This window comes from Lepidochelys kempii, chromosome 22, assembly GCF_965140285.1.
Source record: "Lepidochelys kempii isolate rLepKem1 chromosome 22, rLepKem1.hap1, whole genome shotgun sequence".
Taxonomy (NCBI): Eukaryota; Metazoa; Chordata; order Testudines; family Cheloniidae; genus Lepidochelys; species Lepidochelys kempii.
The window spans coordinates 3,823,672-3,894,568 of record NC_136401.1 but is presented as its reverse complement, the minus strand read 5'-3'; the positions used below and the strand labels follow the sequence as shown (position 1 = coordinate 3,894,568).

Sequence of the window (70,897 nt, the reverse complement as noted above, 5' to 3'; positions counted from 1 at the left end):
ATCTTTTTGCCCTGGGGCTCCCATTGCTGGGGCCCTGGTTGCAGCCACCTCCATCTGCAAGTTAAACATGTAAATATTGTCCATAAAAACCATGCAGCTGTGTGCTGTGTCAAAGACAACTCCCGTGTCACTCTCCTGTCTGTTACAATCCTTCCCCAGGGGGGCCCACAGATATGTTTGGCCCCAGGCCCACAAAAAGTTAATTCTGCCCTGCTGCCCGGAGCGGAGAGCCAAGTCCAGCCAGCCCCATGGCACCAGAGGTGCAGGAGCCGCCACCGTGGGGTGAGTGAAGGACAGGACCCAAACTTCCAGAGGAGGCAGGATCCACCCAAAACCCCCCAAATGCCTCCACCCCCAGACAATTTACTGAGTTGTGACAGGCCATAAACATTTACTAATGGGCCCTGGGGAATGTTCCCTTTAATTTTTTACATCCATGTACAGAATGAATTTTGTTATGTGCACCAATATGGAGATGATGTGTGGTGGGGGTGTGGCCAAGAGTTCAGACTGTGGGAGGGGGCTCAGGACTGGGGAAGAGGGTTGGGTTGGGGGGGTGAGGGCTCTGGCTGAAGGTGTAGGCTCGGGGGGGTTGGGATGAGGGGTTCGGGGTACAGGAGGGGACTCAGAGCTGGAGCAGAGAGTTGGGGTGCAGGAGGACAAGGGCACTGGCTGGGGGTGAAGACTCTGGGGTGGCATTTGGATGAGGGGTTTGGAGTGCAGGAAGGGTCTCAGGGCTAGGGCAGAGGGTTGGGGTGAGGGGTCTGGCTGGGGGTGCAGGCTCTTGGAGGTTGAGATGAGGGGTTCAGGGTGCGGAGGGGGCTCAGGGTTGGGGCAGAGGGTTGGGGTGCAGGGGAGGGTGAGGACTTGGGCGTCTGTCTCATCCCTCCCTGCCCCACCCCACCTTCCATCCGTGCGGCTCTCCTCGTTGGCTAACCTGCCTCCTCCAACCTGCTCACTTCATTAGCCATCTTCCCTGCACCACAGGCTGTGCTACCTACTATGGAGCAGGGAGACAGAACATATCTGGGTAGAAACAAACCCTGGCTAATGTGCTGCTCTCACCAAAGTGTGCCCTCCACACACTTAATTTAATTTGCCTCCACACACTTTTTTTCCCCGCCTGCAGACTATAGTGATCTCAGCCCGAGAAGCTCTGGAATGCGATTCCTTCCACAGACATGCTCAACTGAGACATAATGGCATTGACTTGGTGTGCAAAAGAACAGTAAAAACATAATCAGGTCCCAGTTTTATGTGATTAATCCAGCCCTATGGCAGATAAAACCTAATGATAACACATCTTCAGCCAGAACATCATCTTCTGACAGCAGCCAGTGCCAGGGGCTTCGGAGGGAATGAACAGAACAGGCAATCACTGAGTGAACCATCCCATCATCTACTCCCAGCATCTGGCAGTCAGAGGTTTAGGGACACGTAGAGCATGCAGAGACATCCCTGATTATCTCAGTTAATAGCTGATGCACTTATCCTGAGGAACTGATCTAATTCTTTGTTGAACCCATTTACAGCTTTGGCCTTCAAAACATAATGAACACACGTCTACAACCCCAAGGGGGTTTGACAATCCCAAGAATTCTAAAAACAGGAATTATACACCCGGAAGTCAAGAAATGTGAATAAAGTCATGATATTTCGTTCTTATGGGCCTCTTTGTTCCTGAGCCTTTAGGGTGCAGTAAGGCCACTTCCACAAAAGCTGGAGCCTAAACACCTGAATGGATCTTGGTCTCCCCTCATCCTTTTCCTGTTACCTCACCCAAACATTTCATAGACCTAAGGCCATAGCTACACTACAACCCTATGTTAACTCTCGTTACGTCAGCATAGACTCGCAACGGTCACTGTGTCACTTGTGTGACTGACTTCCTTGTGCTATCGTAATAAATAAAGAGGTAATGGATACAGACGTACACCAGGCAGGGTCGTTTGGAAGCCAAAGACTTGATGCTGTTCAAAGGTTCAAGGAGAAAAGGTAAAAGTTTGTACCTTGGGGAAGTTTTAACCTAAGCTGGTAAGAATAAGCTTAGGGGGTCTTTCATGCAGGTCCCCACATCTGTACCCTAGAGTTCAGAGTGGGGAAGGAATCTTGACAGCCCACAAGTTTGGCCCTTGTGCTTGCTGCCCATGTTTTTCCTCTTTCCCACATGGCGCTTGAAGAAAGGAGTGGCAGGGCCAGGCTTCATAGTCAGAGCTAGGCAGGAGGGAGGAAGAGTCCCAGACTAGAGCACAGCACACCTCTCCTCCTCTGGGCACCTAGAGCAGAGGTGGCTGGTGCTGACAGCTCCAAGGGAAGGCTAAAAAGCCAGAGAGCAACCGAGGGGGGGGCAAGAGGAGGGGAGGACCGTGCCTGCACGTGGCCAGCAGACAGCCACAATGACACCCGGCCAACCTGTTCCCTGGCATGCCAAACACTCACTGAAGGCCACCCACAGACCAGCATGTGGGGCAGCTGCTGTTGCTCTGTGGCCAGCATCAGAAGATGGTAGGAAAACAGGGCCAGCCCCGCCAGTGGGGCCTCTGACCCTTCCCACTCCAGGTGCTCACTGTTGCAGTGGGGCAGGAGATTTTACCCCAAGAGGCTTTCCTCCGCTGGTGAGAAGCAGAGAAACACCCAGCCCCCTAGGCGCTGTTTAGCCCCCTCAGGCACAGGGACAGCCGGCCATTTGGAGGAGGGAAACTGCTCTACACGCTAGCCCGGGCAGCTGCCCGTTTACTTTGGCAAGTCAGGAATGGCAAAGGCTAGACTGGACGCACCTGGGCTCACGCCCTAGCCTTTGTGACGCCCAAACCCAACTCCTTCCCGGGGGTCTAGCTGAAGCCAGAGCATTGGCCTGAGCAGCCAAGAAGAGGATCCAGCCCTGAAGAAAGCAGGAATCATAGAATATCAGGGTTGGAAGGGACCCCAGAAGGTCATCTAGTCCAACCCCCTGCTCAAAGCAGGACCAATTCCCAGTTAAATCATCCCAGCCAGGGCTTTGTCAAGCCTGACCTTAAAAACCTCTAAGGAAGGAGATTCTACCACCTCCCTAGGTAACGCATTCCAGTGTTTCACCACCCTCTTAGTGAAAAAGTTTTTCCTAATATCCAATCTAAACCTTCCCCACTGCAGGACCTTTAAGCAAAGCAAGCACAACCATGGAGGAACTCCAATCCTGAATCATCTGATGCACAGGGAGATGCCTTATCCATCCGACCACATGAGGAGGTATTCTAAGCACTTCTTCAGAAAAGGCAGACACTGTGTTTCTCGGGTCATCTACTGAGGGGGGCAGAAACTCTCTGGGCACAAGAAGTCGAGTTCCCAGCAAGATGTGAGATTTAATTCTATGCAGCCAGGTGCAGGACTTGGGCAGGGAGGCTTAGGCATGGGGGACTGGGATGCAGCGGATGGACTGGCTGTCTAGGTGCAGAGATGTAGTCACACTGAGGCACAGGAGGGAGGAGGAGGAGGAATCCTGCTGAAAGGCAGTGGCTGTGGAGAAAAAGAGGAGGGGTTTCTGGCACTTTTTTGCCTCTCTTTTGCCTGCCTGCTCATTCTTGTGGTCAAAGGGGTAGATTCTATTGGGAAGCCTAGTTAGCTCAGTCAGTAGAGTATCGGGCTCTTACTTTGAGGGTCCAAGGTTGAAGCCCCTGGCCGGGCACTCAGCTTTTAAGTTGCCTTGTATGCCAGGCGCCAAATGATTCCTGGTGGTGTCCAGAGCCACACAGGGATTCCCAGAAGCCATGACCATTTCCTGGAAAGGCCTCTTTCTGCTGCTTAGTCCTAGAAAGCAGGATAGAAGCCCACCTCCACAGGAGCGGGCCCAGAAAGCAGAGTCTCTGGTTGGCAGAAAGTGGGGCCAGGTACTATGATAAACCAAGGGAAGGGCGAGAGCAGCAGAGAGAGGGGGAGCAGCTGGAGAGCTGTAAGTGCAGAGTTCAAGCCTGCCAGCTGAGGGCCACAAGTGTCTAGAGACTGTGACATCATCGGGTCCCATGGCGTAAAGGTCAGCTGTCAGAGTGCTGAATACTGCAAGCTGAGCTCAGATCTCAGTGGGACTTTTGGACTTGTTGCTTCACACCTAAGCATAGGTGGAGTTTCAAGGCTTTGTCTTGCTCTTTCAAATGTGGGAGCCAGTCTTTTGCCTGCTTGCAGTTGTGACTTGAACGCCAGAGGAGACGTTGGATCCAGAAGGCTGGCCTTGCCTGGAGCCCTATAGGGAGGGTTGTGAGCTGGATTTACTCTGAGTCCTGCAGCTGGGCTGCAGCAAGGGCCTAGGAGGCAGCCCGCTTGGTTGACCTGCTGGCCCAAAGTCACTTTGGCGGTGTTGGTCTTTACCCAGGAATGCTGAAGGGTGGGCCTGAGGGAGGGAGACTCAATCCTCCTCCCTATTGATCAGGGCTGGAGAGGAGGCTGTAGGAGTGGCCAGGTTGATGAGCTGGGCCTTCTAGAGTTTGGGGAGGGTGGAGTTGACTTGGGCATTGTGCTGGCAAAATGCCTCAGGGTGCTGGAGGGAGGAGGAGACCAGGGCTAGGGCTGGGAAGAGATAGAGAGAGAGCAGCAGGTTTCCTCTATTGTTTCCTGCTCTCTTTTTCTTGACTAGTTTCTCCTCTGCATGAACTTGTTCCTTTTCTTTGTGAGCCTGGCTAGCTCAGTTGGTAGAGCATCAGACTTTTAATCTGAGGGTCCAGGGTTCAAGTCCCTGGTCAGGCAATGAGCTATTTCCCAAGATTATAAAAGTCTATCACTTTTGCATCCTTCTGCATGTCCTTTTCTCTTCAGGATTTTGCCTTTCCTAAGAAGGGCCTCTAGTGTGTGGGATTGAAGGGGAAACTTCCTGACATCCCCTCTGTCCTCACAGGCTGGAGGAATAAAGGCCTCTGGGCATATAGCAGGTTCCTCCCAGATGGCTGCATCTCACAGGGTGGAGGTGGAAGCTCTGTCTCCTTGCCTCTTTTTCTGCCTTCATGTGGCTGTGCTGATCTGGCTGGCCTGTCTGAGACAGGGTGTGGGGAATGTTTGGAGCTTTTGCTTCGTATTGAGGGCTCCCTCCTACAGCAGAGTGATGTGGGCTCCGTGGAGAGTCTGAAAGAATTGCCCCGTCAGCGTTAGGTTTCACCCAGCGCTCGGCTTCCCTTCGTGGGAGTGGGGAGGAGGGTGGGGCTCAGCCCTCCCAGTTGGAGAGGGGTGCAGGTGGCGGGGCTGCTGGTTGGGACTTGGAGGAGCGTGAAACATCTGCGAGACGAGTGGAGTGGGAGGAAGAGCATGTGTCTGCAGTGCCTGGGGTGGGCCTGTGCCTCCCCCAGGAAGAAGGTTTTTGTGCGTGCCAGTCCCTGGGAGGCTTGGGTCCAGGCTAGTGTTGAGGCCTGAATTGTCAGGAGACCAGGTGAAGGAGAGTGCGGAATTGGTGGAGCTGGGGAGTGGAGCACCAGGAGTCTCTCACCCCACCTTGGGAGCACTTGTGGGGACTGAGCTGTCTTTGGGTCGGGGTAGTGGTGGGACCCCAGGGGATGGGGAGCAGCAGTCTGGGGGCTCATTCACCCAGGCAAGGAAACACCCATATGGGGGGAGAACTGACCCAGCGGTGAGCACTGGACCTGTTGGTGAGTCCCACAGTGTCCTTGGGTCTGACCTGAGACCAGAGGGCCCCTCGCCAGCGAAGAGGAAATCCAACACAGCAGCAGAAGCCTCTCTTTCAGCGACCACAGCGTATTCAGCGGTGATTGAGGGACTGCAGCCATCAACCTCCTTGCAGCAGCAGTGTCATGTGCTTAGGCTGCGGCACACGGGGGTTTTGAGTGGGTGCCCCACACTTGACTTTGTAGTGGGCATGTTGCTGCTCTGCTCCTTGGTCTTTCTCCCTCGGCAGTTGAGGTCAGTGATTCACCTGCCCGACAGCAAGGAATTTGATGTTTGTTTCTATTCAGTCAAGGAGTCCAAGCAGTTCTGGGAGAAGATTGGGGAGAAAGCCCTCGTGGAGCAGGTATGGGTGGGATTTGTCACTATCCCCCTTTTCAAGCCTGCCGTGAAGACAGTAACCGTATTTTTCCACACAGATGTGGTACAGGAGGAGGATGGAGTGTCATGCTCGGGTGAGCCAGGCCCTGGCCAGGGTACATGACAAATCCGGGGTGTGGGCGGGTGAATTCTGGGGGACAGTTGAGCTTTTCAGGGTTGATGGTGACCAGTTAAGGCATGTTCCAAATATGTTTTCAATTGGGTTGGAATGGGGTTATAGCCAGTATGTGGGACAGCCTAAGGCCTGCTTCAGCTGCAGCTCATCTGGGCACTTCAATTATGGGTGCTCTAGCTAGCGCTGTCTGCGCGGTGAGTCCCCGGAGCACAGGACAGAGGGCTGCCAGCTGGGCATCTGTTGCATTTTGTGTGGGAGGGAGGGACCAGTGTACCGCAGTTGTCCAGAGGCATGGCATATCCAAGAGGAGACACACTGGCGACTGTGTAGAGCATGCATGCAGATGGAGAGTGCTTAGGAAACAAGGGAAAAGGGAACGGGAGTGGCCAGGCAGACACCGGCCTCGGAAGTGAAAGGAGTGGAGGGTTCGTGCCCCAGAGATGGGGAAAGCAGTGGACCCAGGGGTAGCAGACCGAGCCTGGAGGAGCTAGTGCAGAAGAGGGAGGGAAGCAGTGGGGCAGGCATGGGAGTACAGTCAGGCAAGGCCCTTGGCAAAGTGTTGGCCGGGGTAACAGGGCCCAGACAATCTCTATGTGACCAGAAACAGGGTGACGGGACCCAGGTGGGTCGTGAGATGCCTGACCCCACCATGAGCAGGTGGGAGGAGGCTGAGTCACTGGGGAGACTTTTGTGAGGGTTTCCTGAAGGGAGAGGCAGGGAAGAAAGCCTTCTGGAGTTGTTAATGTCCCACTGGCTCTGCGGGGGTCATATGAATGCACGTTGCCAGCTCCGGCTGCAGTAGGCGGTATGGCACTTCTCCAGAGCCACCGTTTTGCAGTGTTGGACCAAGCAGAACTGGCCGGGGAAGGGAAGGAAGGGTAGCTTGATGGGCAGAGGGTGATTGGAGGAAGGGCCCGTCTCTCTGGTCCTCTGGGCCAGGGAAGAATGATGGGCTTGGAGTCTTGTTCTTCACATTCGCGGTGTGAGTACCGAAGGTCGCGGCATTCCGACTGGGGAGCAGGATTGTTAAATCCAGACACCAAAAGCTCTTTGGATGTGCCCCTTCCCTTCACAGCACCTCATTCCCAGCTGCTGTCCTGGTCAATGAAAACCCAGAGTTGGATCTGTGGAGTTCACCTCTCACCTCCTAGGGGGAAAGCCCCTTTCCCCCTCCACTGACCACATCACCAGTCTCTTGCCACTCCACCCTTTCACCACTCTGCTGGCTAACCTCACCTCTTTGGGATGTCTTGTGGTCCCACCAGGAGCATCGCAGGCTCCCTAAAAGTAGCAGACCACCAGAGCACGAACAGTAGCCCCATCCCTTCCCCTTAAGGCCATGTCCCTGCACCATCCCTTCTCCCCAAGGTCCCGCTCCTGCACTGATTCTTCCCCCCAAGATTCCGCCTCCCGATCACTGCTCTCCTCCCCCTCCCCACCCTCACTTGCTCTTATGGTCATTACAAAGTGGTAAGGCAGAGCCCTCCCATTTCTAAAAGTCCTGGGGCGTCGTGCCCCCCTGTTCACGCACCCCTGGGTCCCGGCACTTCACACAGCTCTCACTGATCTCAGCTGTTAGTGAGGGAGCCTCACTGCTCGCACAGACTTGGCAGTTTCCTGTCTGAGAGACTCTGTCCCAAAGCAGGACTAATGCTTAGACCTGGTTCTCAGGGATTTCAGATCTGTTGATCTGATTGAGTCTTAATCAGCTCTGATTGAGTCTTAATCAACCCACCCCACCAAGGACCAACACTTGTCTCTACCCTCGCTCAACTCTACTGAGAATTTTTGGGGGGTCACGCCTCGCCTTTATCAACCTAGGGCCCTGGGAGAAAAGCAATGGACAGGTGCTCCAGTGGCCCAGTTGGTTAGTGCACAGTACTTATAGGGCAGTGCTGAGAAGAGCTATGCTGAGGTTGTGAGTTCAAAGCATCACCTGGAGCACTGGTTTTCATTAGCCAAATGGCTTCACTCACTTGACCCTGTGGAATGTAGAATTCCAGCCCAGGGGACACTGAGGAGGGGAGGACTCAAAAATGCCCCTTTCAGTTATTACCTCCTCTCCAGAGCCTAGAGTCCTGCTGATCCCTGAGCCTGGGGAGGAAGAGGAGCCATTTTTAAAGGGCTTTCCCTTCCCCTGCCCCCTTCCCTGGTTCTTGTCACAGAGACAGGAAGCAGCAGAAGACCAGAATTCCGAAGTGCAGACAATGCAATGTTTACTGGGGTTAGTTTCCATGCAAGCGTATTCCAAAGCCCTTCACACCAGTCGGGCTTAATCTCTATCCGCCAGTAGAATCTGTTCCCCAGGGTTCCCTTCCCAGCTCTGACGCCACAGAGCATTTGCCCCGCGTTCCCCTTCCCAGCTGTGACACTGCAGAGCCTTGCTTGTGTTCCCGTTCCCCCACCTTAGCAAACATGATTCCAATTTCTCCTTCCACTTCCTGTTTGACCCCAGTTTATATAGTAATATTCTCAGCTATACCTTAACCAATCATATTGTAACATAATTCTCTAACCAATTATATCCCACTACTTACACCTAGCAACATTAATTATACAACAGACAGAAACAATAAGAGAACCAGACAGATTGACAATAGAAAAGTGGGGGCCGTAAAGATAAAATATACAGAAATGAGGGTTTCACAACCATTGAGAAGGGAATTCTTGCCAGACAGGAGGCTCTCTTAAGATCTGTTTCTTTATCTGGTGGTGATGGGCACTATCAGGACAGGATCATCTTCCTAGCAGCCCAATACCTCTGTATTTTAATGTGACTGGTTTGGGATTGGAGGATGTGACCTTACTCTTCCTAGCTTATAGCTGCCCCTGCTGCTTAGCCAAAGGCCTTAGCCTAAGAACAAGACCTCAGACTCTCCCGAGGAGAGAAGGCCCATACACAGGCAGACTGTGATTTTGATTCTTTGTTTTATACCCCTGTAACTCACTAAGTGATAGAAGTACACCTAAGTTCTTCAAGTCGAGGCCTGTACAGGCAGTCTAAAGATCTCTATTCTAACAGCCGTCAGTCCCTGGGGCAGAATGATCCATGTAGCTCCCTGAGTGGTTGGTGGGCTGAGCTTCCCCCCGCTGGAGCTTTTCAGGGATGAGATTTTGATTAATTGTAACAAGAAGAAAATCTCTCCTGTTCCTGTTTGTCACCTTTTGCCCTTCTTGTACCTCCCTCAGCCTCTGTTCTCCCTGATAGGGGAGATGCAGAGACAAGCCCCAGTCTTTCTGAGTCATACAGTCTGTATCCACCTCTGAAATATTGCCACTCGAGAGTATGGCTCCCACTTCTTCCGTAGAGGGACTGCGACAGCGGCTACCCAGTTGGGTCTGGGGGCACCAGAGATCCAGGCTCTAGTGTTCAGGTGATATAGGGCCTATAAGTCCCCCGCCTGAGGGGAGGCCAATGCATATGGTGGGCCATAAGCACCACAGGTTTTAACCCTGTCGGCTTCCTTCCCCATGGCTCTTATTTAGATTATATTGAAGTACACCTGTGGATGGGAATATGAATTTGTGGGCACAGCATTGTGCAGTGTGCTTCCAAGGCAGCCTGTAATTCAGCCAGGGGTTTGCAACTGAGCCTTGGGCTGGAGGCGATTTTCTCTCCACAGAGCAGATGGGGGATGCGCTGGGACCAGCTCCTGGCTCTTTTTTAGTGAGCTGGTTCCCTGTGAGGACACACCAGACGTCACTGCTATCTACGTAGGGGAGAACCAGCTGGGGATGCTCTCCAGACCCAGCTGATCTGGAAGGTTAAATAGGATAGTGAACAACACAGCAATGTGGGGCTAGGTCCCTGAGAAAACAAAGTGGGGGGAAGACCAGAGATGAGAACTAGAGATGGGGGAGGAGAAAGGGTCTCAAGGGAGGGAGCAGCTGGAGAGAACCAAGGAGTGCAGTGGACAAGTCTGCTGTCTGAATACTAGTGGTCATAGGTGTTCTGCAGAAAAACCAGAGCCAGCTGGTCCCGTGGTGTAATGGTCAGCCCTCAGGACTCTGAATCCCAGTTCAGAGCTTGGTAGGATCTTCTGGAGCTGCGTCAGATTGCTGTGAAGCCCTGGAGGCGCTGCTGCTCAGCATCCCAATTGCACAAGAGTCTCTCTTTTCCCTCCTGCTTGGCTACTTATGTCTGCTCAAGGGAGATCTTTGTTCCAGATGCCCCCATGCTATTGAACTTGCGAGTCCAGCTAGAGATGCCTTCCATCCTTTGGGTTGACTTATAGCTGCATTCCAGGCTGCCTCAGCTGATGGCCACAGGCTATTGGGAACCCCAGCCCCTAACCCAGGGCAGGTGGAGGGTTCGGAGCTCCCCATAGTGGCTTGGGCTCCCTAGGTGTTTTTTTCCACAGCCTGGCTTGGTTTTTACCACAGCTTCTGTCCTGGCTCGGGGGCAGGGCCTCCAGGGGAAGAAGAGAGGTGGGGCCATGGAGAAGGGCAGGGCCTCGTGGCTCCCCTACTTCTTCCAAGGTTCCGGTGCTTTTGCTCAGGAGCAGAGGCTGCATCATTGTTTAAATCTAAACCAACACCAGCTGAGGATGGGGACATTCCCTTGGTATCTCAATCCTAACCTGCCTCCAGTCCTGCTGCCAATGCAGCTCAGGCAAAGCATGCAGCCCCTAGCTGTTGATGCTGCCCTTCAGCCGCAGCTGTGCAGGGTGTGAAGTCCTTTCACTTGTGTTGCCAAGTGTCCCTAGCCCTGAGAACTTTCTCTCTCCTCGTCCTGAGGGATCTTCCACTCCATTCCCAACCCACGTCCTAATGATCCAGGTGGTCTTCTCCCAGAAAAGGATCATTTGGGAGCTGGATCCCTCTTTGCCTTTTCTCTGTGTCTAGCACAGTTCAAGGTGCCTACGGGTGGGATGTTTGATCCCAATGACCTGATGTGGAGCTGCCATTCAGCTTCCCTTATTTGGTCTCCTCTTTCACTGAATCCAACATTTTTTCAATCTATCATCACCATCCTCCCAAGCACATTTCAATTGCTTCCACCTCCCTTAACCAGATCGTGTCCCTGTAGTTTGAGGTGTCTTCATAGGTCATTTCTCCATCTTTCTCACCCTCTCGTGTCTTTTCACCCTCATTAACTCTCCTGGGTCTCTGCTTTCTAAGCTCAGACTGTCTCTGCATTTCTGGCTGTTCAGAGGAGGGAGGACCATGTCTGCGCGTGGCCAGCCTGCTCCCTGCCATGCCAAACACCCACTGAAGGCCACCAGTCAACCAGCATATGAGACGGCTGCTGATGCTCAGAGGCCAGCATCAGAAGATGGTAGGAAAGCAGGGCCACCCCCTAGTGGGGCCTCTGACCGTTCCCACTCCAGGTACTCACTGTTGCAGCGGGGCAGGAGATTTTACCCCAAGAGGCTTTTCCCCAGCTGGCGAGAAGCAGAGAAACACCCAGCCCTCTAGGCGCTGTTTAGCCCCCTCAGGCACAGGGACAGGTGCACATTTGGAGGGGGGAAACTGCTCTACACGCTAGCCCGGGCATCTTCCCATTTACTTTGGCAAGTCAGGAATGGCAAAGGCTAGACTGGACGCACCTGGGGCTCACGCCCTAGCCTTTGTGACGCCCAAACCCAACTCCTTCCTGGGGGTCTAGCTGAAGCCAGAGCATTGGCCTGAGCAGCCAAGAAGAGGATCCAGCCCTGAAGAAAGCAGGACTTTCAGCACAAAGGGAAAACTACACAAGTCCAACCACGAAGGGACTCGAACCCTCAATTGCCTGATCTGAAGTCAGATGCCTGATCCATTAGGTCACGCAGTCACACAAGAAAAGCCTCTCCAAACACTTCTTTGAAAAAGGTGGACACTGTTTCTCAGGTCAGCTACTGAGGGGGGCAGAGGCTCTCTGGGCACAAGAAGTCGAGTTCCCAGTGAGACGTGAGACTTAAGTCTATGCTGCCAGGTGCAGGACTTGGGCAGGGAGGCTTAGGCCTGGAGGATTGGGGTGCAGCGGGCGGGCTGGCTGTCTAGGTGCAGAGATTTATTCACACTGAGGCACAGGAGGGAGGAGAAGGAGGAATCCCACTGATAGGCAGTGGACGTGGAGAAAAAAGGGTGGCGATTCCCTCATCCTAAATGGGTTGGCTGGCTTGACCCTCACCCCTCTGCAGAATATGGCGGGGGCTGCCGCTCGCCCCCTGTGGGGCAGGAGGGTGCAGGTGTGGGTTGCTGGGCTCTGATGCACCTGGAGGGCAGCTCGGGTGAGGCGGGGCAGGGCCTGTGGTTTCCATTCTGTGTTGCCTGTTGCTGGGCTGTTGCACAAGCCCCAGCCATGCAGCAAAGGTGCCCTAAGAGGGGGAGAGGACCAAGCAGATGATCCAGCACGAGGGGGGAGAGGATAAGTGGTTGTGGGAATGGAAGGCCTCGGGCTGCACTTGGGGGAGTGAAGAGCTGGGTGACAACCCAAAAACCTGCAGCGAAGGGATGGACAGGTGGAGGGGGGGATAGAAGAGGCAGCGAGCCTAAAATCTAAAAGTGCAGTAGGGTCTAGTGGTCAGAGCGGGGCTGGATACCAGGACCCCTGTGTTCTATCCTGGGCTCTGGGAGCAGAGCAGGGTCTAGAGGTTAGAGCAGGGGGACTGGGAGCCAGGCAGTGTTTTCTGCAGGAATTGCAATGGGGCAGGGGTTCAAATGTACAGGGGGTGAGGGTCACGGCCGATGAGGGGTGAGACAGTGAGGGTGAAGGGAGGCTGTATGGCACCATAGTAAAAACTGAAAAATGTTTCATGACCATTTTATTAGACTTAACTCATATTTTAAAATTATCACACAAATTAATGTTGGCTACAGAAACCTTCTATGGAGCACTACGTCTACATCCTTCTTGGTTTCTTGTTATAACTTTGCACAACTCTATTAATGAACTTCTTGAATGCAGTGCGCTCATCTTTGGTGGCTTATCGTGTGTCCGGTACTTCCATTCCGTCAATTGATATGCTCATTAGTTCATTCACATGATCAGGCAGAAGGCGACTTCTTTCAGAACACAAAATTCTATTCAATGAAGAAAAAGAACACTCTTTTGTTGTGTTGTTGTTGTTTTGTTCTGTTGTGAGTGGGAGTAGCAAGAGATGAATTCTTACTCCTTTGATCCCAGGAGACAGAACACAAAGGTCGGGTAGAGCCACTAGCGATGATAAAAAAGAAGTTGAAGTCAAATCTTCATTCATTCGTCATATGATATTTCACTCTGTGTTCAAATTCTCTCTTCTGGACTGAGCACGTGGCAGCCCCCTTGCTGGTAGTACCTCGCTCCACTCAGCTGTCGGTGTTTTATAGGACAGGGATCTGTAAAAGCTACGTAGAGGTTGAGTAGAATCATAGAATATCAGGGTTGGAAGGGACCTCAGGAGGTCATCTAGTCCAACCCCCTGCTTGAAGCAGGACCAATCCCCAATTTTTGCCCCAGATCCCTAAATGGCCCCCTCAAGGATTGAACTCACAACCCTGGGTTTAGCAGGCCAATGCTCAAACCACTGAGCTATCCCTCCCCCCCAAATCTAGAAGTCGCTAGAAGTCGCTGTTGTAGATCTTTAAGAATCAAGGCTGTGTACTTTTTCAGTTGTCTTAACAAACACTTCTTGTCCTCTTCACTTAAGTATTCACTATAAATGCCTTCATTAGTCAACTTCTGGACTGAAGTCTTTGCTTCTTCCAGTACTTTTTCAAGGGATAGCTCTCTGATTGATCCAAATTTTGCTTCTATTGCTGGACAAAGATCTACTACTGTTGTAGCAGATGCCTGGACGGCATTGTTTAATGGCCCAAGTGGTTTCAACAGTAGACTTACAAGGGAGAGAATGGCAATAGTCTTCTCTGAATGTAGTAGGAAAAGTAATCCACCAGCCTCACTACTTAGATCCATCCCATCTTGGCAGATACTTTCCAAAGCCAGTAATAATGGCTGGAATAATTTTAAGACAACAGCTAAGGATCACTCATGAGAAAGCCAGAGGGTTTTCCCAGGTTGGACTAATTTGAACTTCAGTCCCAGTGTACCGTCTATATTTTCCAAGATATTCAGTCTTTTTGGACTCTTGCTGAAAAAAGAATATAATGAAGACGTTAAATGTACAGCTTTTTGAATGTCTTTTGAAGAGTTGGCAGCTCGTACTAGCGCTAGTTGGAACAGATGGCCTCTGCAGTGTGTACAGGAGAGACTAGGTTTCAGAGTAGCAGCTGTGTTAGTCTGTAGTCGCAAAAAGAAAAGGAAAATCTCACTGTATTTTCCAAAGTATGCATCCGATGAAGTGAGCTGTAGCTCACGAAAGCTTATGCTCAAAATAAATTGGTTAGTCTCTAAGGTGCCACTAGTACTCTTTTTCTTTCAGGAGAGATTAGGGTTACACTTCTCTCTGAGCAAAGCTTGTACTCCACCAGAGAAGTTTGCAGCTCCATCAAATGCACAAGCAGCCATCTGTTTGGGCTCCAGTTGACAAGCATTTAACTCTTCTAAGACGTAGGTTGTCACAGATGCAGCCGATGAGTCTTCTGTAACTTGAACATCTAGAAATGCATCTCCTGGCCTACCACTGACATCGAGATAATGTACACAGTGACTTACTGCTTGAGGCCCATTTGCATCTGCGCATTCATCAGCCACGTCTGCAAATGTTTTGAATGTGGGGAGAGAGTTCTTCACTTTTCAACTGATGAGTCTTTCACTGTTGCACCACACGCTTCGAGCCAGTCAGTGGAGTTTCTTGCAGAAACACAGTGAGTATTTGCTGGTCTTGTTCGGAGCCAGTGTCCAACTTCAGGATGAACAAGTGACAATGCACTTAACATCGGCCTCCAGTTTGTAGTCTGTGGTATCTCTTCTTAAATAGGAAGTACTGTATGATGCTTGTTTGTTCGCATGAACTGTGTTGTGTCTCCAGCATCCTTAACAGCCCCACTCACCGGTGTTGTCCTTGGTCAGTGGAGACTCGGGGTTCAGAGGTGCTTTCACATGAGTTCACCTCCCAGGTGAGGGGCAAAAAGGCACCTTGCTCGTTCCTCCAGCTGCTCAGCGTTCGCTCTGGCCACTGTTGTTCGTTGTGCCACCGTTCACTCCATCGCGCTGTAGCCCATGGCCCTGCGCTGTCACCTTCGGCTGCCACCTGCCACTGTGACCTCTGCGAGTGGGTCTCTTGAGGTTCCACCGGCTCTCAGTGATTTCAGCCGAGCTCTCAGTGCGGGAACCTCGCTGCTAGTGCAGACTGGGCCGTCTCTGCCACAGAAACACTGTCCCACAGCAGGTCTAAGCACTTAGACCTGATTCTCAGTGATTTCAGCTGTAGTGGTCACTTAACAGAACAAAGACTCTCTATGGAGCCTGATCAGCTCTGTCTTTAAACAGTGGAGGGGGCAGGTCAACTAGTACTTGTGACTCAGGCAGACCATCAAGCTAAACACCTGTCCCCACCCTCTCTCCTGATGCCCTCAGTCAGCACAGGCTAAGGACAGTTCTACTGCCCTTTACTCAGACAATAAGAACAACAACACTTCATTATCCCCTGCCCCCCGCATCCAAGTGATTTGTAACCCAACCCCAGCCAAAATCTATCACTTGGGCAACGCAGCTCTGTTTTCTGGATACCTCGGTAGATTAGGTGTGAATGTAAATACAGTGTGGTCCTGAAGCCTTTCTCCCAGCTCATCACTAGCTGTCAGGGAGAGCTCATTTACACTTTGCTTACAAATCATCAATTGAAATGATTAGGTTGCCCAACATCACCGCTAAGAATGCACTGACATGGTCATTGTCAAGGTTCCTTCCCAACTCAGAACTATAGGGTACAGATGTGGGGACCTGAATGAAAACCTCCTAAGCTTACTTTTACCAGCTTAGGTTAAACTTCCCCAAGGTACAAAATTATTTTACCCTTGGATTTCCTCTGCCACCACCAAACTTTATCTGGGTTTACTAGGAAACATGGTTTGGACACGTCTTTCCCCCCAAAATCCTCCCAACCCTTGCACCCCGCTTCCTGGGGAAGGTTTGGTAAAAATCCTCACCAATTTGCATAGGTGACCACACACCCAAACCCTTGGATCTTAGAACAATGAAAAAGCATTCAGTTTTCTTACAAGAAGACTTTTAATAGAAGTAAAAAGAAATCACCTCTGTAAAATCAGGATGGTAGATACCTTACAGGGTAATTAGATTCAAACATAGAGAATCCCTCTAGGCAAAACCTTAAGTTACAAAAAAGACACACAGACAGGAATAGTCATTCTATTCAGCACAGCTTATTTTCTCAGCCATTTAAAGAAATCATAATCTAACACATAGCTAGCTCGATTACTTACTAAGTTCTAAGACTCCATTCCTGTTCTGTCTCTGGCAAAAGCATCACACAGACAGACACAGACCCTTTGTTTTTCTCCCTCCTCCCAGCTTTAGAAAGTCTCTTGTCTCCTCATTGATCATTTAAGTCAGGTGCCAGCGAGATTACCTTTAGCTTCTTAACCCTTTACAGGTGAGAGGATTTTTCCTCTGGCCAGGAGGGATTTTAAAGGGGTTTACCGTTCCCTTTATATTTATGACAGTCATAAAAAACAACAGCTGTATAAGGAAGCTAATCTATGTTCATACTTTCCAAATCTATTATAGTTTTTCAGATACATGTATTTTATTATACACATTATATAGAATCATAGAATCATAGAATCATAGAATATCAGGGTTGGAAGGGACCCCAGAAGGTCATCTAGTCCAACCCCCTGCTCAAAGCAGGACCAATTCCCAGTTAAATCATCCCAGCCAGGGCTTTGTCAAGCCTGACCTTAAAAACCTCTAAGGAAGGAGATTCTACCACCTCCCTAGGTAACGCATTCCAGTGTTTCACCACCCTCTTAGTGAAAAAGTTTTTCCTAATATCCAATCTAAACCTCCCCCACTGCAACTTGAGACCATTACTCCTCGTTCTGTCATCTGCTACCATTGAGAACAGTCTAGAGCCATCCTCTTTGGAACCCCCTTTCAGGTAGTTGAAAGCAGCTATCAAATCCCCCCTCATTCTTCTCTTCTGCAGGCTAAACAATCCCAGCTCCCTCAGCCTCTCCTCATAACTCATGTGTTCCAGTCCCCTAATCATTTTTGTTGCCCTTCGCTGGACTCTCTCCAATTTATCCACATCCTTCTTGAAGTGTGGGGCCCAAAACTGGACACAGTACTCCAGATGAGGCCTCACCAATGTCGAATAGAGGGGAACGATCACGTCCCTCGATCTGCTCGCTATGCCCCTACTTATACATCCCAAAATGCCATTGGCCTTCTTGGCAACAAGGGCACACTGCTGACTCATATCCAGCTTCTCGTCCACTGTCACCCCTAGGTCCTTTTCTGCAGAACTGCTGCCTAGCCATTCGGTCCCTAGTCTGTAGCTGTGCATTGGGTTCTTCCGTCCTAAGTGCAGGACCCTGCACTTATCCTTATTGAACCTCATCAGATTCCTTTTGGCCCAATCCTCCAATTTGTCTAGGTCCTTCTGTATCCTATCCCTCCCCTCCAGCGTATCTACCACTCCTCCCAGTTTAGTATCATCCGCAAATTTGCTGAGAGTGCAATCCACACCATCCTCCAGATCATTTATGAAGATATTGAATAAAACCGGCCCCAGGACCGACCCCTGGGGCACTCCACTTGATACCGGCTGCCAACTAGACATGGAGCCATTGATCACTACCCGTTGAGCCCGACAATTTAGCCAGCTTTCTACCCACCTTATAGTGCATTCATCCAGCCCATACTTCCTTAACTTGCTGACAAGAATACTATGGGAGACCGTGTCAAAAGCTTTGCTAAAGTCAAGAAACAATACATCCACTGCTTTCCCTTCATCCACAGAACCAGTAATCTCATCATAAAAGGCGATTAGATTAGTCAGGCATGACCTTCCCTTGGTGAATCCATGCTGGCTGTTCCTGATCACTTTCCTCTCATGCAAGTGCTTCAGGATTGATTCTTTGAGGACCTGCTCCATGATTTTTCCAGGGACTGAGGTGAGGCTGACTGGCCTGTAGTTCCCAGGATCTTCCTTCTTCCCTTTTTTAAAGATTGGCACTACATTAGCCTTTTTCCAGTCATCCGGGACTTCCCCGGTTCGCCACGAGTTTTCAAAGATAATGGCCAGTGGCTCTGCAATCACAGCCGCCAATTCCTTCAGCACTCTCGGATGCAACTCGTCCGGCCCCATGGACTTGTGCACGTCCAGCTTTTCTAAATAGTCCCTAACCGCCTCTATCTCCACAGAGGGCTGGCCATCTCTTCCGCATTTTGTGATGCCCAGCGCAGCAGTCTGGGAGCTGACCTTGTTAGTGAAAACAGAGGCAAAAAAAGCATTGAGTACATTAGCTTTTTCCACATCTTTTTCCATATGCTTTTAAAGTGTGTATTAATATTTCAATTTCAATTCAAATGTCCAAACAATCATTATATTGGCAACACAGCATGTAACTAATTCACAAACCTCGGGGATGGGAGGGTTTGGGAAATTCAGGGGGTGTAGGAAATCCCTGCCTGCGCTCCAAATGGGGGGCCTGAACCCCGCCCTACTCACCGCTTTCCAACTGGGGGGCCTGAGCGCTGCCCTCCTCACTGCACCCTCGAAGGGAAGCCAAGCGCTGGGTGAGCACTTAACGCTGATGGGGCAATTCTTTCCGTCTCTCCAGGGAGCCCACATCACTCTGCTGTAGGAGGGAGCCCTCAATACGAAGCAAAAGCTCTCAGACAGGCCAGCCAGATCAGCACAGCCACGTGAAGGAAGAAACAGAGGCAAGGAGACAGAGCTTTCACCTCCACCACATAAGATGCAGCCAGCCATCTGGGAGGAAGCTACTATATGCCCAGAGGCCTTTATTCCTCCAGCATGCGAAGACAGAGGGGATGTCAGGAAGTTTCCCCTTCAATCCCTCACACAAAAGGCCCTTCTTAGAAAAGGCAAAATCCTGAAGAGAAAAAGACACCCAGAAGGATGCCAAAGTGATAGATTTTTATTATCTTGGGGAATAGCTCAACACCTGACCAGGGACTTGAACCCTGAACCCTCAGATTAAAAGTCTGATGCTCTACCAACTGAGCAAGCCAGGCTCAGAAAGAAAAAGGGCAAGTACATACAGAGGAGAATCTAGTCAAGAAAAAGAGAGCAGGGGACAATAGAGGAAACCTGCTGCTCTCTCTCTATCTCTTCCCAGTCCTTGCCCTAGTCTCCTCTTCCCTCCAGCACACTGAGGCATTTTGCCAGCACAATGCCCAAGTCAACTCCACCCTCCCCAAACTCTAGAAGGCCCAGCTCATCAACCTGGCCACTCTTACAGCCTCCTCTCCAGCCCTGACCAATAGGGAGGAGGATTGAGTCTCCCTCCCTCAGGCCCACCCTTCAGCTTTCCTGGGTAAAGACCATCACCACCAAAGTGACTTTGGGCCAGCAGGTCAAACAAGAGGGCTCCCTCCTAGGCCTTGCTGCAGCCCAGCTGCAGGACTCAGAGTAAATCCAGCTCACATCCCTCCCTCTCTCTTCTCCTCTCCCCCTCCCCTTGGCTTTCTCAACACCTGGCCCCACAGCAAACCAGAGACTGGTGCTTTCTGGGCCTGCTCCTGCAGATGTAGGTTTCTATCCTGCTATTTAAGGACTCAGCAGGAGAAAGGGACCTTTCCAGGAAATGGTGACAGCTTCTGGGAGTCCATGCATGGCTTTGGACACCACAAGGAACCATTTGGCTCCTGGCACACAAAGCAATTTAAAAACCTGAGTGTCCAGATAGGAGCTCAAAGCTTAGATGAAGGGCCTGATGCTTGACCAACTGAGCTAGCCTGGCTTGCTGACAGGTTATATCCCTTTCACCACAAGAGCAATTGGGCAGGCAAAAGAGAGGCAAAAAACGTCCCAGAAACCCCTCCTCTTTTTCTCTGCAGCCACTGCCTATCAGCAGGATTCCTCTTCCTCCTCCCTCTTCTGCCTCAATGCAACTAAATCTCTGCCCCTAGACAGCCAGCCCATCTGCTGCATCCCAATCCCCCATGCCTAAGCCTCCCTGCCCAAGTCCTGCACCTGGCTCCATAGAATTAAGTCTCACATCTGGCTGGGAACTCAATTTCTTGTGCCCAGAGAGTTTCTGCCCCCTCCCTAGATGACCCGAGAAACACTGTGTCCACCTTTTCTAAAGAAGTGGTTAGACTCCCTCATCATGTGGTCAGATGGATAAGGCATCTCCCTGTGGATCAGATGATTCAGGATTTGACTCTCCTTGTGGTTGTGCTTGCTTTGGTTGAAAGTCCTGCTTTCTTCAGGGCTGGAACCTCTTCTTGGCTGCTCAGGCCAAGCTCTGGCTTCAGCTTGACCCCTGGGAAGGAGTTGGGTTTGGGCTTCACAAAGGCTAGGGTGTGAGCCCAGGTGCTTCCAGTCTAGCCTTTGCCATTCCTGACTTGCCAAAGAAAAAGGACTGCAGCCTGGGATAGCGTGTAGAGCAGTTTCCCTCCTCCAAATGTGCGGCTGTCCCTGTGCTTGAGGGGGCTAAACAGCGCCTGGGGAGCCGGGTGTTTCTCTGCTTTCTCTGTTCACTGTGGTGGAAAATTAACCACTTGTTGTGTTTGGTTCAGAACAAGCCTGAAGCCAGCTTTATTCAAGAATGCGCATACAGGGAGAGTCAGCCAGAGCTGCTCTGGCGTAAACAGAAAATACAGGAGTTTATATAGCTGAAAACCACAATTGGTCAAGCGCACTTCCACCAATGGAGCTTTCCCTTATTTGGCATATAATGCAAGCCTTAACAGTAGTTTTGCCATATTTGGAATATAACAAAACAAGCTTTTCCTGTTATTGACAGGTTGTTCTTTTGCGGTTAACGGTCTTTCCTGATTTCTAGCTGTTAGGATTACATTTCTTAAGCTGTGCTGCTGCAATTGTCCCACAATGGAATTTTTCTTACTGTCTTCTTAGGCTTCATATACACAGTTAGCTTGACCAAAGTTTTGGGCCTACTTAGGTCTACCATGTTTTTCCTCCACACCACCAGCTGGGGAAAAGACTATTGGGGAAAAATCTCCTGCTCCGCTGCAAAACTGAGCACCTCGAGTGGGAACAGTCAGAGGCCCCACCATGGGGGCTGGCCCTGCTTTCCTACCATCTTCTGATACTGGCTGCCGAGCGACAGCAGCTGCCCCACATGCTGGTCTGTGGGTGGCCTTCAGTGGGTATTTGGCATGCCAGGTGGCTGGGAGCAGACCGGCCAAGTGTCTTTGTGGCTGTCTGCTGGCCACACATAGGCATGGTCCTCCCCTCCTCTTGCCCCACCTTCGGTTCCTCTGTGGCTTTTAAGCCTTCCCTTGGAGCTGTCAGCACCAGCCTCCTCTGCTCTAGGTGCCCAGAGGAGGAAAGGTGTGCTGGGCTCCAGACTGGGACTTTTCCTCCTTCCTGCGTAGCCCTGACTATGAAGCCTGGCCCTGCCACTCCTTTCTTCAAGCTCCATGTGGGCAAGAGGAAATGTGTGGCAGCAAGCACAAGGGCTAAACTTGTAGGCATTAGGTGAAGCAGCAAGAATCCCAACTACCAGGTCAAACCGCAGGACTTCAGGCATTGGTAGCTAGTTCAAGATCCCCAACCAACTGCAGCCATCCCGACCAAAGACCTGGACCAAGTGGGCATGAGTCACCCAGCAGGAGAGAAACAACTCACTCTTGTACAAGTGGAGACAGGGAAGGTGAGCAGTGCAAGTTCCAGGGCTTTATCCGAAACCAACACAAGGTCCTACTGAGATTTGAACTCAGATTTTAGGATTCAGAGTCCTGAGTGCTGACCATTACACCATGGGACCAGTTTATACTGCTTTTGCTGGAGGTCGGTGACCCTCATGGGGCTGGCTTGTGTAAGGGGGCTGTTGGCCCCATATTAAATCTTAGTGAGGTTTTTTTGGTTGGCTAGTTCCCAGTACCAATAGAAGGGGGAACGGTCAATGGGAAATCAGGACCCTGAGACTGACAGTCACCAGAGGCAATGCAGAGAGGCCAAAGCTCCAAGTTAGCCAGACTGACGGGCCAGGCAGTCTAATGAGGGAGTCACCAGGCCAGGGGGTCCCATCCTCCATGTGAGCTGGAACTACCTGGGCGAGAGTGGGGCCGAGCTAAGGTGGGAGCAGGAGCCCAAGAAGAGCCGGGGAGCAGAGGTGCACAGGAGTAGTGCCAAAAACTGCTACCTATAGGAATTTGCTACCTGTAGCAGTTTCTGATACCTGACATTGTTCTTATTTGCTGACTTGTCCTAATTTGCTAAAACTTGACAGTGGCATGGGATGGAAGCGTAAAGTCTTCGGCCTCCAAACGACCCTGCCTGGTGTGCGTCTGTATCTATTACCTCTTCATACAGGGTTGCAAAATATAGAGTGAGGTCATTTAAACATCATTTATTTTGCAGCTTCATTTACTGTGCTAACAATGGAGCATCCTGACACTGATACTTCTGCCCAAGTGACCTGTGGGTTGGATTCAGTTTAGTGGGACGCAGGACACGTGGAGGATAATTTAAACTCTTAATTTCCTTAGGGTTTCCCTTCAACATACTGTAAGGAGGGTGCAATCTCTTTATTTATTACGATAGCACAAGGAAGTCAGTCACACAAGTGACACAGTGACCGTTGCGAGTCTATGCTGACGTAACGAGAGTTAACATAGGGTTGTAGTGTAGCTATGGCCTTAGGTCTATGAAATGTTTGGGTGAGGTAACAGGAAAAGGATGAGGGGAGACCAAGATCCATTCAGGTGTTTAGGCTCCAGCTTTTGTGGAAGTGGCCTTACTGCACCCTAAAGGCTCAGGAACAAAGAGGCCCATAAGAACAAAATATCATGACTTTATTCACATTTCTTGACTTCCGGGTGTATAATTCCTGTTTTTAGATTCTTGTGGTTGTCAAGCCCCCTTGGGGTTGTAAATATGTGTTTGTTATGTTTTGAAGGTCAAAGCAATAAATGAGTTCAACAAAGAATTAGATCAGTTCCTCCGGATAAGTGCATCAGCTATTAGCAAGATAATCAGGGATGCTTCCCCATGTTCTCTGTGTCCCTAAACCTCTGACCACCAGATGCTGGGAGTGGACAATGGGATGGTTCACTCACTGATTGCCTGTTCTGCTCATTTTCTCAGAAGCACCTGGCACTGGCTGCTGCCAGAAGACAGGATACTGGACTACACAAACTATTGGTCTGATCCGCTATGGGAGTTCTGTTATTCAGTGAAAATTGTCCCTTTAACTCTCCAGCCTGGGCTGTCTCTTACAATGCTGTGCTAGTGACAAGCAGCAAAACTCCTCCAGGAGCTGCGATCACTCAGCCAACAACATGCAGTGATACACCCAACCTAGTTGCATGAATGTTCTGTAAGCCACTCATGAATTACATGGAGAGAGACACCAGCATATCTCCCCAGCCCTCAGCCTTGCACCTCAGAAATGTACTATCTTCCACTGCTCAAGAAAGTCTCTTGAACTGTGCAAGCTCGTTAATTAGTTCACCACTTCCTCCAAAGAAAGTGGCCATATGCCAGACTTTATAATCTGAGCAACTCTCCCAAGCTCTTTGGACACTCACTAGTAAATTGCATAATGACAGGTTTCAGAGTAACAGCCGTGTTAGTCTGTATTCGCAAAAAGAAAAGGAGGACTTGTGGCACCTTAGAGACTAACCAATTTATTTGAGCATAAGCTTTCGTGAGCTACAGCTCACTTCATCGGATGCATACTGTGGAAAGTGTAGAAGATCTTTTTATATACACACAAAGCATGAAAAAATACCTCCCCCCACCCCACTCTCCTGCTGGCAATAGCTTATCTAAAGTGACCACTCTCCTTACAATGTGTATGATAATCAAGTTGGGAGTGGCTAAGTCATTATGCAAGGTAACCTATTTCCCCTTAAAGAAAAGGAGTACTTGTGGCACCTTAGAGACTAAGGGTATGTCTACACTACGAAATTAGGTCGAATTTATAGAAGTCGGTTTTTTTGAAATCGGTTTTATATATTCGAGTGTGTGTGTCCCCACAGAAAATGCTCTAAGTGCATTAAGTGCATTAACTCGGCGGAGCGCTTCCACAGTACCGAGGCAAGCGTCGACTTCTGGAGCGTTGCACTGTGGGTAGCTATCCCACAGTTCCCGCAGTCTCCGCTGCCCATTGGAATTCTGGGTTGATATCCCAATGCCTGATGGGGCTAAAACATTGTCGCGGGTGGTTCTGGGTACATATCGTCAGGACCCCGTTCCCACCCTCCCTCCCCCCGTGAAAGCAAGGGCAGACAATCATTTCGCGCCTTTTTTGTCTGCTGCCAGCCAAAGATGTAAAGGATCGATGGAGTGGGTCAGAACAAGACATAGACCAGATTTGTTTTGGACTCATTTTCCTCCTCCCCTGTCTAGATCACACTGCAGTCAGTCACAGAGAAGGCGCAGCGAGGTTAATCTAGCCATGTATCAATCAGAGGCCAGGCTAACCTCCTTGTTCCAATAACAACGATAACTTTGGTGCACCATTTCTTATTGGAACCCTCCGTGCAGTCCTGCCTGAAATGCTCCTTGATGTACAGGCACACCCTTTGTTGATTTTAGCTCCCTGAAGCCAACCCTGTAAGCCGTGTCGTCAGTCGCCCCTCCCTCCGTCAGAGCAACGGCAGACAATCGTTCCGCGCCTTCTTTCTGTGCGGAGACGCCATACCAAGGCAAGCATGGAGGCCGCTGAGCTCATTTTGGCAATTAGGAGCACATCAACCACCACACGCATTATCCAGCAGTATATGCAGCACCAGAACATGGCAACGCGATACCGGGCGAGGAGGCGACGTCAGCGCGGTCCCGTGAGTGATCAGGACATGGACACAGATTTCTCTGAAAGCATGGGCCCTGCCAATGCATGCATCATGGTGCTAATGGGGCAGGTTCATGCTGTGGAACGCCGATTCTGGGCTCGGGAAACAAGCACAGACTGGTGGGACCGCATAGTGTTGCAGGTCTGGGACGATTCCCAGTGGCTGCGAAACTTTCGCATGCGTAAGGGCACTTTCATGGAACTTTGTGACTTGCTTTCCCCTGCCCTGAAGCGCATGAATACCAGGATGAGAGCAGCCCTCACAGTTGAGAAGCGAGTGGCGATAGCCCTGTGGAAGCTTGCAACGCCAGACAGCTACCGGTCAGTTGGGAATCAATTTGGAGTGGGCAAATCCACTGTGGGGGCTGCTGTGATGCAAGTAGCTCACGCAATCAAAGATCTGCTGATATCAAGGGTAGTGACCCTGGGAAATGTGCAGGTCATAGTGGATGGCTTTGCTGCAATGGGATTCCCTAACTGTGGTGGGGCTATAGACGGAACCCATATCCCTATCTTGGCACCAGAGCACCAAGCCGGCGAGTACATAAACCGCAAGGGGTACTTTTCGATAGTGCTGCAAGCTCTGGTGGATCACAAGGGACGTTTCACCAACATCAACGTGGGATGGCCGGGAAAGGTGCATGACGCTCGCATCTTCAGGAACTCTGGTCTGTTTCAAAAGCTGCAGGAAGGGACTTTCTTCCCAGACCAGAAAATAACTGTTGGGGATGTTGAAATGCCTATATGTATCCTTGGGGACCCAGCCTACCCCTTAATGCCATGGCTCATGAAGCCGTACACAGGCAGCCTGGACAGTGGTCAGGAGCTGTTCAACTACAGGCTGAGCAAGTGCAGAATGGTGGTAGAATGTGCATTTGGACGTTTAAAGGCGCGCTGGCGCAGTTTACTGACTCGCTTAGACCTCAGCGAAACCAATATTCCCACTGTTATTACTGCTTGCTGTGTGCTCCACAATATCTGTGAGAGTAAGGGGGAGACGTTTATGGCGGGGTGGGAGATTGAGGCAAATCGCCTGGCTGCTGGTTACGCGCAGCCAGACACCAGGGCGGTTAGAAGAGCTCAGGAGGGCGCGGCACGCATCAGAGAAGCTTTGAAAACCAGTTTCATGACTGGCCAGGCTACAGTGTGAAAGTTCTGTTTGTTTCTCCCTGATGAAACCCCCCGCCCCTTGGTTCACTCTACTTCCCTGTAAGCTAACCACCCTCCCCTCCTCCCTTTAATCACCGCTTGCAGAGGCAATAAAGTCATTGCTGCTTCACAGTCATGCATTCGTTATTCATTCATCACACAAATAGGGGGATGACTACCAAGGTATCCCAGGAGGGGTGGTGGAGGAGGGAAGGAAAATGCCACACAGCACATTAAGCACAGCACTTTAAAAGTTTACAACTTTAAAATTTATTGAATGACAGCCTTCTTTTTTTTGGGCAATCCTCTGTTGTGGAGTCGCTGGTTGGCCGGAGGCCCCCCCACCGCGTTCTTGGGCGTCTGGGTGTGGAGGCTATGGAACTTGGGGAGGAGGGCGGTTGGTTACAGAGGGGCAGCAGTGGCAGTCTGTGCTCCAGCTGCCTTTGCTGCAGCTCAACCATACACTGGAGCATTCTGGTTTGGTCCTGCAGCAGCCTCAGCATTGAATCCTGCCTTCTCTCATCACGCTGCCGCGACATTTGAGCTTCAGCCCTGTCTTCTGCCCGCCACTTACTCTCTTCAGCCCGCCACTTACTCTCTTCAGCCCTCCACCTCTCCTCCCGGTCATTTTGTGCTTTCCTGCACTCTGACATTATTTGCCTCCACGCATTCGTCTGTGCTCTGTCAGTGTGGGAGGACAGCATTAGCTCGGAGAACATTTCATCTCGAGTGCGTTTTTTTTTCTTTCTAAGCTTCACTAGCCTCTGGGAAGGAGAAGATCCTGTGATCATTGAAACACATCCAGCTGGTGGAGAAAAAAAAAGGGACAGCGGTATTTAAAAACACACATTTTATAAAACAGTGGCTACACTCTTTCAGGGTAAACCTTGCTGTTAACATTACATACATAGCACATGTGCTTTCGTTACAAGGTCGCATTTTGCCTCCTCCCACCGCGTGACTACCCCCTCAACCCTCCCCCCTCCCCGTGGCTAACAGCAGGGAACATTTCTGTTCAGCCACAGGCAAACAGCCCAGCAGGAATGTGTCCCTGAAGAAAAGCACCCTATTTCAACCAGGTGACCATGAATTATATCTCACTCTCCTGAGGATAACACAGAGAGAGAAAGAACGGATTTTGGTTGAATGCCAGCAAACATACACTGCAATGCTTTGTTCTACAGTGATTCCCGAGTATGTGTTACTGGCCTGGAGTGATAAAAGTGTCCTACCATGAAGGACGAAATAAGGCTGCCCTCCCCAGAAACCTTTTGCAAAGGCTTTAGGACTACATGTAGGAGAACCGCAAATGCCAGGGCAAAGTAATCCTTTCACATGCTTGCTTTTAAACCATGTATAGCATTTTAAAAGGTACACTCACCAGAGGTCCCTTCTCCGCCTGCTGGGTCCAGGAGGCAGCCTTGGGTGGGTTCGGGGGGTACTGGCTCCAGGTCTAGGGTGAGAAACAGTTCCTGGCTGTCGGGAAAACCGGTTTCTCCGCTTGCTTGCTGTGAGCCATCTACAACCTCCTCCTCCTCCTCCTCATCTTCTTCGTCCCCAAAACCTGCTTCCGTATTGCCTCCATCTCCATTGAAGGAGTCAAACAACACGGCTGGGGTAGTGGTGGCTGAACCCCCTAAAATGGCATGCAGCTCATCATAGAAGCGGCATGTTTGGGGCTCTGACCCAGAGCGGCTGTTCGCCTCTCTGGTTTTCTGGTAGGCTTGCCTCAGCTCCTTCAGTTTCACGCGGCACTGCTTCGGGTCCCTGTTACGGCCTCTGTCCTTCATGCCCTGGGAGATTTTCACAAAGGTTTTGGCATTTCGAAAACTGGAACGGAGTTCTGATAGCACGGATTCCTCTCCCCAAACAGCGATCAGATCCCGTACCTCCCGTTCGGTCCATGCTGGAGCTCTTTTGCGATTCTGGGACTCCATCATGGTCACCTGTGCTGATGAGCTCTGCATGGTCACCTGCAGCTTGCCACGCTGGCCAAACAGGAAATGAGATTCAAAAGTTCGCGGTTCTTTTCCTGTCTACCTGGCCAGTGCATCTGAGTTGAGAGTGCTGTCCAGAGCGGTCAGAATGGAGCACTCTGGGATAGCTCCCGGAGGCCAATACCATCGAATTGTGTCCACAGTACCCCAAATTCGAGCTGGGAACGTCGATTTAAGCGCTAATCCACTTGTCAGGGGTGGAGTAAGGAAATCGATTTTAAGAGCCCTTTAAGTCGAATTAAAGGGCTTCACTGTGTGGACGGGTGCAGGTTTAAATCGATTTAACGCTGCTAAATTCGACCTAAAGTCCTAGTGTAGACCAGGGCTAACCAATTTATTAGAGCATAAGCTTTCGTGAGCTACAGCTCACTTCCTCAGATGCATATCGTGGAAACTGCAGCAGACTTTATATATACACAGAGAATATGAACCAATACCTCCTCCCACCCCACTGTCCTGCTGGTAATAGCTTATCTAAAGTGATCATCAGGTGGGCCATTTCCAGCACAAACAGACTAACACGGCTGTTACTCTGAAACCTATTTCCCCTTGTTTTTCCTAACCCTCCCCCTCCCCCGACGTTCTTGTTAAACCCTGGATTTGTGCTGGAAATGGCCCACCTTGATTATCATACACATTGTAAGGAGAGTGGTCACTTTAGATAAGCTATTACCAGCAGGAGAGTGGGGTGGGGGGAGGTATTTTTTCATGCTTTGTGTGTATAAAAGATCTTCTACACTTTCCACAGTATGCATCCAATGAAGTGAGCTGTAGCTCACGAAAGCTCATGCTCAAATAAATTGGTTAGTCTCTAAGGTGCCACAAGTACTCCTTTTCTTTCCACTAGTAAATATAAAACATTAAAGTAAGTCTATTAACTGCAGAAAGATAGATTTGAAGTGATTAGAGGTGTTAGGCGCAGAGGTCAAAGTTGGTTACATAACAAATAAAAATGGGAACAAAGTCTAAATTCTAACTTGAACAGACTAAGCAAGAATTATATCAAATAACTTTTGTCACCCCACTGGATGTTCCAGGCAGTTTTGAGTTCTTACACAGGCTGAATTCCCTCTCAGCCTCGGACCAATCTCCCCAGTTCAATGTCTTTGTCTTCTGGACGATCTTCCAGGTGTTGAGATGGGGGAGGTGTGACGTTATTGACATGAACTGGGATTGTATAGATTATTGTTGCAACCAAAGTCCTGTAGTGGCACCAAATCTTGTATAAAGGGGGTCAAGTAAGGTGTCTAAGACAAGGTTATGGTTTGCTGGTTATAATTATGCTATCTGTATATGTGTATCATTATTGTATTTGAAGTTATCAATATTGGCTCTATACTGTCTGTATTTCAAACTATTGTACTATGCTTCTGGGTGACACCCCAGACAAGTTGGTGTCAGCTGTGCGTAGGCTGCTGGATGGCCTATTAAGGACCATCAGCTACACAACTGACCCACTGAGAGAAGGCAAATACATCTTGTGACTCAGCAAAGTATGCAGGGACTTGCCCATGTGACGCCAAACTCTATTTTGCTGTAATTTTCCACAGTGAGAACAAAGCGGGGATCTTACACCTGGAAAAGAATATAAAAGGCTGATGCCTCATCTCCATCTTGTCTTCAATCCTGCTCCCTGCCTCTGGAGGGACTTTGCTACAAACGGGAGCCCTCCACATCCCAGCTGGGGATGTTCTCCAGAGACTTGATTTGAACCTGCAATTTGTTCTATCACTGCTGCAAGTCTGAAGGAAGAACTGCCATGACTGTGTGTCATTGATTCCATTTAACCACTTCTAGCTCTCGTCTGTATCTTTTTCCTTTTATGAATAAACCTTTAGATTTTAGATTCTAAAGGATTGGCAACAGAGTGATTTGTGGGTATGATCTGATTTGTATATTGACCTGGGTCTGGGGCTTGTTCCTTTGGGATCAGGAGAACCAGCATCGTTACCAGAGATAAGAGGCCATTTGGTGGTATCATCAACCCTCATTTATATTTTCTCTTCAGATGCTAGAGAGACCCTTGCTGGGACATGGAGGTTAGGTAGCCCCCATTGTGTACCGTGCCCTCGCTGAGAAGTCTCTGGGAGCATGGATTCTTCTTGATGGGCCACCAACACACGTCTTGTTGGTCCTGATGTCGGCGGCTCCTTTGTTGATCCTGAAAAGCTAGATGCGGGCCTTTGCCACTTACCCCACATTTCAGGAATGAACAGATAGCAATGCATGATAACTTCACATACAGTAAAAGAACAGGAGGACGTGTGGCACCTTAGAGACTGACCCATTTATTGGAGCATGAGCTTCCGTGAGCTCCAGCTCCCTGCGTCGGACGCGTCCTGTGGAAAATACAGAAGATCTTTTTATACACACAAACCACGAAAAAATGGGTGTTTACGTACATTGTATCATATACAATAATAGCACATACAATCCAACAGGATAGTGATGTTCAATGGACCAAGACTTTTTAAACCATACCTAACAAGGCATGCTTTCTTCAAAGCCCATCAGAATCATAGCACAGCTGTGAATATGGGGGTCCAGGGAGCTACTTTGAGGTCCAGAGCATCACATTCTGCCAAAGCCTTTTTCTGCTAGCAGGGGCTTCTCTGTGCCCAGAGCTCCTACTAGCTGCATGTCTGGAGGCAGTGGAGAACTCTGGTTTGGCATCTCTTTCTCAGTGAGCATCGGCAGTGGCTCTTGAAAGGCCTCCAGAGAGTGACCTTTCAGAAGAGCTTGCTGAAGAGCCTTTCTAGGAACCAAGAACTCCTGGCTTGACCTGTTAGACTTTCCTTGCTGAGACGACTGTATCTGTCGGGCTCCCTTTTTGGTATCTCTTTCTTCTAACCAGAAAAGACCTTCCTGGGCAATTCTTTAAATGCTTGTTCAAGACAGAGAGAGGCTTCCTTGTGGCTAAGTCTTGGAATGCAGCAAATGACAAGTCTGGAGCTGATGAAAAGGTTACTGTCACTCAGAGTCAAGCCGAGGTTGCTGCGACCACAATGCAGTGTACTCACCACTATACAAACACAGCTGCTAGCAGGAAAAGAGTGCCTTAGAAACCCTCTCTCCCCTCAGATGTGGCTTTCTGTGCGCAGAGAGCCAGGCAGCTTGATGTCGGCAGGCCTTGCAGAAAACTATTTGGAATTTGGATGTGTTGTCTTGGAGCATCAAGTGGAGCAGTTGCCTATTGCTTCCAGTGGCAGGCACCATGGCTAAGCTGGCTAACGCACCTGTCTAGTAAACAGGAGATCCTGGGTTCAACTCCCAGTGGTGCCTTACTGCATATCTTTTGTCTCCTCTGCTCAGAGTTTGCAATGTCTTTCTAGGAAACGGAAGAGACCTGTGTCAGCAATCCAAGAAATTACTTGATAAGGAAAAGGCTTCTTTTCAGAGGAAAGTTGGAAAGAATCAAATCACCAGCCTGGAGCTGATGAAAAGGCAAATACGTTAGCAAGGAGGTTGCCTCGGCTGTAATTCCTGTGACAGGAGAGCCTGTGTCTTTTGTCTTTTTTGTTAATTAAAATATCGGATCCAGCAGAAAACCCCGTTATACAAAGCAAAATGAAATCACCGACACAAAGCCATTGGAAATACCAAAAAAGGAATAATGCAGTCGTGAGTAACTCAGAGTTTCCGGGCCAGTCCTGTGCACTGAGCACCCACTAAGGGCCCTGGGTGCTTAGCAGAAACCTGGAGGAACTGATACCGGGCCTGAACATGAAACTCAACTGCTCCCAGTTGCTGCTGAAAAGCCCCGTCCTGCCTAGAGAGAAAGACCAGCAGGAGGGAATCAAGGCTCGTCCTGGTCCCAGAGCCCACTCCACACCCTCCTCCACTCTGCTAGTCACTAACATTTTTTTCCACCCACAGTCAGCCAGTTAACAGCCACATAAATCCGGTTAGCCACTGCTGCAGGGAACTGCCTTCATCGCTGAAGATGCTCCTGACAGCGTCTCTGCCAAAGGTGGTACATTGCTATGGCATCGATCAGGCGCAGTGTGTCCCGTGACACCCGCCCACTATACGGCGGCCCCTGCTGAGCTTGTCCTTGCTGCAGCTGGTTCTGCTGGCACCCTGTGGCTTGCCCTCCTTGATCCAGGAACAAGCCTCAGGCGAACTGTAAATAATCCTGTCCAACCAAGTCTGGCATCCGCCATCACGTAGCCAGAAGTCCTCACACCTCCTGGGTAAAAAAACAAGCCACCAGAAAGTGGTCTATAGTTTCAAGTGGTGCCAGAAACTGACACAGCACCTGGGGGCAACCTTTGCTCTGCACATGCCGGCCATGCACATTGGCATGGACGGACAGTTTCCCATGAATGATGAGCCACCACAGGTCTCGGTACTTAACAGGCACCCGGGCCATGTGCAGATACTTCAAGGCTCCCGTCAGTAAGTTCCCAGCGAGATGTGAGACTTAATTCTATGGAGCCACGTGCAGGACTTGGGTTGGGAGGCTTAGGCCTGGGGGATTGGGATGCAGCGGATGGGCTGGCTGTCTAGATGCAGAGATTTAGTCGCACTGAGGCACAGGAGGGAGGAGGAGGAGGAATCCTGCTGAAAGGCAGTGGCTGTGGAGAAAAAGAGGAGGGGTTCCTGGGACTTTTTTTTTTGCCTCTCTTTTGCCTGCTGGCTTACTTCTTGTGGTGAAAGGGATCAACCCTGTCAGCAAGCCTGGATAGCTCAGGTGGTAGAGCATCAGGCTCTTAATCTGAGGGTCCAGGATTCAAGCCCCTGTCCAGGCACTCAGCTTTTAAGTTGCCTTGTGTGCCAGGAGCCAAATGGTTCCTTGTGGTGTCCAGAGCCAGACAGGGATTCCCAGAAGCTGTGGCCATTTCCTGGAAAGGTCCCTTTCTCCTGCTGAGTCCTTAAGAAGCAGGATAGAAGCCCACATCTGCAGAAGCAGGCCCAGAAAACACCAGTCTCTGGTTTGCTGTGGGGCCAGGTGTTGAGAAAGCCAAGGGGAGGGGGAGAGGAGAAGAGAGAGGGAGGGATGTGAGCTGGATTTACTCTGAGTCCTGCAGCTGGGCTGCAGCAAGGCCTAGGAGGCAGCTCTCTTGGTTGACCTGCTGGCCCAAAGTCACTTTGGCGGTGTTGGTCTTTACCCAGGAATGCTGAAGGGTGGGCCTGAGGGAGGGAGACTCAATCCTCCTCCCTAATGGTCAGGGCTGGAGAGGAGGCTGTAGGAGTGGCCAGGTTGATGAGCTGGGCCTTCTAGAGTTTGGGGAGGGTGGAGTTGACTTGGGCATTGTGCTGGCAAAATGCCTCAGTGTGCTGGAGGGAGGAGGAGACCAGGGCTAGGGCTGGGCAGATATAGAGAGAGAGCAGCAGGTTTCCTCTATTGTTTCCTGCTCTCTTTTCTTGACTAGTTTCTCCTCTGTATGAACTTGCTCTTTTTCTTCATAAGCCTGGCGAGCTCAGTTGGTAAAGCCTCAGGCTTTTATTCTGAGGGTTGAGGGTTCAAGTCCCTGGTCAGGTGTTGAGCTATTCCCCTAGATCATAAAAGTCTCTCTCTCTGGCATCCTTCTTGATGTTTTTTTCTCTTTTGCTCTTCAGAATTTTGCCTTTCCTAAGAAGGGCCTTTTGTGTGTGAGATTGAAGGGGAAACTTCCTGACATCCCTTCTGTCCTCGCATGCTGGAGGAATAAAGGCCTCTGGGCATATAGCAGGTTCCTCCCAGATGGCTGGCTGCATCTTATGTGGTGGAGGTGAAAGCTCTGTCACCTTGCCTCTGTTTCTGCCTTCATGTGTCTGTGCTGATCTGGGTATGGTGGGGAATGTTTGGAGGTTTTGCTTCATATTGAGGGCTCCCTGGAGAGCCTGAAAGCATTGCCCCGTCAGCATTAGGTGCTCACCCAGCACTTGGCTTCCCTTCGAGGGAGCGGTGAGGATGGCAAGGTTCAGGCTCCCCAGTTGGAGAGGGGTGCAGGCAAGGATTTCCCTACACCTCTCCTGAATTTCCCCAACCCCACCTCCCCATCCAGGTTTGTGAACTCATTATATAGAGTATTGCCAATGTAGTGATTGTTTGGACTTTTGAATTGAAATTGAAATATTAATATACACTTTAAAGGCATATAAAGTGTATGATAAAATACGTGTATTTGAAAAAGTATAATAGATTTGGAAAGTATGAACATAGACTAGCTTCCTTATACAGCTGTTGTTTTTTATGACCATGTCAGTGCATTCATGTCGGTGATGTTGGCCAACCTAATAAATTCAAATAATGATTTGTAAGCAAAGTCTAAATGAGCTCTCCCAGACAGCTAGTGATGAGCTGGGGGCTGGGGGGGAAGGCTTCAGGACCAGATTGTATTTACATTCACACCTAATCTACCGAGGTATCCAGCAAACAGAGCTGCATTGCCCAAGTGATAGATTTTGGCTGGGGTTGGGTTACAAACCACTTGAATGCAGGGGAGCAGGGGGTAATGAAATGTTGTTGTTATTACTGTACGAGTAAAGGGCAGTAGAACAGTAGAACATTAGCCTGTGCTGATGTTATACAGACAAAACTACACAGGATCATTTCAGGGAACAAGACAAGTTGTCACGTTTATTATAACACAATTTGATTTATGACCAATAACTAATATCTAATACCTATGTATACACACACACACACACACACATCAAATGTTCTGCAGCTGGTAGATAGTTACCAGTCCTGAACATAGCTTGAGCTCGTGGCTTGATTTCACAGCTTGGGATCGTAGCTCGTGGTGGCTAACTGGCCAGGAAAGCCGGGCACGAGGAAAGGCTGGGTCTCTGTCGGGCACGCACCGATGCCCCTCAATGTTGGCAGCAGAACGTTACCCAAAGTCTTCCATCTCACCCATCCTTTTAATCATTTTTTAGTTTGAATCCAGAATCTATAGGTCTTGCTTTATCACACTGCCTCTGGGTTCGGTGTGATTGATCACCTGTCAATTGCAGATGTGACTTTCAGCCTAGGACCTGGCTTTGATCTTCCTTCTATTGTACCTTTGTTCTTTTCTTTGTAGGGTGGGCTCTTTTTACTTTGTTAGGGCTGTTCCCTGCATCTTCAGCAGTTGGTATTTGAACTTTATTTCATCAGGACAGGCTGGGGCTGGAGGTTGATTCCATCATCCATCCATACCTCATTCACACATCTAAACTACACTAATAAGATTGCAGCACGGTTTTGCAAAAATGAAGGTCACAGCAAGCTTTTTCAAAATGGAGTGAACATTTTAAAATGGAGTTTGGGACAAGTTAAAATGGAGTTTGAGTTACAATATGGACAAGTGTAAGGAATGGCAAACAGTGAACAAACGTTACATTATTGACAAGTATAATGAATGACAAACAGTGAGCAGAAGTTACAATGTTGAAACAGTGTAAATTTCAGGGATTTAAGCAGCAATTGAATTGAAAGTGAAATTTACAAGGGCAGTGGCCTGAACAGCTGTGGCTCTTAACAAGCAGCTTAATTGTCAGTCAGTTATTGGGGTACCCAGTTTTATGAATGAATGAAGTTTCATTAATAAAACTCTGCTTATGAAGTTATAGGAATAAATTGAACAATTACAAACAATTTCATTTATCAGGTCTACATTGTCCCCCTTTGACCCTTCAATCCAGGGGTATTGAATGGGTCACACTTTATGTAATTGTTTCAAGGCTATATATTGTGAAGCAATGTGAGCCTGTGGTTTCAGCTTAAAATACAGTCTTTTCATCCAGCAGCATATGTCACACATTACAATTAACATAGAATCTCAGGGTTGGAAGGGACCTCAGGAGGTCATCTAGTCCAACCCCCTGCTCAAAGCAGGACCAATCTCCAATTTTTGCCCTAGATCCCTAAATGGCCCCCTCAAAGATTGAACTCACAACCCTGGGTTTACAGGCCAATGCTCAAACCACTGAGCTATCCCTCCCGCCAAACAGGGAGCTTCTCAGGATAAAGAAAACAATTGGGTATAACATAATTTTTAAAGTTGAAGACTAAGAGGGGTCCTATCCTTTAAAAATATCACACCAATGGTGCATCATGATTTGTTCTGCTTGTGCGGACACTCTTAATATTTCAAATCCCTGAAGTAAAATAGCCAAACTGCGTGTCTGAACCTGGGTCCGTGTGGTTTCAGTCAGTTGGCTAATTTGTTCATTTCTCTTCATTAGTTCATACAAGCTTGTCCAATTGACCCCCAAAGAGAAATTAAAGTCTTGAATATTACTGGTATCCAGTGTGTTAGTTCTTTTATCCTCATGAGTTGGGAAGTAAAGCGTTAAGTTGGGCGTTTTTAACATAGTTATATTACACATACACTGTTCTACTGGCGGTTCTGAGATGTATTTATCTTGCCACACAAGCTCCTCTAATCCAATGGCACAGACATCAAAAGACACTTTTGGGGTACTGTTATCTAGTTCATCCCAGTAACAGGTTGCCAGACTTTTATGTTTTAAGGAGCAGGGCTCTTCTAATTTTGGTAAGGTAGGACATACCCATTGTTGTGCAGTCCACCTTGTACACAAGCAATAGTCTATGATTTCAGTGGTGCCCAGTGGGAGGCCGCACCCCAATCCCCATGCCTGAGCCCCCTCCCAAAGCAAGCACCCCCTACCCCCTCCTGCACTCCAAACCCCAGCCCTGAGCTGCCTACCAGAGCCAACACCCCATAACCCCTTCTATACCCCAAACCCCCTCCTGCACCCCAAGCACCAGCCCTGACCCCTCTCCCAGAGCTAGCACCCTGTACCCCCTCCTGCACCCCAACTCTCTGCCCCAGCCCAGAGCTCCCTCTCACACTGTGAACCCCTCAGCCCTAGCCCAGAGCAAGCCCCCCATCCCAAACCCCAACGCCTTGCCCCAGCCCAGTGAAAGTGAGTGAGGGTGGGGGAAAGTGAGCAACGGGGGGGGGATGGAATGAGTGGGGCAGGACTTTGCAGAAGGGGCAGGGTCTCGGGGAAGGGGCGGCGTAGATCTTGAATTATCCTTAGATTCAAAAAGTGATCTTGGGCATAAAAAGGTTGGAGATCACTGCTGTAGGCTCTTTGCAGATAACTTGAAAGTTCTCTGACAGGAGCACTGTACCTAATTCATGTCTAGAGAAAGAGAAAAATATACACAAACACCAATTAAAGCCATATTTTAAGTTTGTGTAAATTTAGAATAATCAGGTGATAATACAGAAAGATATTCCTAATCCCAAGACTTGAGGTCTCATCTGAACATGAGAATGGCCAGACTGGGTCAGACCAGTGGTCTGTCTAGCCCAGTGTCCTGTCTTCTGACAATAGCCAATGCCAGGTGCTTCAGAGAGAATGACCAGAACAGGCAGCCATGGAGTGACCCATCCCCGGTCATCCAGTCCCAGCTCCTGGCAAACAATGGCTAGGAACACTCACAGCATTGGGTTGCAGCCCTATCCATCCTGCCTAATAGCCATGGATGGACTTATCCTCCATGAACTGATCTAGTTCTTTTTTAGCCCTCTTATACTTTTGGCCTTCACAACATCCCAGGGCAACCAGTTCCACAGGGGAGACTGTGCCATGTGTGAATTAGTACTTCCTTTTGTTCATTTGTTTTAAATCTGCTACCTTTGGGGGGCCCCGTGGCAGCTGTCCCAATCACTGTACCCTAGGGACAGCTGTGTGTGCGTGTCATGCGGGGGAAGGGGGGTGCTAGGCCAGCCCGGGGAGGGGTGGGGCTAGGGTGCGGGGGGGGGGTCAGGCTGGCCCAAGGGGCCTAGCGGGGGGCTGACATTGGCAGCGGGAGTCAGACCCACAGTCACCGGTGAGAAATGGTATCAGCGACCCCAGCTCCCAGCATCTCCCGGCAGAGGGAGCAGAAGGTGGAATGAGGCGGAGCAGGGGCTGGAAGAGTTGGGGTGGGGGTTTGGGGGAAGGGGAGAGTGGGGGCGGGGTCCAGGGCAGAAGTGGAGGGATTAGTCCCAGGCCCCACACCCCCCTAGGGATGCCCCTGAAGGGAAGTTCTGACTATTACAGTGACAATAAAACTGACCAGCATTGTGGGGGAGACTGAAAGAGATCCACACTCATCAGGTCTCTTCTCTCCCCCAGGGTGAGCCAGACACTGCTCTCTCCTGGCTCTCATTCTAGCAGCTGGATGCCAAGGAGCTATTTCCCCCCAAGAAGTGCATTGAGTTCCCCTGCGGTGCTGAGGTGGCTAGCGCTGCTGCTGGCTAAGGGGGCTGTCAGGGGGGGTTGATGTGTGCATAGACTCTGAGCTGCCAAGCAGGAGGGGACACTTGGGACTCGATCAGACTGGCTCAGTGAAGACGGGGTGTTGACAGACCAATACAGATGCGCTCCAGAGTATGGAGCAGCTTCCCCCCATGCAGCCAGGCAACGAGCATTTCCCACAATGAACCTGGAGCTGAGAGGGAGGCGGCAGCTGCTGTTCCCACTCCTCAGAGAAAGGCCTGTCACCCAACAGACACTTGTTACTCAGCCACTGCTAAGGGCTTCGGGTTCCTCTGGTGGGAATGTGGAGAAGCCATTCATTTTCCTGTTCACACTCCTCTGTGATGTGAAAACTGGGGAGGGGAAGCAGAAGCCCCACTTCCCTCCCAGAATGACGTCCAGTGGGAAAGCCAGGACAACAGGGTGGGGTGGAAAGTGGTGGCCAGACTCTTGCCACCAGGGTCTAGTCTAGCTCAGGGTCCAGCTCAACTTCCTCCCTACACCACTGGCCCCCAGTCTCCTTCCACCACCAGGTCAACCCTGGAACTCAGGCAGGAACGGGGTGAGGCAGCAAGTCAAGCTGAGCAAGGCAGGCAAAAGAGAGTCTTGCCTTCGTGGGCCACTCACAATGATGTCCTTTTTGTGTGCCATGGCTGACAAAACATCCTGGACAGAGAAGCAGAAGGGCAAAAGACAGCCATATAGTTGCCAAAGTAGCTCAGTTGGGAGAGTGTTAGACTGAAGATCTAAAGGTCTCTGGTTTGATCCCAGGCTTTAGCAGGCCCTTTCCTCCTCCTTTGTGCAGGGGTGGCTTGTCCTCTAGGAGCACAGTGGCACCTTTACCTGAGGTGAGTCCCTGACTTTGAGCTCCCAAGCAGGACAAGCTGGCTAGATGGTCGGGCTCAACGGGTAGTGATCAATGGCTCCATGTCTAGTTGGCAGCTGGTATCAAGTGGAGTACCCCAAGGGTCGGTCCTGGGGCCGGTTTTGTTCAATATCTTCATAAATGATCTGGAGAATGGTGTGGATTGCACTCTCAGCAAATTTGCAGATGATACTAAACTGGGAGGAGTGGTAGATACGCTGGAGGGGAGGGATAGGATACAGAAGGACCTAGACAAATTGGAGGATTGGGCCAAAAGAAATCTGATGAGGTTCAATAAGGATAAGTGCAGGGTCCTGCACTTAGGACGGAAGAACCCAATGCACAGCTACAGACTAGGGACCGAATGGCTAGGCAGCAGTTCTGCGGAAAAGGACCTAGGGGTGACAGCGGACGAGAAGCTGGATATGAGTCAGCAGTGTCCCCTTGTTGCCAAGAAGGCCAATGGCATTTTGGGATGTATAAGTAGGGGCATAGCGAGCAGATCGAGGGACGTGATCGTTCCCCTCTATTCGACATTGGTGAGGCCTCATCTGGAGTACTGTGTCCAGTTTTGGGCCCCACACTTCAAGAAGGATGTGGATAAATTGGAGAGAGTCCAGCGAAGGGCAACAAAAATGATTAGGGGTCTGGAACACACGACTTATGAGGAGAGGCTGAGGGAGCTGGGATTGTTTAGCCTGCAGAAGAGAAGAATGAGGGGGGATTTGATAGCTGCTTTCAACTACCTGAAAGGGGGTTCCAAAGAGGATGGCTCTAGACTGTTCTCAATGGTAGCAGATGACAGAACGAGGAGTAATGGTCTCAAGTTGCAGTGGGGGAGGTTTAGATTGGATATTAGGAAAAACTTTTTCACTAAGAGGGTGGTGAAACACTGGAATGCGTTACCTAGGGAGGTGGTAGAATCTCCTTCCTTAGAGGTTTTTAAGGTCAGGCTTGACAAAGCCCTGGCTGGGATGATTTAACTGGGAATTGGTCCTGCTTTGAGCAGGGGGTTGGACTAGATGACCTTCTGGGGTCCCTTCCAACCCTGATATTCTATGATTCTATGATTCTATGACAACAGAGCGTGGGCTTCTGTCCCTAGTTGGCCCACCTGACCTTTAACAATGAGAGACAGGAGCCGTCTTTCCAACACACTTATTGGTCAACCCAATATGGTGGGAAGAGAGTGAGGCATGGCCATCGGAGATGGTGCCAGAAAGGGTGCTGGGCAGTGACGGGCAGGGACTGGGGACGAAAGATCCTCTGCACAGCTGAGCGAGGGCAGTACTGGGGAAAGGGCATCTGTGAAAGTGTCCGCGTGGAGAGGGGCCCAGGAGGAAGCGCTTGTTGTTCAGTGCCTTGGAGTAGCTGGACTCGGACATGGTGGGCATTCAGGAAATGCACATTAACGAGTTTAGGGCAGATCGATGGGCAGAGGGTGATTGGAGGAAGGGCCCATCTTTCTGGTCCTCTGGGCCAGGGAAGAATGATGGGCTGGAGTCTTGTTCTTCACATTCGCGGTGCGAGTACAGAACGTGGTGAAGCTATGCCCAAGGAGGGCATTACTGGTGACTTTGTGCTCCATGGCACTGGTTACTGCTATCTTAGTGTGTATGGTCCCCAGTTAAAGTGTGAAAGGAAAGATCAATGGAAGGAACTGGCTCCCTTCCTCTGGACCGCACAGTGTTTGCTGTTGGGGGGGATTTTAATTGTGTCCGACGGCCTGAGGACCACGGGTCCCATTTTCCAGACCATCAGAGGGCACATTTTTACAATAAGCACTACCTGGCACAGGTCTGTAGCAAGGTTGTCTTAGAGGACTTGTTTCTCGATAGTGGAGCCAGTGAGGTGGTAGCCTCCTATTCCTCTCATCCAAGCTCACACCAGCCACAGAGGGGGTACACCTTTCTGTGGGGGCAGGCCAGGAGTCGCATTGACTGGATTTACATGAAAGAGAGCATGTCGACAGCCCAGTGCAGGGTAGTGCTAATGGATTGTTTGGATCACGCAGCTCTCACCATGTACCTCAATGTGGGCAATTCCCTGACCCATCGCAGAGGATATTGGAAGCTGAACTTCCAGAGCTGGCAAGATAAAGGGGAGGGGCGGCTAGGACTGGTGGTGCTGGCAGAATGGGAAAGCATCAGAGGGTTCCACGGCAACCAGTGGGATTGGTGGGAGCTGGTGAGGGAGGAGCTGGCGGCTTTGTTTCGGGGGCCAGGCAAACACCACAAGTTAAAGAAACGAACAGTGCCAAGTCCTGCAGCATCGTCTGTGGGATTTCCACAAGAGCATCCAGGCAGGGGAGCCAGTCAGCATGTGACTGTGAGACCGGATCAAGCGACAGCTGGCCGAGTTCCAGGACATGAGGCTGCAGCTGGCCAATATGAGCGGGACCACTGAGGGAAGGGAGGGGAGGCCTCCCCTGGCATTTTTGCAGCCTGCAGAGACCAGAGGCAAAGCAGGGGGATGTGGGGACTCAGGGCAGGATCCGTGGATCCGGAAATGCAGGACCACATTCGATGGAGGAGGAGAGAGAATCCTGTGAGAGGAAGCAGCTGGAGGGAAGCAATAAGTGCAGAGTGCACGCCAGCCAGCTGAAAGTCACAAGGGTCCAGAAAAAGAAACAGCAGCAGGTCCCATGGTGTAATGGTCAGCACTCAGGACTTTGAATCCTGGAATCTGAGTTCAAATCTCAGTGGGACCTCCTGGAGCTATGTTGGTTTGATGCAAATCCATGGATCAAAATGTGCTTGGTTTTCCTGTCTCTGGATGCATGAGAGTGAGTGTTCTTTTCCATGACAGATGCCCACTGGATAGCTTATCCTCAAATAAATTGGTTAGTCTCTAAGATGCCTTAAGTAATCCTTTTCTTTTTGCGAATACAGACTAACACGGCTGTTACTCTGAAACCTGTCATTATGCAAGGCACTGCATTTCATAGAATCATAGAATCATAGAATATCAGGGTTGGAAGGGACGTCAGGAGGTCATCTAGTCCAACCCCCTGCTCAAAAGCAGGACCAATCCCCAATTAAATCATCCCAGCCAGGGCTTTGTCAAGCCTGACCTTAAAAACTTCTAAGTAAGGAGATTCTACCACCTCCCTAGGTAACGCATTCCAGTGTTTCACCACCCTCCTAGTGAAAAAGTTTTTCCTAATATCCAACCTAAACCTCCCGCACTGCAACTTGAGACCGTTACTCCTTGTCCTGTCCTCTTCTACCACTGAGAATAGTCTAGAACCATCCTCTCTGGAACCACCTCTCAGGTCATTGAAAGCAGCTATCAAATCCCCCCTTATTCTTCTCTTCTGCAGGCTAAACAATCCCAGTTCCCTCAGCCTCTCCTCAGAAGTCATGTGTTCCAGACCCCTAATCATTTTTGTTGCCCTTTGCTGGACTATCTCCAATTTATCCACATCCTTTGTCATAAATATAAAGGGAAGGGTAAACCCCTTTGAAATCCCTCCTGGCCAGGGGAAAGCTTCTCTCACCTGTAAAGGGTTAAGAAGCTAAAGGTAACCTTGCTGGCACCTGACCAAAATGACCAATAAGGAGACAAGATACTTTCAAAAGCTGGGAGGAGGGAGAGAAACAAAGGGTCTGTGTCTGTCTGTATGCTGGTTTCTGCCAGGGATAGACCAGGAATGGAGCCTTAGAACTTTTAGTGAGTAATCTAGCTAGGTATGTGTTAGATTATGATTTCTTTAAATGGCTGAGAAAAGAATTGTGCTGAATAGAATAACTATTTCTGTCTGTGTATCTTTTTTGTAACTTAAGGTTTTGTCTAGAGGGGTTCTCTATGTTTTTGAATCTAATTACCCTGTAAGATATCTACCATCCTGATTTTACAGGGGGGATTTCTTTATTTCTATTTACTTCTATTTTTTATTAAAAGTCTTCTTGTAAAAAACTGAATGCTTTTTCATTGTTCTCAGATCCAAGGGTCTGGGTCTGTAGTCACCTAGGCAAATTGGTGAGGCTTTTTATCCAACATTTCCCAGGAAAGGGGGGGTGCAAGTGCTGGGAGGATTGTTCATTGTTCTTAAGATCTAAGGGTCTGGGTCTGTAGTCACCTAGGCAAATTGGTGAGGCTTTTTACCAAACCTTGTCCAGGAAGTGGGGTGCAAGGTTTTGGGAAGTATTTTGGGGGGAAGGACGCATCCAAACAGCTCTTCCCCAGTAACCAGTATTAGTTTGGTGGTGGTAGCGGCCAGTCCAAGGATAACGGGTGTAATATTTTGTACCTTGGGGAAGTTTTGACCTAAGCTGGTAAAGATAAGCTTAGGAGGTTTTTCATGCAGGTCCCCACATCTGTACCCTAGAGTTCAGAGTGGGGGAGGAACCTTGACATCCTTCTTGTAGTGTGGGGCCCAAAACTGGACACAGTACTCCAGATGAGGCCTCACCAATGTCGAATAGAGGGGAACGATCACGTCCCTCGATCTGCTCGCTATGCCCCTACTTATACATCCCAAAATGCCATTGGCCTTCTTGGCAACAAGGGGACACTGCTGACTCATATCCAGCTTCTCGTCCACTGTCACCCCTAGGTCCTTTTCCGCAGAACTGCTGCCTAGCCATTCGGTCCCTAGTCTGTAGCAGTGCATTGGGTTCTTCCATCCTAAGTGCAGGACCCTGCACTTATCCTTATTGAACCTCATCAGATTTCTTTTGGCCCAATCCTCCAATTTGTCTAGGTCCCTCTGTATCCTATCCCTGCCCTCCATCGTATCTACCACTCCTCCCAGTTTAGTATCATCCACAAATTTGCTGAGAGTGCAATCCACACCATCCTCCAGATCATTTATGAAGATATTGAACAAAACCGGCCCCAGGACCGACCCCTGGGGCACTCCACTTGACACCAGCTGCCAACTAGACATGGAGCCATTGATCACTACCCGTTGAGCCTGACAATCTAGCCAACTTTCTACCCACCTTATAGTTCATTCATCCAGCCCATACTTCCTTAACTTGCTGACAAGAATACTGTGGGAGACCATGTCAAAAGCTTTGCTAAAGTCAAGAAACACTACATCCACTGCTTTCCCTTCATCCACAGAACCAGTAATCTCATCATAGAAGGCGATTAGATTAGTCAGGCATGACCTTCCCTTGGTGAATCCATGCTGACTGTTCCTGATCACTTTCCTCTCATGTAAGTGCTTCAGGATTGATTCTTTGAGGACCTGCTCCATGATTTTTCCGGGGACTGAGGTGAGGCTGACTGGCCTGTAGTTCCCAGGATCCTCCTTCTTCCCTTTTTTAAAGATTGGCACTACATTAGCCTTTTTCCAGTCATCTGGGACTTCCCCCGTTCGCCATGAGTTTTCAAAGATAATGGCCAATGGCTCTGCAATCACAGCCGCCAGTTCCTTTAGCACTCTCGGATGCAACTCGTCCGGCCCCATGGACTTGTGCACGTTCAGCTTTTCTAAATAGTCCCTAACCGCCTCTTTCTCCACAGAGGGCTGGCCATCTATTCCCCATGTTGTGATGCCCAGCGCAGCAGTCTGGGAGCTGACCTTGTTAGTGAAGACAGAGGCAAAAAAAGCATTGAGTACATTAGCTTTTTCCACATCCTCTGTCACTAGGTTGCCTCCCTCATTCATTAAAGGGCCCACACTTTCCTTGGCTTTCTTCTTGTTGCCAACATACCTGAAGAAACCCTTCTTGTTACTCTTAACATCTCTCGCTAGCTGCAGCTCCAGGTGCGATTTGGCCCTCCTGATTTCATTCCTACATGCCCGAGCAATATTTTTATACTCTTCCCTGGTCATATGTCCAACCTTCCACTTCTTGTAAGCTTCTTTTTTATGTTTAAGCTCCGCTAGGATTTCACCGTTAAGCCAAGCTGGTCGCCTGCCATATTTACTATTCTTTTGACACATTGGGATGGTTTGTCCCTGTAACCTCAACACGGATTCCTTGAAGTACAGCCAGCTCTCCTGGACTCCTTTCCCCTTCATGTTAGTCCCCCAGGGGATCCTACCCATCCATTCCCTGAGGGAGTCGAAGTCTGCTTTCCTGAAGTCCAGGGTCCGTACCTGCTGCTTACCTTTCTTCCCTGCGTCAGGATCCTGAACTCAACCAACTCATGGTCACTGCCTCCCAGATTCCCATCCACTTTTGCTTCCCCTACTAATTCTTCCCGGTTTGTGAGCAGCAGGTCAAGAAAAGCGCCCCCCCTAGTTGGATCCTCTAGCACTTGCACCAGGAAATTGTCCCCTACGCTTTCCAAAATCTTCCTGGATTGCCTATGCACCGCTGTATTGCTCTCCCAGCAGATATCAGGAAAATTGAAGTCACCAATGAGAAGCAGGGCGTGCGATCTAGTAGCTTCCGTGAGCTGCCGGAAGAAAGCCTCATCCACCTCATCCCCCTGGTCCGGTGGTCTATAGCAGACTCCCGCCACCACAACACTCCTGTTGCTCACACTTCTAAACTTAATCCAGAGACACTCAGGTTTTTCTGCAGTTTCGTACCGGAGCTCTGAGCAGTCATACTGCTCCCTTACATACAGTGCTACTCCCCCACCATTTCTGCCCTGCCTGTCCTTCCTCAACAGTTTATAACCATCCATGACAGTACTCCAGTCATGTGAGTTATCCCACCAAGTCTCTGTTATTCCGATCACGTCATAATTCCTTGACATCACCAGGACCTCCAGTTCTCCCTGCTTGTTTCAAAGGCTTTGTGCATTTGTATATAAGCACTTGAGATAACCTGCTGATCGCCCCTCATTCTCACTATGAGGCAGGAGCCCTCCCCTCACAGACATTCCTGCCTGTATCCCGCTTTCCCACTTACCTCAGGGCTTTGGTCTCCTTCCCCCGGTGAACCTAGTTTAAAGCCCTCCTCACTAGGTTAGCCAGCCTGCTATTTAGCCATTTAGCCGTATGGAGTGGAAATCTATCAACTGCATGAAAAAACTTGTACAGATACAGACAGACATCATCTTCCTTTCCAAATGCAAACAGATGGACATCGTACCAAAAGGACTAAAGGTAAAAAATCCATTACAATCTACATACCACACAGACTACGCTGATAGCTTGTGCCACACGCTCTCAAAGAAACTGCGGAATCACCTGATCAACATCCTCTACAGCAAACAGGGAAAGATAAAGAATGAGCTCTCAAAAATGGATACTCTCATAAAAAAACAACCTTCCACACAAACTTCCTTGTGGCTGGACTTTACTAAAACTAGACAAGCCATTTACAACACACACTTTGCTTCTCTACAAAAGAAAAAGGACACTAAACTATCTAAACTACTACATGCCACAAGAGACCACAGCAATGGTTGTTAGGATATAGATATTCAGGCCTGTCTGTAAAGGCCTAGACTCTAAGAATTTAGGTGTATTCTTATCACTTGGCTAGTGATAGAGGTATAAAAGAAAGAATCAAAATCACTGTCTGCCAATGTAAGGGCCTTCTCTTACTGTGACAGTCTGAGGCCCTGTTCTTAGGCTCAGGCCTTTGGCTAAGCAGCAGAGGCAGCCATAAGCTGGGAAGCGAACAGTCACATCCTCACATTCCAAACTAGTCACATTGAAATAAGGTGCTATTGGGCTGTTAGGCACTATCAGGACAGGATTGTATTCCTATCACCTCCAGAGAAAGGGAAGTGCCTAGAAAATGTAAAAGGAAACTTAGTTTGATAGCATCCTGTCTGGCAAGAACTCACTTATCAATAGCTGGGATGTGAAATCCTCACTTCTGCATTGTTTTGTCATTATAGTTCCCACTTTGCTGTTGTTTGTCTGTATAATCTCTGTCTGGTTCTGTGATTGTTCCTGTCTGCTGTATAATTAATTTTGCTGAGTGTAAACTAATTGAGGTGGTGGGATATAATTGGTTACATAATCATGTTACAATATGTTAGGATTGGTTAGTTAAATTTCAGGAAAATGATTGGTTAAGGTATAGCTAAGCAGAACTCAAGTTTTACTATATAATCTGTAGTCAATGAGGAAGTGACGGGAATGGGGGTGTGGGTGTGGGTGGGGTGTGTGAGATGGGAACAGGGAATGGGGGTAAGAAAATTGGAATCATGTTTTGTGAAAGGGGGAGATGGGAACAGGGAATGGGGGTAAGAAAATTGGAATCATGTTTTGCTAAAGGGGGAAATGGGAACAGGGAATGGGAGTAAGGAAGTTGGAATCATGTTTGGCTAAGGGCAGGAATGGGAACAGGGACACAGGTGTAAGGCTTTGTGGTGTCAGAGCTGGGAAGGAGGATACTAAGGAAGGAAACTGGAATCATGCTTGCTGGAAGTTCACCCCAATAAACATCGAATTGTTTGCACCTTTGGACTTCGGGTATTGTTGCTCTCTGTTCATGCGAGAAGGACCAGGGAAGTAAGTGGGTGAAGGAATAAGCCCCCTAACAATGGTTCCCTTAACCCACCCAGCAATATTGTTAATCTATCCAACTATACTCTTAATCCAGCAGAAGAATCTGTCCTATCTCGGGGCCTCTCCTTCTGCCCCTCCACCCCCACGAACATGATACAGTTCTGTGGTGACCTAGAATCCTATTTTGACGTCTCCGACTCAAGGAATATTTCCAGCACACCTCTGAACAACATACTAATCCACAGAGACCTCCCTACCAACACTACAAAAAGAAGGATTCTAGCTGGACTCCTGCTGAAGGTCGACACAGCAGAATGGACTTCTACATAGAGTGCTTCCGCCGACCTGCACGGGCTGAAATTGTGGAAGAGCAGCATCACTTGCCCCACGACCTCAGCCGTGCAGAACACAATGCCATCCACAGCCTCAGAAACAACTCTGACATCATAATCAAAAAGGTTGACAAAGGAGGTGCTGTCGTCATCATGAATAAGTGGGAATATGAACAAGAGGCTGCTCAGCAGCTCTCCAACACCACTTTCTACAAGCCATTACCCTCTGATCCCACTGAGAGTTACCAAAAGAAACTACAGCATTTGCTCAAGAAACTCCCTGAAAAAGCACAAGATCAAATCCGCACAGACACACCCCTGGAACCCCGACCTGGGATATTCTATCTACTACCCAAGATCCATAAACCTGGAAATCCTGGGCGCCCCATCATCTCAGGCATTGGCACCCTGACAGCAGGATTGTCTGGCTATGTAGACTCCCTCCTAAGGCCCTACGCTACCAGCACTCCCAGCTACCTTCAAGACACCACTGACTTCCTGAGGAAACTACAATCCATCACTGATCTTCCTGATAACACCATCCTGGTCACTGTGGATGTAGAAGCCCTCTACACCAACATTCCACACAAAGATGGACTACAAGCCGTCAAGAACACTATCCCCGATAATGTCACGGCTAACCTGGTCGCTGAACTTTGTGACTTTGTCCTTACCCATAACTATTTTACATTTGGGGACAATGTATACCTTCAAATCAGTGGCACTGCTATGGGTACACGCACGGCCCCACAGTATGCCAACATTTTTATGGCTGACTTAGAACAACGCTTCCTCAGCTCTCGTTCCCTAATGCCCCTACTCTACTTGCGCGATGTTGATGACATCTTCATCATCTGGACCCATGGAAAAGAAGCCCTTGAGGAATTCCACCATGATTTCAACAATTTTCATCCCACCATCAACCTCAGCCTGGTCCAGTCCACACAAGAGATCCACTTCCTGGACACTACAGTGCTAATAAACGATAGTCACATAAACACCACCCTATACCGGAAACCTGCTGACTTCTATTCCTGCCTACATGCCTCCAGCTCTCACCCTGACCACACCACACTATCCATTGTCTACAGCCAAGCTCTGCGATACAACCACATTTGCTCCAACCCCTCAGACAGAGACAAACACCTACAAGATCTCTGTCAAGCATTCTTACAACTACAGTACCCACCTGCGGAAGTGAAGAAACAGATTGATAGAGCCAGAAGAGTTCCCAGAAGTCACCTACTAGAGGACAGACCTAACAAAGAAAATAACAGAACGCCACTAGCTGTCACCTTCAACCCCCAACTAAAACCCCTCCAACGCATTATTAAGGATCTACAACCTATCCTGAAGGATGACCCAACACTCACAAATCTTGGGAGACAGGCCAGTCCTTGCCTACAGACAGCCCCCCAACCTGAAGCAAATACTCACCAGCAACCACAAACCACACAACAGAACCACTAACCCAGGAACCTATCCTTGCAACAAAGCCCGTTGCCAGCTGTGCCCACATATCTATTCAGGGGACACCATCAGGGCCTAATAACATCAGCCACACTATCAGAGGCTCGTTCACCTGCACATCCACCAATGTGATATATGCCATCATGTGCCAGCAATGCCCCTCTGCCATTTACATTGGTCAAACAGGACAGTCTCTACATAAAAGAATAAATGGACACAAATCAGATGTCAAGAATTATAACATTCATAAACCAGTCGGAGAACACTTCAATCTCTCTGGTCACACGATTACAGACATGAAAGTTGCAATATTACAACAGAAAAGCTTCAAAACCAGACTCCATCGAGAGACTGTTGAATTGGAATTCATTTGCAAATTGGATACAATTAACTTAGGCTTGAATAGAGACTGGGAGTGGCTAAGTCATTATGCAAGGTAACCTATTTCCCCTTAAAAAGAAAAGGAGTACTTGTGGCACCTTAGAGACTAACCAATTTATTAGAGCATAAGCTTTCGTGAGCTACAGCTCACTTCCTCAGATGCATATCGTGGAAACTGCAGCAGGCTTTATATATACACAGAGAATATGAAACAATACCTATTCCCACCCCACTGTCCTGCTGGTAATAGCTTATCTAAAGTGATCATCAGGTGGGCCATTTCCAGCACAAATCCAGGTTTTCTCACCCTCCACCCCACCACACAAATTCACTCTCCTGCTGGTGATAGCCCATCCATTCACCAGCAGGAGAGTGAATTTGTGTGGGGGGTGGAGGGTGAGAAAACCTGGATTTGTGCTGGAAATGGCCCACCTGATGATCACTTTAGATAAGCTATTACCAGCAGGACAGTGGGGTGGGAATAGGTATTGTTTCATATTCTCTGTGTATATATAAAGCCTGCTGCAGTTTCCACGATATGCATCTGAGGAAGTGAGCTGTAGCTCACGAAAGCTTATGGTCTAATAAATTGGTTAGTCTCTAAGGTGCCACAAGTACTCCTTTTCTTTTTGCGAATACAGACTAACACGGCTGTTACTCTGAACACTGGATATAGGTCTTTGGTCCAGCTGCTTAAAGGGGCTGGCCGCTATAGGTTGGGGACCTAGAACTTAACACGCTAGCGAGAGATTCCTGATGCTTGTGTTTCTTGCTGCTTCACCTGATGTTCACAAGTTTGGTCCTTGTACCTGCAGTTGCCAACCTCTTCCTCTTGCCCACATGGCATTTAAAGGAAGGAGTGCCAGGGCCAGGCTTCATAGTCAGGACCAGGCAGGAGGGAGGAAGAGTCCCAGGCTGGAGCCCAGCACACCTCTCCTCCTCTGGGCACCTAGAGCAAAGATGGCTGTTACTGAAAGCTCCAAGGGAAGGTTTATAAGCCACAGAGCAACTGAGGGCAGGGCAAGATGAAGGGAGGACCATGCCTATGTGTGGCCAGCAGACGAGCATAAAGACACCCGGCCAGCCTGCTCCCTGCCATGCCAAACACCCACTGAAGGCCACCTGCAGACCAGCATGCGGGGCGGCTGCTGATGCTCAGTGGCCAACATTAGAAGGATAGATGGTAGGAAAGCAGGGCCACCCCCTGGATGGGGCCTCTGACCGTTCCCATTCCAGGTGCTCACTGTTGCAGTGGGGCAGGAGATTTTCCCCTAAGAGGCTTTTCCCCAGCTGGCGAGAAGCAGAGAAACACCCAGCTCCCAAGGCGCTATTTAGCCTCCTCAAGCACAGGGACGACCGCACATTTGGAGGAGGGAAACTGCTCTACACACTAGCCCGGGCATCTGCCCATTTACTTTGGCAAGTCAGGAATGGCAAAGGCTAGTGTCATAAATATACATGAAAGGGAATGGTAACCACCTTTCTGTATACAATATTTTGTATTTTCTATAAAATTTTCTATACAGTGCTAGAAAATCCCTCCTGGCCAGAGGCAACATCCTGTTACCTGTAAAGGGTTAAGAAGCTCAGCTAACGTGGCTGGCTCCTGACCCAAAGGACCAATAAGGGGACAAGATACTTTCAAATCTTGGGTGGTGGGGGGGAGGCTTTTGTTTTGTGCTCTTTGTTTATGTGTTTGTTCTCTCTTGGGACTGACAGAGGCCAGACAGAAATCCATCTTCTCCAACCCATCCTAATCCGAGTCTCCAATATTGCAACCAGTATAGGTAAGCCAGGCAAGGCGGATTGGTTTATCTTTTGTTTTATGTGAATTTTCCCTGTGTTAAGAAGGAGGTTTATTCCTGTTTTCTGTAACTTTAAGGTTTTGCCCAGAGGGAATCCTCTGTGTTTTGAATCTGAATGCCTTGTAAAGTATTTTCCATCCTGATTTTACAGAGATGATTTTTACCTTTCTTTTTTTTTAAATAAAATCCTTCTTTTAAGCACCTTCTTTTCCATTGTTCCAAGATCCAGGGGTTTGGGTCTTTGATGATTTTGTAACCAGTTGGTGAGGATATTATTCTCAAGCCTCCCCAGGAAAGGGGGTGTGTAGGACTTGGGGGGATATTTGGGGGGAAGACGTCTCCAAGTGGGCTCTTTCCCTGGTCTTCATGTAAGATGCTTGGTGGTGGCAGCATACTGTTCAAGGACAAGACAAAGTTTGTACCTTGGGGAAGTTTTTAACCTAAGCTGGTAAGAATAAGCTTAGGGAGTTTTTCATGCGGGTCCCCACGTCTGTACCCTAGAGTTCAGAGTGGGGAAGGAACCCTGAGAGCTAGACTGGATGCACCTGGAGCTCACGCCCTAGCCTTTGTGATGTCCAACCCCCAATTCCTTCCCAGGGCTCTAGCTGAAGCCAGAGCATTGGCCTGAGCGGCCGAGAAGAGGTTTCAGTCCTGAAGAAAGTAGGACTTTCAGCACAAAGGGAAAACTGCACAAGCCCATCTGCGAAGGGACTTGTGCCATCAATTGCCTGATTGGAAGTCAGATGCCTTATCCATTAGACCACACAAGAAAAGCCTCTCCAAACACTTCTTTGGAAAAGGTGGACACTGTGTTTCTTGGGTCAGCTACTGACGGGGGCAGAGGCTCTCTGGGCACAAGAAGTCGAGTTCCCAGCGAGACGTGAGACTTAATTCTATGGAGCCAGATGCAGGACTTTGGCAGGGAGGCTTAGGCATGGGGGATTGGGGTGCAGCGGGTGGGCCGGCTGTCTAGGTGCAGAGATTTATTGGCCCTGAGGTGCAGGAGGGAGGAAGAGGAGGCGGAATCGGCAGTGGGCGTGGAGAAAAAGAGGATGGGGAGAGGCGCTCAGCAAGCCTGGCCAGCTCAGTCCATACAGCATCAGACTCTTAATGGGAGGGGACAGGTTTCAAGCCCCTGTCCAGGCACTCAGCTCTTGAGGTCCAGGAGCCAAATCATTCCTGGTGCTGTCCAGAGCCATGTGTGGGAAAGGGAGGCTGAGACTTGTGCACCCTGCTCTGTGGCAGGGATCCTGGTAGCTGAGACTCAGGGAAGGCTTCTGTACTAAGAGGTGCTGACTTTGAAACTTCCTGGGGGTGGCTTGACCCCTGCTCCCACCCCTGTCCAGTCTCTTGCCATGCCACCCTATTTCTTCCTCTTCCCACTCCTCCCACACACCTGATCACTGGCAGGTGGGAGGAGCTGAAGGAGAAGAGGAGGAGCTTGTGGGCCAGGCCTGCTAGCAGGTGGGAGGTGTGAGGGTGGGGAGTTGGCTGCCAGTGGGCGCTGAGCACCTGTTTTTTTGTTTCCGTTGGTGCTACAGCCCCATAGCACCCAGGGAGTCGGCGCCTCTGGCTGCATTGACAGCTCCTTTCACGCTCTAGAGAGAGGAACAGAACCAGGGTTATGGCTGATCTATGGGGCAGGGGGCGTTAGGTGAGTGGCAGAGGCTTCAGGTGCTGAGAGTTTGCCTGACACATCAGGGGCAGAGTGTGAGGTGGTGTCCCAGGGATCACTTTGAAAGAAGCAGAACAGGATTTACTTGGGGTTGGGAGAGAATTGAGAGTGTCTCAGGGGTTGTAGAGAGTATTGCCTGGGTTAGAGACTGGCTAAAACACAGGCCTCACTATGAGCAGGATTCAAACCTACAGAGGAGACCCCTATTGGATTTCGACTCCAATGCCTTAATCACTTGGCCATCACAGCTGCAAGTACACTAATGCTTCAATGCCACAGAAACTGGTAAATAATTGCAATGCCCAGGCTTGACGTCATCTGAAATACAGAATTCCCACAGCAAACCTGGCTCCGAAAGAACAGGGGAGATTTGGGGTTTGTTCTCTTTACTTTGCCTTGTGCAGTCGCACAGAGAGGGCTTTTAAAAGTCTCCCCTCCCACAGATCAGGAATGGGAAATGATTCTCAACTTGAAGCTTGATGTGAATGAGGATGTCTGGACCACAGGACCAGGGACTGACCTGTGCTAGAAACCAGTGACACATGGAACCAGGCTAAGGAGTTGTCATAAATATAAAGGGAAGAGTAAACCCATTTAAAATCCCTCCTGGCCAGAGGAAAAATCCTCTCACCTGTAAAGGGTTAAGAAGCTAAAGGTAACCTCGCTGGCACCTGACCAAAATGACCAATGAGGAGACAAGAGACTTTCTAAAGCTGGGAGGAGGGAGAAAAACAAAGGGTCAGTGTCTGTCTGTGTGATGCTTTTGCCAGAGACAGAACAGGAATGGAGTCTTAGAATTTAGTAATCTAGAATCTAGCTAGGTATGTGTTAGATTATGATTTCTTTAAATGGCTGAGAAAATAGCTGTGCTGAATAGAATGACTATTCCTGTCTGTGTGTCTTTTTTGTAACTTAAGGTTTTGCCTAGAGGGATTCTCTGTGTTTGAATCTAATTACCATGTAAGGTATCTACCATCCTGATTTTACAGAGGTGATTCCTTTTTTACTTCTATTAAAAGTCTTCTTGTAAGAAAACTGAATGCTTTTTCATTGTTCTAAGATCCAAGGGTTTGGGTCTGTTGTCACCTATGCAAATTGGTGAGGATTTTTACCAAACCTTCCCCAGGAAGTGGGGTGCAAGGGTTGGGAGGATTATGGAGGGAAAGATGTGTCCAAACTACGTTTTTTCAGGAACCCTGATAAATTTTGGTGGTGGTAGTGGAAATCCAAGGGCAAAGGGTAAAATTAATTTGTACCTTGGGGAAGTTTTAACCTAAGCTGGTAAAAGTAAGCTTAGGGGGTTTTCATGCAGGTCCCCACATCTGTACCCGAGAGTTCAGAGTGGGGAAGGAACCTTGACATGGTGGCAGAGTGGTGGGATTAACTTGAAATCATTTTGAGATCAATCTGAGATTTTTTGAACCAGAGAAACAGATTTTAAAAGGAAATTTTTAAAATCCTTTGTGCTTCTAGAAAGCAGGTCTCCAACTGGCAATAGTTGGAAGTATTTTTTTGCTTTGCTTTTGGGCCAGAGCAGAGACAAAAGGGAATTGTCTTTGAGAGCTGCAGTTTCTCTTCCTAAAGGCAGAGTAGTTAACCTCCTGCAGGGAAATTCAGCAGTCTTCACAGATCTACGAGCAACTAGAGGGGATTTCAACCTATTTGCCTGAAGACAAAAGTGTTAGTTTGGGGTTTTTTTTAGGATTTGGAATTTTAAAATCCTTTGTGCTGCTAGAAAGCAGGTCTCCAACTGGCAATAGTTGGAGGGGTTTTTTTTTTTTTTTTGCTTTGATTTGGGCCAGAGCAGAGACAAAGGGAATTGTCTTTTTCTGTAGGCTGACAATCACTATCAGAGAATAGGTATCCTATTCCAGCACAGCAAAATTTTAAAAGCCAAGTTTTGTTTGTTTTATTTCTAAACATCGGGTGTAAATTTAGTTAAAAACAGAGAAGTTAGGATGGCAATCTCCACGGCTCAACAAAAGCTGGAATTAGCCAGATTTCAGGCTGAGGAAAAACAAAAGGAACATGAAAGACAGATAGCACTCATGCGGATGGAGAAGGAGGTACAGGAGGCTGCCCACAGGAGGGAAATGGAGGCAAGGAAGCATGTGAAGGAGGAGAAGGAAAAAGAGAGGAAGCATGAACTGGAGATGGAGAAGGTAAAGGCTCAGCAGAATATACCAACAAACCCTAGCAATCCTTCTCCAAGTACCACTTCCCATCCCAGAAAGTTCCCCACCTACAAGGCAGGCGATTATACTGAAGCCTTCTTAGAAAACTTCGAAAGGGCCTGCCTTAGGTACAGCATCTCTACTGACCAATACATGGTAGAGCTGAGGCCGCAGCTCAGTGGAACCTTAGCTCAGGTAATGGCTGAAATGCCTAAAGAACACATGAACAAGTATGAACTGTTTAAATCCAAGGCGAGAGTCAGAATGGGGATAACACCCGAGCATTCTCGTCGGGGGTTCAGAGCCCTAAGGTGGAAACAAGACGTGTCATTTACCCGACATGCCTACCACATTGTGAAACATTGGGATGCTTGGATATCAGGAGCAAGTGTTGAAGCTCCAGTAAATTTTCCCTTCCTAATGCAAATGGAACAATTCTTAGAGGGTGTTCCTGAGGAAATAGAAAGATACATCCTAGATGGGAAGCCCAAAACTGTAATCGAGGCAGAAGAGATTGAAGCCAGATGGGTAGAGGTGGCATAGAAGAAGAAAACTGGTCGCAGCTGGAGCAGAGACCAGAAGGGACAACCCCAGACCACACCCAATTACCGGGGGCCACCCAAGGCCCCACCTACCTCCCAAAGAACTCTCCAGACACCTTATTGTCCCACCACCCCGTTCTCCAGCAACCCGCCTCGCCCCAGTGACCCATCAGCTGGACGATGTTTTAAATATAATGAGCTGGGGCATGTAAAGGCCAACTGCCCCAAGAACCCCAACAGATTACAGTTCATTGCACCGGAATCACACCAGAGATCCGCAGGCCCAGATACCTCCCAGATACCTTTGGAGCAGAAGGAAATTGTGAATGTGGGCAGGAAGAAGGTCACCACGTGGAGGGACACCGGAGCACAAGTGTCAGCTATCCATGCTTCCTTGGTGGACCCCAATTTAATCAACCGAGAAATCCCAGTAACGATTCAACCCTTCAAGTCCAACTCTTTTGATTTGCCTACAGCCAAGTTGCCTGTCCAGTGCCAGGGCTGGTCAGGAACGTGGACTTTTGCAGCCTATGATGATTATCCCATCCCCATGCTGTTGGAGGAAGACTTGGCCAATCATGTGAAGTGAGCTAAGAGGGTGGGAATGGTCACCCGCAGCCAGGCTAAACAAGCCGTGAGGCCTAGCTCTGTTCCGGAAACTTCTATCAGGACCCGGTCAAAGATGATGAACCTGGACCCCAGGAAAATGTCTGCAACAGCAGTAGTGGATTCAGTCCCAGAGACCCAGACGGAACCAGTCCCAGAACCGTAACCAGTGGAACAACCAGCACCAGACCCATTGCCAGCACTGAATCCAGTACCTGCAACCTCAACACCAGAGGGCCTCACCGAACCTGAACCGGCAGCAGCCCATAACCGTACACAAGAGGCTCAGCCAGAGCCTGAACCCCAACATAGTGTCCCAGCGGAGAGTGGTTCACCGTCAATGGAAACAGTCCCATCCCCTACATCGCTTCCAGAGGGAACAAGCATAGATCCACAATCCAATGAGGAACTGATGTATCCAGCATCAAGGGAACAGTTCCAGGCTGAACAGGAAGCAGATGAAAGCATCCAGAAAGCTTGGACGGCGGTACGGAGCAACCCACCACGTCTCAGCTCTTCTAATCAATCCAAGTTCGTTGTAGAATCATAGAATCATAGAATATCAGGGTTGGAAGGGACCCCTGAAGGTCATTTAGTCCAACCCCCTCCTCGAAGCAGGACCAATTCCCAGTTAAATCATCCCAGCCAGGGCTTTGTCAAGCCTGATCTTAAAAACCTCTAAGGAAGGAGATTCTACCACCTCCCTAGGTAACGCATTCCAGTGTTTCACCACCCTCTTAGTGAAAAAGTTTTTCCTAATATCCAATCTAAACCTCCCCCACTGCAACTTGAGACCATTACTCCTCGTTCTGTCATCTGCTACCATTGAGAACAGTCTAGAGCCATCCTCTTTGGAACCCCCTTTCAGGTAGTTGAAAGCAGCTATCAAATCCCCCCTCATTCTTCTCTTCTGCAGGCTAAACAATCCCAGCTCCCTCAGCCTCTCCTCATAAGTCATGTGTTCTAGACCCCTAATCATTTTTGTTGCCCTTCGCTGGACTCTCTCCAATTTATCCACATCCTTCTTGTAGTGTGGGGGCCAAAACTGGACACAGTACTCCAGATGAGGCCTCACCAATGTCGAATAGAGGGGAACGATCATGTCCCTCGATCTGCTCGCTATGCCCCTACTTATACATCCCAAAATGCCATTGGCCTTCTTGGCAACAAGGGCACACTGCTGACTCATATCCAGCTTCTCGTCCGCTGTCACCCCTAGATCCTTTTCCGCAGAACTGCTGCCTAGCCATTCGGTCCCTAGTCTGTAGCGGTGCATTGGATTCTTCCATCCTAAGTGCAGGACCCTGCACTTATCCTTATTGAACCTCATCAGATTTCTTTTGGCCCAATCCTCCAATTTGTCTAGGTCCTTCTGTATCCTATCCCTCCCCTCCAGCGTATCTACCACTCCTCCCAGTTTAGTATCATCCACAAATTTGCTGAGAGTGCAATCCACACCATCCTCCAGATCATTTATGAAGATATTGAACAAAACCGGCCCCAGGACCGACCCTTGCAGCACTCCACTTGATACCGGCTGCCAACTAGACATGGAGCCATTGATCACTACCTGTTGAGCCCGACAATCTAGCCAGCTTTCTACCCACCTTATAGTGCATTCATCCAGCCCATACTTCCTTAACTTGCTGACAAGAATACTGTGGGAGACCGTGTCAAAAGCTTTGCTAAAGTCAAGAAACAATACATCCACTGCTTTCCCTTCATCCACAGAACCAGTAATCTCATCATAAAAGGTGATTAGATTAGTCAGGCATGACCTTCCCTTGGTGAATCCATGCTGGCTGTTCCTGATCACTTTCTTCTCATGCAAGTGCATCAGGATGCAGAGGGATCTCATGCAAGTGCTTCAGGATTGATTCTTTGAGGACCTGCTCCATGATTTTTCCGGGGACTGAGGTGAGGCTGACTGGCCTGTAGTTCGCAGGATCCTCCTTCTTCCCTTTTTTAAAGATTGGCACTACATTAGCCTTTTTCCAGTCATCCGGGACTTCCCCGATTCGCCACGAGTTTTCAAAGATAATGGCCAATGGCTCTGCAATCACAGCCGCCTATTCCTTCAGCACTCTTGGATGCAACTCGTCCGGCCCCATGGACTTGTGCACATCCAGCTTTTCTAAATAGTCCCTAACCCCCTCTATCTCCACAGAGGGCTGGCCATCTCTTCCCCATTTTGTGATGCCCAGCACAGCAGTCTGGGAGCTGACGTTGTTAGTGAAAACAGAGGCAAAAAAAGCATTGAGTACATTAGCTTTTTCCACATCCTCTGTCACTAGGTTGCCTCCCTCATTCAGTAAGGGGCCCACACTTTCCTTGGCTTTCTTCTTGTTGCCAACATACCTGAAAAAACCCTTTTTGTTACTCTTGACATCTCTCGCTAGCTGCAGCTCCAGGTGCGATTTGGCCCTCCTGATTTCATTCCTACATGCCCGAGCAATATTTTTATACTCTTCCCTGGTCATATGTCCAAACTTCCACTTCTTGTAAGCTTCTTTTTTATGTTTAAGGTCTGCTAGGATTTCACCATTAAGCCAAGCTGGTCGCCTGCCAGCTATTCTTTCGACTATTCTTTCTACTATTCTTTCGACTCATTGGGATGGTTTGTCCCTGTAACCTCAACAGGGATTCCTTGAAATACAGCCAGCTCTCCTGGACTCCTTTCCCCTTCAAGTTAGTCCCCCAAGGGATCCTGGCCATCCGTTCCCTGAGTCGAAGTCTGCTTTCCTGAAGTCCAGGTTCCGTATCCTGCTGCTTACCTTTCTTCCCTGCGTCAGGATCCTGAACTCAACCAACTCATGGTCACTGCCTCCCAGATTCCCATCCACTTTTGCTTCCCCCACTAATTCTACCCGGTTTGTGAGCAGCAGGTCAAGAAAAGTGCCCCCCCTAGTTGGCTCCTCTAGCACTTGCGCCAGGAAATTGTCCCCTCCGCTTTCCAAAAACTTCCTGGATTGTCTATGCACCGCTGTATTGCTCTCCCAGCAGATATCAGGAAAATTAAAGTCACCCATAAGAATCAGGGCATGCGATCTAGTAGCTTCCGTGAGCTGCCGGAAGAAAGCCTCATCCACCTCATCCCCCTGGTCCGGTGGTCTATAGCAGACTCCCACCACTACATCACTCTTGTTGCACACACTTCTAAACTTAATCCAGAGACTGTTTTTCTACAGTTTCGTACCGGAGCTCTGAGCAGTCATACTGCTCCCTTACATAGAGTGCTACTCCCCCACCTTTTCTGCCCTGCCTGTCCTTCCTCAACAGTTTATAACCATCCATGACAGTACTCCAGTCATGTGAGTTATCCCACCAAGTCTCTGTTAATCCAATCACGTCATAATTCCTTGACATCACCAGGACCTCCAGTTCTCCCTGCTTGTTTCCAAGGCTTTGTGCATTTGAAAAAGGACTTTTATACAAGGAAACTCTTTCTGGTGGACACCAGGAAGACTGGCATCCTCAGAGACAGTTGGTAGTTCCAACTAAATACAAGGCAAAGCTCTTGAGCTTAGTGCATGATTATCCTAGTGGCCATGCTGGGGTGAACAGGACCAAAGACCGTTTGGGGGGGTCATTCCACTGGGAGGGAATGGGCAAGGATGTTTCTACCTATGTCCGGTCTTGTGAAGTAGGCCAAAGAGTGGGAAAACCCCAAGACCACGTCAAAGCCCCTCTCCAGCCACTCCCCATCATTGAAGTTCCATTTCAGTGAGTAGCTGTGGATATTCTGGGTCCTTTTCTGAAAAAGACACCCAGAGGAAAGCAGGACATACTGACTTTCATGGATTTTGCCACCCGATAGCTGGAAGCAGGAGCTCAAAGCAACACCAGGGCTAAAAGTGCATGCCAGGCACTAGCAGACATTTTTGGCAGGGTAGGTTGGCCCTTCGACATCCTCACATTGCGGGGACTAATTTCCTGGCAGGAACTTTGGAAAACCTCTGGGAAGCTCATGGGGTAAATCATTTGGTTGCCACTCCTTACCACCATCAAACAAATGATATGGTGGAGAAGTTTAATGGAACTTTGGGGGCCATGATACATAAATTTGTAAATGAGCACTCCAATGACTGGGACCTAGTGTTGCAGCAGTTGCTCTTTGCCTACAGAGCTGTACCACACCCCAGTTTAGAGTTTTCCCCATTTGAACTTGTATATGGCCGTGAGATTAAGGGGCCATTACAGTTGGTGAAGCAGCAATGGGAGGGATTTACACCTTGTCCAGGAACTAACATTCTGGACTTTGTAACAAACCTACAAAAGACCCTCCGAACCTCTTTAGCCCTTGCTAAAGAAAACTTACAGGATGCTCAAAAAGAGCAAAAAGCCTGGTATGACAAACATGCCAGAGAGCGTTCCTTCGAAGTAGGAGACCAGGTCATGGTCTTAAAGGTGCTCCAGGACAATAAAATGGAAGCATCGTGGGAAGGGCCCTTCACTGTCCAGGAGCGGCTGGGAGCTGTTAATTATCTCATAGCATTCCCCACCTCCAACCGAAAGCCTAAGGTGTACCATATTAATTCTCTAAAGCCCTTTTATTCCAGAGAATTAAAGGTTTGTCAGTTTACACCCCAGGGAGGAGATGACGCTGAGTGGCCTGAAGGTGTCTACTACGAAGGGAAAAGTGCTGGTGGTGCGGAACAGGTAAACCTCTCCATGACCCTTGGGCGTATGCAGCGACAGCAGATCAAGCAGCTGTGCACTAGCTATGCGCCGACGTTCTCAGCCACCCCAGGACTGACTGAATGGGTATACCATTCCATTGACACAGGTAATGCTCAACCAATTAAAGTCCAACCTTACCGGGTGTCTCCTCAAGCTAAAACTGCTATAGAACGGGAGATCCAGGATATGTTAGAGATGGGTGTAATCCACCCCTCTGGCAGTGCATGGGCATCTCCAGTGGTTCTAGTTCCCAAACCAGATGGGGAAATACGTTTTTGCGTGGACTACCATAAGCTAAATGCTGTAACTCGCCCAGACAACTATCCAATGCCACACACAGATGAACTATTAGAGAAACTCAGACGGCCCTAGCTCATCTCTACTTTGGACTTAACCAAGGGGTACTGGCAAATACCGCTAGAGGAATCCGCCAAGGAAAGTTCAGCCTTCACAACACATCTCGGGCTGTATGAATTTAATGTACTCCCTTTCGAGCTGCGGAAGGCACTCACCACCTTCCAAAGACTTGTAGATGGTCTCCTAGCGGGATTAGGACAATACGCAGTCGCCTACCTTGACGATGTGGCCAGATTTTCGGATTCCTGGGCAGAACACCTGGAACATCTACAAAAAGTCTTTGAGCGCATAAGGGAGACAGGACTAACTGTTAAGGCTAAGAAGTATCAAATAGGCCTGAACAGAGTGACTTACCTTGGACACCAGGTGGGTCAAGGAACTATCAGCCCCCTACAAGCCAAAGTGGATGCTATCCAAAAGTGGCCTGTCCCAAAGTCAAAGAAACAGGTTCAATCCTTCTTAGGCTTGGCCGATTATTACAGACGATTTGTACCGCAATACAGCCAAATTGCCGCCCCGCTGACAGATCTAACCAAAAAGAAACAGCCAAATGCCGTTCATTGGACCGAAAAGTGTCAGCAGGCCTTTAACCACCTTAAAGCGACACTCATGTCTGATCCTGTACTAAGGGCCCCAGACTTTGACAAAACATTCCTAGTAACCACAGATGCGTCCGAGCGTGGTGTGGGAGCAGTTTTAATGCAGAAAGGACCTGATCAAGAATTCCACCCTGTAGTGTTTCTCAGCAAAAAACTGTCTGAGAGGGAAAGCAACTGGTCAGTCAGTGAAAAAGAATGTTACGCCAATGTCTATGCCCTGGAAAAGCTACGCCCATATGTTTGGGGATGGCGTTTCCACCTGCAAACCGACCATGCTGCACTACAGTGTCTTCACAGCGCCATGGGAAATAACAAAAAACTTATTCGGTGGAGTTTAGCTCTAGAAGTTTTTGATTTCGACATCCAACACATGTCAGGAGCTTCTAACAAAGTGGCTGATGCACTCTCTCGTGAAAGTTTCCCAGAATCAACTGGTTAAATTGTCTTTGAGATGTGGAAAATATTGTTAGTCTTTATGTACTTGGTAGTATATTTAGAGGTGCATGTGTCTTATTAACTCTGTTTTTCCTAGAGCTCCAGGAAGAAATCCTAGCCAGCGTTTCACCGTAGCTGAGATTTGGGGGGAATGTCATAAAAATAAAGGGAAGGGTAAACCACTTTAAAAATCCCTCCTGGCCAGAGGAAAAATCCTCTCACCTGTAAAAGGTTAAGAATCTAAAGTTAACCTCGCTGGCACCTAACCAAAATGACCAATGAGGAGACAAGAGACTTTCTAAAGCTGGGAGAAGGGAGAAAAACAAAGGGTCTGTGTCTGTCTGTATGATGATTTTGCCAGGGACAGAACAGGAATGGAGTCTTAGAACTTAGTAAGTAATCTAACTAGATATGTGTTAGATTATGATTTCTTTAAATGGCTGAGAGAAGAGCTGTGCTGAATAGAATGACTATTCCTATCTGTGTGTCTTTTTTTGTAACTTAAGGTTTTGCCTAGTGAACTCGAGGGTACAGAGGTGGGGACCTGCATGAAAACCTCCTAAGGTTACTTTTACCAGCTTAGGTTAAAACTCCCTCAAGGTACAAAATTATTTTACCCTTGGATTTCCACTGCCACCACCAAACTTTATCTGGGTTTATTGGGAAACATGGTTTGGACATGTCTTTCCCCCCAAAATCCTCCCAACCCTTGCACCCCACTTCCCGGGGAAGGTTTGGTAAAAATCCTCACCAATTTGAATAGGTGACCACAGACCCAAACTCTTGGATCTTAGAACAATGAAAAAGCATTCAGTTTTCTTACAAGAATACTTTTAATAGAAGTAAAGGAATCCCCTCTGTAAAATCAGGATAGTAGATACCTTACAGGGTAATTAGATTCAAAACATAGAGAATCCCTCCAGGCAAAACCTTAAGTTACAAAAAAGACACACAGACAGGAATAGTCATTCTATTCAGCACAGCTCTTCTCTCAGCCATTTAAAGGACAAAAGATGCAAGAGAAGAAGAGAAAGGAGGGAGGAATGGAGGAAAAGGTGAAATAAAAAGGACAAACCCTCATGTCCCCAGTGATTCTAAGGGACAGAATTTAGGTGCGGAATAAAATTCCGCCTCCTTAAGTTTGTGTTTTCCATGCCTAGAATTCAACTGTCACCAGATGGATCCGATTGAAGAGGTTTCAGACCTGAGGAGGCTCTTACCTTCTCAACAGGGACGTCTGTTTTCTATCAATAAATCAATGAAAGGAAAGGAGAAAACTCTACAGAGGTTCCCCCTGGTGCTCACGTACGTGTCCCCTGATTCCCTCTCAGTCCTCATGGAGAGACCTCGAGAAGAAGACTTGCTGAAGTGAAGCCACAGGGGTCGCCGAGGTTTCCCTGGCCCCTCCCTGTCCTGCCTGGCTGATGTCAACTTCTGTCTGTGAGGTCACCACCTCCCCACCACCTTTGACCAGACACGTTGGAGGTTTCAGCTACTCCCTGGGGATCGCCCCACGCAATGAGGGTTCATTCTAGGAACAGGGCCAGATTGACTTTTTGTGGTCCTGGCAGCAAACATATTTATGGGCCCCCCTGGGGAATGAAGAGGCCGGGGCAAGAGTACAGCAGGCAGGGTGGATTTGATTTAAATCACTCGTCAGGAAGACTCCATTTAATCATGGTGTTTTACATAAAAGTGCATTTTTGTTGGTTGTTATAACCTTAATACATATTCTTCACAAGTCAGAGTTCAATGTAGGTTTCACTTTTAGAAGAGAACACTATACATTTTTAAACCATGATTTATTTTGAAAACTTTTCAGATGAGTTTTACAGCTATGTCACAAAATGAATGAGTGTTTGGTTATTTCATTTACCAAAGGTAAATGAAGCAGAGATTTATGAAGTTATTGGGAGGTGAACTCTCTCCAATTCAACAGGTTAATCATTAATATTTGGGGGATTTTCTTGCCAGGCTGTATTAGGAAGAGAACATCCCCATACAGATATTTAAATTGCTTTATTTAACTAAAACAACCATGTGAAGTATTCTGGATATTTTTCTTCAACAGCAAACATAATAGTTTAACAAAAAGCATATGTCCCTCACTTCTCACATTTATCTCCAGACTTGTTTTCCTTGTCCAGATCTATTCTGCCCCCAACAATCTTCTATTCATTGAACTTTTTGAAACTTTTCACTTTTAAAGAGAGGCAAGGGGTTGTCCCTGTGTCCACATATTTGCAGAGGGACAATAGAGTTGAGGTCTGTTATTTCTCACCTCTCTATATTATTTATTTATTTGAAACATTTTTGCTGTTAACAAGCATGTTACCTCTGGAGACACAAATCCACAGTTTGAGAACAGCAAAACTAGGCATCTCTGATGTACCTTAATTAAAACAATCTTTAGATATTTTTTCCTCAAAAATCCAATTTAAATTAAAAAAAATCAGATTATTAGATTTTTTTAAAAAAGTCATTGATTTTTATCCACCCTCAAAGTTGGGCATGGGGGGCAGGGGGAAGGATTGGTCCCCAGCTGGAGTAAGGCAGGCGACAGGGGCAAGATGAGCACAGCGGGGGATGGGGGAGGATTAGTCCCTGTTGACTGGAGCAAGGCAGGGGCTGAGGGCAAAAGCACAGTGGGGCAGGAGCTAGGGTTGGTCCTTGGAGCAAGAGAGGGGCTGGGGGTAAACTGCAAGCACAGCAGGTCTGGGAAGGGGGTAAACAGGATCCCCCCCACTCCTGCCCACATAGGGTGGGTACCTACCTTCTCCCTGGTTCTAGCCCATTCTCTTCATCTCGCTCTGCACTGAGCTGAGGGTGGGGGTGCACTGAGCACAGGGCTGGGTGTGAAGGAGAAGGCTGGGGGTTGGGGTGCAGGGTCTGAACAGGAGGTAGAATGAGGGAGGGGGCTCAGGGTTGGGGCAGGAGGTTGGGGGTGTGGAGCGCTTACCTGGGGCAGCTCCCATTCAGTGCGAGGGGTGAAGGTTGGTATGTGGGGGGGGAGGGTGCAGGAGCTCCCGTTTGGTGCTCAGGGTGGGGGTGGGGATGTGGGGAGGGGTGCAGGAGTCAGGACTAGAGACCGGGTGTGTGTGAGGGGGTGCAGGAGTCAGGGCTGGGGTTGTGGGGGGTACAGGAGTCAGGGCAGAGGGCTGAGGGTGTTCGTGGGGGGTGCAGGAGTCAAGGCAGGGGGCTGGGTGTGTGTGGGGGGGTGCAGGAGTCAGGGCAGGGGGGTTGGGGTTGTGGGGGTGCAGGAGTCAGGGCAGAGGGCTGGGGGGGTGCGCTGGGGTCGTGGAGGTGCCCTCAGCTCTCTTGAGCGGCTCATGGCAGGGGGCACAGTCCACAGTCCACACCCCTCTTCAAATGAGAGTTTGGGGGAGGTTGCAGAGAGTTTCCCTATGCCTCTCTGGTGACTTGGCTTCTGGATTCTCCTGGTCTTTACCTTCTCCTGCTCCTGCAGTGTTGATTTTCTCTCCTTCACCATCCTGCAGCCTCCTCCTTCTCTTCCTGTTGAAATAGCAGCAGCAGTTGCTCTGGTATCCTAGACCTTGTCTACTTCCTGGAACGGGGGGGGGGGGGCTATCCCCATTGGCCTATATACAGCCCCACTGTGTAACCCAGATGTGGCTGCATCTTAGTACCAAGACACCAGGGGTCACGGTGCCAGTGGAGATGTACACACAGGCCACTGCCCTATGTGGCCACCAGACTGTGCCCTGTTTTAGCTGGCTACCACACTTCACTGCCCCAAGACGTGCGGTACACGCAGGCTACACATGAGGTACACAAAACCTGTTCTCAAACTGGGCACCAGGGGTCACTGCAGCACTGGCCGGGGCGACACATGCAGGGCACTGCCTCACGTGGCCACCAGGCGTCACTGCTGCAATGGTGGGGGGGGGAATGATAAACAGGCCACGGCCTGAAGTGGCCACTACCACACCGGTGTGTGTCTGTCTGTTGTGGGAGGGAGATACCACTAGGGCACTGCCACACCAGGCCACCACGGGGAGGTCACGGCTCCAATTAGTAGATACACACATCAGGCAGTGCCTCAACTGGCCAACGGGGGCACTACCTCAGATGTGGGAGTGCGGGGAGAGAAGAGGAAATCAAAGGCCATTGCCTCACTTAGCACTACCCAAATAGGGGATGTCAGAAAAATACAGGGAAGGGTAAAACCCCTTTAAAATCCCTCCTGGCCAGAGGAAAAATCCTCTCACCTGTAAAGGGTTAAGAAGCTGAAGGTAACCTCGCTGGCACCTGACCAAAATGACCAATGAGGAGACAAGAGACTTTCAAAAGCTGGGAGGAGGGGGAAAAACAAAGGGTCTGGGTCTGTCTGTATGCTGCTTTTGCCAGGGACAGAACAGGAATGGAGTCTTAGAACTTTTAGTAAGTAATCTAGCTAGGTATGTGTTAGATTATGATTTCTTTAAATGGCTGAGAAAAGAACTGTGCTGAATAGAATGACTATTCCTGTCTGTGTGGGTTTTTTTGTAACTTAAGGTTTTGCCTAGAGGGATTCTCTATGTTTTGAATCTAATTACCCTGTAAGGTATCTACCATCCTGATTTTACAGAGGGGATTCCTTTACTTCTATTAAAAGTCTTCTTTTAAGAAAACTGAATGCTTTTTCATTGTTCTAAGATCCAAGAGTTTGGGTCTGTAGTCACCTATGCAAATTGGTGAGGATTTTTACCAAACCTTCCCCAGGAAGTGGGGTGCAAGGGTTGGGAGGATTTTGCGGGGAAAAACGTGTCCAAACTACATTTCCCAGTAAACCCAGATAAAGTTTGGTGGTGGCAGTGGAAATTCCGAGGGCAAAGGGTAAAATTAATTTGTACCTTGGGGAAGTTTTAACCTAAGCTAGTAAAAGTAAGCTAAGGAGGTTTTCATGCAGGTCCCCACATCTGTACCCTAGAGTTCAGAGTGGGGAAGGAACACACACGCACAGAGCACTGCCCCAATTGGGGGATATATAGAGGGTATTGCCCCATGTGGATGCCAGGGATTAGTGCCTGCCATAGCTGGCCACAGAGGGGGTGGAGGGTTATACACAGGGAGCTGCCTCACTTGGCCACCAGTGCACATCCCTAGTGGGGGAGTGATGTGCACCAGGAACAGGGCTCACTGCCATAAGGGGGTTGGAAGATACCCAGGGTACTACCTAACACGGCCACCCAGGCACCCTGCCACCTTGGGGGAGGTGAAGAGCACACCTAGAGCACTGACTCATCTGGCTAACAGTGGTGCCTGGCCAGCAGGGGTCACTATCACAGTGCTGGGGGGGGGAGATACCATAGGACACTATCCCACCTGGGCAGCAGGGGTCAGTGCCCCAACAGGAGCGATATTCACCATGCACTGCCTCACCTGGGCACCAGGGAGCCCTGCACCCTGACACCGACCCACACATACCCTGGTGAGCAGGTGTGTGCCTGTGTGTTACTCTGAACCTTAAGGAATGAGGCAAAGGCTAATTTTATTTAAATTTCTGATGAAGAAAGCTCTGAGTTACAACCCTCACCTTGCTGAGCACCTGCCCATAGCCAGAGCAGTGTCCCTGATGACAGCAGAGACCCCAGAACACAGAGACCCAAAGGGGAAGCAGCTTTTAGGTGAAGCAATGACAGACTCTGGGGAGGGGTTCTGGGGATGCAGAGAAAGACCAACTAACCAGTGGCACCGTCAGAAACCTAGTACTGGGCGTGGACCCGGAGCGAGGCTTTTGGGTGATGCAGTAATGGAGCCAGGGATGATAAGGGGGTTCTAGGCATCTCTAATCCCAGCCCCATTTCTCCTGTGCCCAAAGCCATGACCACAAATCCACCCCTCTCCATCTCAGACCCCACAGCCCCAAAGACATGACTGGCCACTCACGCTGTGACCCAGTTACACCAATGAAGTCTCCCCAAACTCTCTAGGAAGATACAGGGTGGAAGGGGCAAGGCACTTAGCCCAGTAGGGCAGAGACCATGGCCATAGGCAGATAGACCCAGCCTAGCCCAGAGGAGACTGGGGGAGGGGGAGCAGAGGAAGAGGATGCAGGCAACTGAACATAACAAATGTCCATGAAAGGAGAGAGAGAGTTTGAGTGTGAGTTGGCCAACACAGTAGAGAAGACAGAGAGAGAGAGAAACCTGGGAAGAAGGAAAGAAACTCAGAACCGGGAGTCACCCTCATGGATTCAACCTTCTGCTAGGGAGCACACCCCACTCCTGGCCAGAGAGATGACCAGCCCCCACAAATGGCAACATCATCTCCCTTGAAGCCACAGCTAGTCAGGAAACCCAGCTAATGGGAAGTCCCTGCTTGGAGCCAGGGGGGGCAGTGACCAGAGCCCTCCCCGAACCAGACACTTACCTTACTGACAGCGACAGCTGCTTCGTTCCCAGCTGGACAGCTCTTGCCTGGCAACAACAGGATTCACGCTGTCACTGCTCTCGCTCACTTTCCATCTCACCTCGGGGCTGGACTCCGTCCTCACGACTTCTTTCCCCTTGGTATTAAACACAACACAAGAGGGAAAGAAAAAACAACGGTGGCGAGGCTCCTCTTCTCGCTCCTCCCGCACCCCAGGGCTCTGGCTTCAACCCTCCTCCCGTTATGCCATCACAGATACAATTAAAAATCCCCCCTCTGCACCTGCACCCAAAGGAGTCACTCTGTACAGGAGACGATTGTCTCTTCCCCTGCCCTTAATACCATGTGCAGCTCATGGCCTCTGAAGGAATCTAACCTGGGAAGAGCTGAGGAAGAGAGTGCCGTCACCGCTGACTCACACCCAGTGTGGGAAAGGCAGAAAGCTCAGGACTGTTCATCTCTGCTTCCCGGGATGTCCAGCCTGCTCAGCTCCACTTCTTCCAGCTTCTCCTCTGCCTGGGGCTCCTGGGCGACTCATCTGCAAGTTCAGGAAATAACCGACGAGGGAGACAGCCCTGCCCACAGCTCTACTGGTGCGCGACAGCTCGGCCTCTCTCTGTCTCCCACATGATCTAGAGCAGCCCCACGTGAAGGAAAGAGACAGAGCCAACGGGCTGCGTGGCCAGTCACCCCACCTCCCCCATTGTCGCCTCCAGGACCCGCTATGATTCTCTTCCCTCCTGCTAGATGGTGCAGGCTCTCGAGACCAAGCCTGTGGTGATCAATGCGCACTTCTCCTGCCCATGGCCTGCGGTAGGAGGCACAACAAAGAGAGAGAGAAGGTGTGTTGTCCAACACAGAAGACAAAACAGAGAGAGGGGGAATAGGAGAAATTAAAGTAACTCAGCACCTGGAGTCACCCTCCTGGATCCAACCTCCTGCTGGGCTTGGACACACCACTCCCACCAAGAGAGATGAGCAGTCCCCAAACCAAGCACTCCTCTCACAGACAGAGACAGCTGCTCCACTCCCAGCTGAACAGGTCTTGCCTGGCATTAACAGTGTTTGTGCTCTCGCTTGCTTTCCATCTCTCCACCAGGACGGACTCTGTCCCCGCCCCCCTCACCCTCCAACATACACACACACACACACTTACACACTTCTTTTCTCTTGGTGCCAAACACAACGCAAAAAGGAAAAACAAAAGTTATCGTCACACTCTGCCATGATGGCGAGGCTCTGCTTCTTGCATCTCCCACACCCCAGGGCTCTACCCTGAACCCCCTTCCCATGATGTTCTGGGAGCTACAATTAGAAGCACCCCAGTGCACCTGCACCCAAAATCGTCACTCTGCACAGGAGACTCTTGTCCCTTCCACTGGTCTTAAGCCCGCAGAGCCCCGGGCCCAGCTAGGATGCACCTTATTATTCTTGAGTACTGGGGCACTCGTCCTCTCCTTCCTATCCCTCTTGGACTCCATCTGTGAGAGAGGACAGGGAAGTGTTACAGACACAGACACTTTCCCCCAGCTCTCTTTGCACCCTGGGCTCACACCTGGTTGTCTCCCCAATCCTTGGCATTGTCCAGCATGTCTCCCTCCACAGAGTCACCTGGCCTCATCTTAGATGCCATCTTCATATTGCTCTTCTCCTTCCCAGAACTCCTGCTCTGCTTCTCAGACCCATCTGTCCTCAGCTCTGCAAGCAGAGGGAAAGGGGCACGGTGGGATCACACACACCCGATTCCAGACACCTCATCGCATCCACAGGGCTCCCAAACGGTGTCACCTTCGGCCAAAAACCACACCCCACCCTGAGGGATCAAAGAGTCTTTGTGAGCCCAGCACACACCAGACAGGAAAAGATTCACACCCACACCCAGCCCAGCCACATTGGGAGCTTGCTCCCCCGCCCGGC

The 70,897-nt window shown here is 49.4% G+C and overlaps 7 non-coding genes across 7 annotated transcripts; 5 read left to right on the top strand and 2 right to left on the bottom strand.

The window, feature by feature from the left end:
- The first annotated feature begins 4,643 nt into the window (after positions 1 to 4,643).
- Positions 4,644 to 4,716, top strand: TRNAK-UUU (transfer RNA lysine (anticodon UUU)). The gene has a single exon. It is a non-coding gene; the product is annotated as a tRNA-Lys (tRNA).
- Positions 4,717 to 19,150: 14,434 nt separating this feature from the next.
- TRNAK-UUU (transfer RNA lysine (anticodon UUU)) lies at positions 19,151 to 19,223 on the bottom strand. The gene has a single exon. It is a non-coding gene; the product is annotated as a tRNA-Lys (tRNA).
- Positions 19,224 to 21,874: 2,651 nt separating this feature from the next.
- On the bottom strand, positions 21,875 to 21,946 carry TRNAQ-CUG (transfer RNA glutamine (anticodon CUG)). Its single transcript has one exon. It is a non-coding gene; the product is annotated as a tRNA-Gln (tRNA).
- Positions 21,947 to 31,333: 9,387 nt separating this feature from the next.
- TRNAT-AGU (transfer RNA threonine (anticodon AGU)) lies at positions 31,334 to 31,407 on the top strand. The gene has a single exon. It is a non-coding gene; the product is annotated as a tRNA-Thr (tRNA).
- Positions 31,408 to 32,803: 1,396 nt separating this feature from the next.
- On the top strand, positions 32,804 to 32,876 carry TRNAK-CUU (transfer RNA lysine (anticodon CUU)). Its single transcript has one exon. It is a non-coding gene; the product is annotated as a tRNA-Lys (tRNA).
- A 6,144-nt stretch (positions 32,877 to 39,020) lies between these two features.
- On the top strand, positions 39,021 to 39,093 carry TRNAF-GAA (transfer RNA phenylalanine (anticodon GAA)). The gene has a single exon. It is a non-coding gene; the product is annotated as a tRNA-Phe (tRNA).
- A 2,723-nt stretch (positions 39,094 to 41,816) lies between these two features.
- TRNAQ-UUG (transfer RNA glutamine (anticodon UUG)) lies at positions 41,817 to 41,888 on the top strand. The gene has a single exon. It is a non-coding gene; the product is annotated as a tRNA-Gln (tRNA).
- The last annotated feature ends 29,009 nt before the right edge of the window (positions 41,889 to 70,897 follow it).